Below are 70,959 nucleotides of genomic sequence, written 5' to 3'. Positions count from 1 at the left end.
CCGAGTCACTGGTGCTTCCTGCTTCAGTTTTTGCTTGTAAGCGGGAATCAGGAGGCTATAATTATGGTCAGAATTGCCAAATGGATGGTGAGGGAGAGCTTTGTGCACGTCTCTGTGTGTGGAGTAAAGGTGGTCTAGAGTTTTTTTTCCCTCTGGTTGCACATTTAACATGCTGTTAGAAATTAGGTGAAACTGATTTCAGTTTCCCTGCATTAAAGTCCCCGCCATCACGGTTGACAACTCCCTTGTGTCCTCCTCCCAGAGTGCTAAGAACCTTGGCGTGATCCTGAACAACACCCTGTCGTTCTCCACTAACATCAAGGCGGTGACCCGATCCTGTAGGTTCATGCTCTACAACATTCGCAGAGTACGACCCTGCCTCACACAGGAAGCGGCGCAGGTCCTAATCCAGGCACTTGTCATCTCCCGTCTGGACTACTGCAACTCGCTGTTGGCTGGGCTCCCTGCCTGTGCCATTAAACCCCTACAACTCATCCAGAACGCCGCAGCCCGTCTGGTGTTCAACCTTCCCAAGTTCTCTCACCTCACCCCGCTCCTCCGCTCTCTCCACTGGCTTCCAGTTGAAGTTCGCATCCGCTACAAGACCATGGTGCTTGCCTACGGAGCTGTGAGGGGAACGGCACCTCCGTACCTTCAGGCTCTGATTAGGCCCTACACCCAAACAAGGGCACTGCGTTCATCCACCTCTGGCCTGCTCGCCTCCCTACCTCTGAGGAAGCACAGTTCCCGCTCAGCCCAGTCAAAACTGTTCGCTGCTCTGGCACCCCAATGGTGGAACAAGCTCCCTCACGACGCCAGGACAGCGAAGTCAATCACCACCTTCCGTAGACACCTGAAACCCCACCTCTTTAAGGAATACCTGGGATAGAATTAAGTAATCCTTCTAACCCCCCCCCCCCTTAAAAGATTTAGATGCACTATTGTAAAGTGGTTGTTCCACTGGATATCATAAGGTGAATGCACCAATTTGTAAGTCGCTCTGGATAAGAGCGTCTGCTAAATGACTTAAATGTAAATGTAAATGTAGTAGCGCCGCCTCTGGAAGAGCATTTTCCTGTTTGCTTATGGCCGTATACAGCTCATTGAGTGCAGTCTTAGTGCCAGCATCGGTTTGTGGTGGTAAATAGACAGCTACGAAGAATATATATGAAAACTCTCTTGGTAGATATTGCGATCTACAGCTTATCATGAGATACTCTATCTCAGGCGAGCAAAACCTTGAGACTTCCTTAGATATCGTGCACCAGTTGTTGTTTACAAATATACACCCCTTGTCTTACCGGAGGCTGCTGTTCTATCCTGCCGATACAGTGTGTAACCCGCCAGCTGTATGCTATTCATGTAGTCGTTCAGCCACGACTCTGTGAAACATAAGATATTACCGTTTTTAATGTCCCGTTGATAGGATATACATGCTTGTTGTTCGTCCACTTTATTATCCAACGATTGTACGTTGGCCAATAGTACCGATGGCAAAGGCAGATTAGCCATTCGTCGCCGGATCTTTAAAAGGCACCCCACGATCTCCTTCCGCGATATCTCCATCTTTTCCCCCTGCGAATGACGGGGATGAGGGCCTGGTCGGGTGTCTAGAGTAAATCATAAGAGACGGTAGCAGCAACATTATGTACAAAATAAGTTACAAGCAATGCGAAAAAACGAACAAAATCGCACGGTTGGTTAAGAGCCCGTAAAACGGCAGCCATCCCCTCCGGCGCCGTCATCGCCAGTTCAGCCTCATTGTTGGAAAAGAGCAACGTAATACTGTGGTTTATCTTCTGCCATCCTTGTGAAGCCTTCGTAAAGCATTGCCTGTAAGTACAAATAATTTCTAAGATGTTCATATTTTAGTATTGTAAGTATTTTCTACAGGTCATGTTTTAATTCTGAGCTTTGAAGTAAATCGATTACATCTATTTCCTTATATTTATTTTATTTAACCTTTATTTAACTAGGCAAGTCAGTTAAGAACAAATTCTTATTTACAATGATGGCCTACCAAAAGGCAAAAGACCTCCTGCGGGACGGGGGTTGGGATTAAAAATAAAAAAATAACATATAAATATAGGATAAAACACACATTCCCTCACTCGCCTACCTGTTAAGTGCTGTTTTGCAGCTAGCTTCTCTCTACCTGTGATTTCTCTTCACACTGAAGTTATCTTACATGAAAATGTAGATACGAATCCTGTTTGGAACAATATTCAAACAGGATACGTACATTTTCTATGTACAGTGTTGGTCAAGTATTGTATTGTTCACAATGCAACTCTATTGCTCACTCTGTTGTGTATTTATATTGCCTTTTAGTCTGAGCTGCTCCAATAATTTCATTTTTCTTTGTTGTTACAGCTTTATACCATTTCAACTATAAAACAGGAGGTTTATGGAAAGCCTGTCTCTGAGTCTGGTTCAGTTCTTGATTGGAGGTTGGCTTTCTGTCAAATTATGGTTGCATACACCTTAAGGAGGACAGTACAGTAAAAAGGCACAGCTACTATGGCAGTGGATCTATACACAGTACAACAGAACCTGCAACATGGAAGCTAAAGGAAAACAAGACGACCAATGTTCCCAGGTCAGTTCCAGAACGGGATCGTCAAGATCATCAGCTGCTGCAGCTACTAGAGCCCGTGCCAGGGCAGAGGAAGCATGCACCCGTGCATCATTCGCTGACAGAGAAGCTTAGATCAAGGTAGAAAAAGCTACATTTGAAGCGAAGTTAGACGCATTAAACCTTCATAGAGAGGCAGCCGCAGCACTGGCTCAGGCCGAGATCTGGGAGGCAGCGATAGAGCTACAAGATGAGGGGCTCCGCGATAAAATTGGCGACCCGCTAACATCAAAGGACATTGCTGAACGCACAGGCGAATACGTCAGGGAGCAGGCTAAGCTACATACTAGCCATCCTTCCTTGCCAAGCCTAGAACAAGCATATGATGACAGTAGGTCGCCACCCAATCCTGACGACACGCTAGCCACTTGGAAGACCCCAGGTTATGGCAACCCACTCACTCACCCTGAAGAGCGTCATAACTCAATGCTAACAGAGAGACATTCACCACCCATCAACAATACAGGATCCCCTGCTGCTAAGGCATCACAACCCAAAAGAAAACATTGCCAACCATGGAACCCCCTAGCTCAGCCCGACACCCCTCAGCAACACACAGCTCTAGGAGACCAGACTCATGCTCCTAAAATAATAGACTTTGCCAAATATCTAGCACGTTGTGAGTTGGTAAACACAGGACTCACACAGTTCGACGACCAGCCTGAGAGCTTTAGAGCATGGCAGTACTCATTCAACAATGCTACCAAGGGCCTGGACCTCTCCTGCTAGTGAGGAGCTGGGTCTGCTAACAAAATGGCTGGGTAAGGAGTCGTCACAAAATGTAAAGAGGGTCGGCTCAGTGAACGTCAATGACCCAAGTGCAGCCCTGAAAAAGCCCTGGGATTGACTGAAGCAGTGTTACGGCTCATCAGTAGTCATAGAAACAACACTCTTCAAGAAGTTGGACAACTTCCCCAGAATCTCTAGCAAAGACTATTCCAAGCTAATGGAACTTGGAGGTCTCCTGATGAAAGTTAAGCCTGTAAAAGAAGATGGAGATTTACCTGCTCTAACTTACCTGGACACTGCCCGTGGTATCAGCCCCATAGTGGAACAACTCTCCCACAGCCTTCAGGAGAGATGGATTTCCCATGGTTCAAGGTACAAAAATTAAAACAACCAGTGCTTTCCTTCATTCTCCTTCTTCACAAAGTTCATATGCGATGAAGCAAGAACTAGAAACGACCCGAGCTTTGCCCTTTCTAATAGTAGCAGCAGTGGACCTGTGAGAAGCAAGTACCCAGCCATGAGGAACACAAGAACCCCCTATATTTGAAAACAAAATGGACATCGCCACCACTGCTGACCCCAACACAGTAACCATAGAAAAGAAAGAAGATTGCCCCATCCACAATAAACCATATCCGCTCAGAAAGGCTTCAGAGCCAAAACCATCGATGAGCACAAGGCCTTTCTCAAAGAGAAGGCAATATGCTTCAAGTGCTGTACTTCATCCTCCCACGTGGCAAAAGACTGCACCATAGCATTGAAATGTAAAGAGTGTGAAGTGAACGGCACAGCACAGCAATGCACCCAAGCCCTGGACCCTACAGCCCTCTGGCTCTATGTCAAAGAACAGCGGGAAGGACGAAGAAAACCCGACCACTGCACCCGCAATCAGCTCCCAAAGCTCCCGTTCATGCTCAAGAATTTGCCTAGTGAGAGTATACCCCAAGGGGCAGCATGAAAGCCCTGTCAAGCTGTATGCTATACTAGACTACCAGAGCAACCACTCATTGGCAAGATCAGACTTCTTCAATCGGTTCAGTATTCTGGCAACCCCTCTCCCTACTCTCTGAGGACCTGCGCTGGAGTCATGGAAACGGCAGGAAGAAAGGCGGACGGCTTCCAGATCGAGGCAGTGAATGGAGGGGTAAGCCTAGCCCTTCCTTCAATCATCGAGTGCAATGAGATCCTCAATAACAGATCAGAAATACCAACCTTAGAGGTGGCCCATCACCACGCCCACCTCAAGTCTGTGGCCACCCACATTCCAGAGCTCTATCAAAGTGCCCAGATCCTTCTGTTGCTTGGGAGAGACATTGTCACAGTGCATAAAGTGAGGCAACAAATCAATGGACCACACAATGCCCATTTGCTCAGAGACTCGACTTAGATTCGGTCCTGGTGTGTAAAGTATACCTGGGAAATGCACACAAGCCAATCAAGAACAGCTTCAAAACTAATGTGACACTACGTGTCAGAGCTGCATTCATCTAAAAGAAAAGGTGAGCTAAGGTGGGGAGGAACCGGATGGTTACTCCCATACATTCAAGGAAAGCCCTATTCACAAAGCAGCTGAAGGCAAACTTGGACACAAATTGTTTGACAGGCCAGAGAACAACAACAAGACAGCTCTCTCCATTGAGAACACAGTCTTTTTAAAGACTATGGACAAAGAGATCTACAAAGACACACAGGTGGGTAGCTCCTCTCCCCTTCACAGTACCCAGGCCACTTCTCCCGAACAACTGTGCACAGGCGCTCACCCGTCTCACCTGTATAAGCCTGGGTACTGTGTATGGTTACTTGGTACCTCAAGTAACCATACAGGGCAGAACCATACTGCGGTAACTCTCCTCAGACACTTGTGATTGGGATTTACCACTCCCTGAAAAAAAGCTGAAAGAATGGGAAGCATGGAGGGACTCAATACAGGATCTGAAGCAGCTCCATATCCCATGTATTAACACTAAGAACACCCTCTCAAAGGCAAAACGCATAGAGCTAAACTCAGCAAAAAAAGAAACGTCCTCTCACTGTCAGCTGTGTTTATTTTCAGCAAACTTAACGTGTAAATATTTGTATGAACATAACCATATTCAACAACTGAGACATAAACTGAACAAGTTCCACAGACATGTGACTAACATACATTGAATAATGTGTCCCTGAACAAAGGGGAGGTCAAAATCAAAAGTAACAGTCAGTATTTGGTGTGGTCACAAACTGCATTAAGTACTGCAGTGCATCTCCTCCTCATGGACTGCACCAGATTTGCCAGTTCTTGCTGTGAGATGTTACCCTACTCTTCCACCAAGGCACCTGCAAGTTCCCGGACATTTCTGGGGGGAACGGCCCTAGCCCTCACCCTCCGATCCAACAGGTCCCAGACGTGCTCAATGGGATTGAGACCCGGGCTCTTCGCTGGCCATGGCAGAACACTGACATTCCTGTCTTGCAGGAAATCACACACAGAACGAGCAGTATGGCTGGTGGCATTGTCATGCTGGAGGGTCATGTCAGGATGAACCTGCAGGAAGGGTACCACATGAGGGAGGAGGATGTCTTGCCTGTAACGCACAGCGTTGAGATTGCCTGCAATGACAAGCTCAGTCCGATGATGCTGTGACACACCGCCCCAGACCATGACGGACCCTCCAGTCCTGTCTGGTCCATCGACGGTGGGTTTGTGCCCATAGACGACGTTGTTGCCGGTGATGTCTGGTGAGGACCTGCCTTACAATAAGCCTACAAGCTCTCAGTCCAGCCTCTCTTAGCCTATTGCGGACAGTCTGAGCACTGATGGAGGGATTGTGCGTTCCTGGTGTAACTCGGGCAGTTGTTGACATCCTGCACCTGTCCCGCAGGTGTGATGTTCTGATGTACCGATTCTGTGCAGGTGTGCAGGGACCCTGGGCATCTTTCTTTTTGTGTTTTTCAGAGTCAGTAGAAAGGCCTCTTTAGTGTCCTAAGTTTTCATAACTGTGACCTTAATTGCTTACCGTCTGTAAACTGTTAGTGTCTTAACGACCATTCCACAGGTGCATGTTATGGTTCATTGAACAAGGATGGGAAACATTGTTTAAACCCTTTACAATAAAGATCTGTGAAGTTATTAGGATTTTTACGAATTATCTTTTTATTTTACCTTTATTTTTGAAAGACAGGGTCCTGAAAAAGGGACGTTTTTTGTTGTTGAAGAGTTTATGTGAGTTTTCAGATGCTTCCAACAAAGCCATTGGTGCATTGACATACATCAGAGCCACTGATGAAGATAAACAAAGTGGAGTGGGCTTTGTTTTGCAAAAAGCCAAGTTAACCCTTCAATCTGAGCCTGCCATACCCCGCCTTGAACGATGTGGAGCAGGGTTGGCAGTAGAATACTATAGGGTATTGTGTTTAGGCCAGTGACAAAACAAAATCTCAATTTAATCAATTTTAAATTCAGGCTGTAACACAACAAAATCTGGAAAAAGTCAAGGGGTGTGAACACTTTCTGAAGGCACTATATCTGACTTTGAAGGGCTGAATCTGTCACGCCCTTTTGGTTAGGTCAGGGTGTGACATGGGGTGGGCATTCTAGGTGTTGTATGTCTATGTTGTTTTTGTATTTCTTTGTTGGGCTGAGTATGGTTCCTAATCAGAGGCAGCTGTCTATCGTTGTCTCTGATTAGGAATCATACTTAGGCAGCCTGTTACCCACCTGTGTTTGTGGGTTATTGTTATTTCTGTGTGTGTACGGCACAGTGCTTTACGTTTCTTGCTGCGTACCTGTTTATTGTTTTGGTTTCCCTCAATAAAGATGTGGAATTACCGGCACGCTGTGCCTTGGCTCCTTTATGACAGGGAATTTGTAGATTCAGAACGTGACAGAATAACACACCACAAGAAGACCAAGCAGTGTGGGCAGGATGACTGGACTTGGGAGGAGATCCTGGATGGGGCAGGACCCTGGACAAGGCCTGGGGAGTATCGCCGTCCGCAATGGGAGATCGAGGCAGCGAAAGCGGAACGGCGATACTGGGAGGAACAGGCAAGAAAGCAACAACGGAAGCCCGAGAGGCAGCGCCCACCATTTTTTGGGGGGGGCACACGGGGAGATTGGCTAAGGCGGGTTTAAGACCTGAGCCAACTCCCCGTGCTTACCGTGGGGAGCAAGTGACCGAGCAAGCACTGTGTTATGCGGTGATACGCACTGTGACGCCAGTGCGTATTCACAGCCCGGTGCGCTCGGTGCAAGCTCCTCACCGTTGCCGTGCTAGATTTGGCCGGCAGCCAGGGAGAAGTGCACCGGCTCAACGTATCTGGCCTCCAGTGCGTCTCTTCGGCCCAGGTTATCATGCACCTGCTCTACGCACGGTACCCCTCATTCACCAGCACAGCCCAGTTTGTCCTGTACCAGCGCTCCGCCCTTGCCGGGCTAAAGTCAACATCGAGCCAGGACGGGTTGTGCTAGCCCTAAGCACCAGGCCTCCACGGCCCAGTACGTCCTGTGCCTGCTCCTCGCGTCCTGTGCCTGCTTCCTCCAGTGCGCCCCCCTAGCCCAGTCAGCCCGGAGCCCCCAGCGACGCTCCTCAGCCCGGAGCCCCCAGCGACGCTCCTCAGCCCGGAGCCCCCAGCGGCGTCCTGCAGGCCCGCTACTCGGGGCTGCAGGCCGCCGCTGAAGACTCGGGGCTGCAGGACACCCCGAGTCTTCAGCGGCGGCCTGCAGCCCCGAGTCTTCAGCGGCGGTCGGCAGTTCAGAGCCTCCGGCGCTGATCCACGGTCGGGTTCCTCTGGCGACACAGAAGCGGGGGGATCAGCGGGCGGTGTGGGGGCTACGCCCCGAACCAGAGCCGCCGCCAAGTATAGATGCCCACCTGGACCCTCCCCTATAGGTTCAGGTTTGCGGCCAGGAGTCCACACCTTGGGGGGGGGGGGGGTACTGTCACGCCCTGACCTGAGAGAGAGGGTTTGTTTCTCTATGTGGTTAGGTCAGGGTGTGGGGTGGGCATTCTATGTTTTGAATTTCTTTGTGTTGGGCCGAGTATGGTTCCTAAACAGAGGCAGCTGTCTATCGTTGTCTCTGATTAGGAACCATACTTAGGCAGCCTGTTTTTCCTTTGGGTTTTGTGGGTAGTTGCTTTCTGTTTAGTTGGAAGTACCTGACAGAACTGTCGGCTGTCATTTTTGTTTAATTTGTAAAGTGTTCATTTTTGCATTAAACTACAAAATTAACATATTCCACGCTGCATCTTGGTCTAATCCTTTGGACGATTGTGACAGAATCCTAGTTGGGGAAATGTCCACTCAGCACTAAGCTTTGTTCAAATTTTGCATTGATGTCAATAGAATTGTGTGAAAATGTAAGTAACATACTTATCACATACTTAAATGTGTCCCTAATGTCACTGTCTCTCTCTCTCTCTCTCTCTCTCTGCACCTTCATTTTGATCAGTCTTACCTTAGTCCAGAATACAAACAATAGAATACCAGTTGACTCTGACCACAACCTGACTGAATCAAGACTGTTACCTATGTCTATAGACCTCAGTCCCTTAGAAGTTCCACCCATCCTCTGTTGACCTCTCTAGGATCCGAGAGGACCGCTCTTGGTCCAGAGTTAAGATAATTGCAGTTTATAACCTAATGATTATGATAAGTGGCTAATAATAAGGCCTCATTAGGAGTACTTTTAATGACCGCTTTTATCTCTCCATCTCATTAGTCCATGGTGATTTAGCAGCAGGTCTCGGGGTTAGGGGCTGCAGGAAAGCTCATTACACACCATTAGGAGCAGGCACAGGGGCTGGAGTGAACCCCATGGATACCCTCTTAGCTTTAGGCTGAGACTTAATCCTGGTTTTGTTTATTCAATCATAACATTTGAAAGACGGGGAAGGTTATGTGAATTATATTAATCGGGCCTGACCGATCCACAATATCTAGAGGACAAAGCCGATTTATTTTACTGCCAACCGAGAAGAGGCTAGAATAATTGACCAGAAATATGCACTCTTTCACTCTCCGTGATGCATTCCAAGGGGTGGAACGTCTAACTAAATGTATGGGGGTTCGTTTTATTTAGCGTGTCTTGGTCGATTTGACTATCTCTGTTAGAGAAGAGAAAGCTGGAGGTCCTCTCTCAACTCTGGTTCTCAGTACAGTATCTGCCGTTATGCATTGTGGTGTTGTGAGCTGACAGTATAGCCATTGGTCGCTCCCCTCGGCCACTGTCACAGTAAGGACTGGTGTTGCTGAAGATGAAGCTGAACTGAGGGAAGTGGGTCATTACTTGGGGCTGTGTAAAAAATCTAGCAAGGTCTTATTCGCTAGGTAAGTCGTGCTCTTTTTTATTAAATGCTGGCGTGTGAGATGGGTGGTTATGAGTTGCCTCCGTTGCTCTGTAACCGAAGCACAATATTTATTTACCGCCCCAAGGGACCTCGCGGATGACCATGCGTCTGAACATTTGGTTCACATGCACCGCAGCACGCGCTCTCATTGTTTCTTTTTGTATGTCTCGCAATGTTTCTATTTTCCGGCCTTGTAGCTATCTGTTTCTCTGTATCGGTGTCCTGCTCCACGGTTCTGTGTTCAGTTTTGGAAGATAGAAATGATTTTGCATGTGACGAGGCCGCGGGCGGCCGATGTGTTTGATGTATTTTTCATGTGCTTAGGCTACTATTGAACGATGGGGAGGAGGGGGACAGCCTGGAGGTGCGACACTTGAATGGGGATGTTGTTGAAGTGGAAAGGGTTTGAGGGGGGAGATGGGGTGAAGGGGGGGCGAGGGGGACTTTCGCTCTTCTGCCGCCAGCGACTGCATGTCAGGGAATGGGGAGGGAGTATACTTGCAAAGTCTGTCTGATGTACCATACCTCCCACCCGAAAACACACTCACGAAAACACACGAAAACACAGGCGTTCTCAATGATCTAATACCGACATATACACAGTCGTCAGTTTAAAGCGACACAGTGCAACAAATAGCAGTCTGTCTCACTTGACAACAGTGTGAGCATTTGTTATAGGTAACATTTGAGTAGCCTATAAACAATTGTTCGTTTGTGGCATATACTTTTCTCGTCGTACCTTCCCTTTAAAAAAACAAAGATATGATGAGACATTCCAATGTAATTTCTGCAGCACTCTTTCTGAAGTTTCCCTTCTACCTTCCCTGCCCAGTTTAAGAAGTGAGTCATTGGGTAGGCTAGCAGTATATTCTATCAGAGCGCTAGAAGAGAGTTGGTGGGATGGATAGAGATTCTGGATAGAGCGGTGATAAACATCACATAGGAGGGGTCGACCGGAGGAGGTGAAATACGGAGGGCGCCGAATCTAGTTCCTCTACGAAGCACTTGTCTACCAAACGGTAAGACAAGGCCCTCCTATGAATCAATTCACACATTTGTCAATCAGAATTATTATGCAACCGGTGAATGAAATAAGGAATGGTAAGGTTGTTTCGTATGAGTGGGAGAGTGGTTATCGCTAAGGCCGAGAGAGGAGAACTCGGATATGGGGTGAGCTGATAGCGCTGCTGCTATAGGGCTATGCTATTACGTAACGCACAATGGAGATTCATTCATCTTTATATTAACTTCATAAAACCGCGTTTTTTTACGACATCTGTTTTTCTCAAACCATATTATGTGGCCTATGTAGGACAATATTACATCCCGGCGCTTTGTGTCGTGAGATCTATAGCCTATAATAGTCTATATGCTTTCATCGAGCATCGTCGTTCGTTCATAACATTTCAAATCTATTTCAGAACTTATTATTAAAAAGGAATGTTCAAGCATTATGCTGTTTAGCTTCAAAGCAGGTGGTGTATTGAGAACAAACAAACGCATTAGACTAATGGTGCATCCCGTAGCTGACAGCGTTTATACTGTGTAGTTTAACATAAGCTAAAAAAAAAGGATGGACATGCGTTTTATTGTTGGGCTATTGCAGGAACCACAAACGAATAGAAAACATAGATTAACATGTTATATCTCATCACCTAAATGTCGATTTTACTTGATAACTTAATGCACAATAATCGAGCGTCAATATTTACATGGATGCCAGTGGCGCGCACGACCCTGGAACGTTAGTTGCTGTCCTTCAGCACAACGTGCCTGCGCATAATGGGAGAGAGCGGAGAATGAGTGACAGTACCCCGAAGTCAGGATTAGAGAAATTTCCGTTCAGAGGAGACATGTAAATATTTGATGGTAATATAAGTGGAGTGCAATTGGACGCACTGAGCAGTTCCTCTTTACCATATTAGAAAAATAAGGAATAGGAGTGATGGCTAGAAGATTAACTGGTATTAGGCTAATCTCAAACATATTGTGAGTTATTCAGCAGCATACAGGACTGAATCAGGAAATGAGGCAGGAGTTATCAAATTATAGCATGCAGATTTATCTAAATTGTAGGCTAACTCAGGGATTAGCCTTGAAACAATTGCTTTAACTAACTTTCACCAGAGGAGCAAAATGCCTTTTATGCTCGCTTTGAGGCAAGCAACACTGAAGCATGCATGAGAGCACCAGCTGTTCCGCTCTCCGTAGCCAATGTGAACAAGACCTTTAAACAGGTCAACATTCACAAGGCCACGGGGCTAGACGGATTACCAGGACGTGTACTCAGCATGCCCAGATCAACCGGCAAGGGTCTTCACTGACATTTTCAACCTCTCCCTGACCGAGTCTGTAATACCTACATGTTTCAAGCAGACCACCATAGTCCCTGTGCCCAAGAAACTGAAGTTAACCTGCCTAAATGACTTATCGCCCTGTATCACTCACGTCTGTAGTCATGAAGTGCTCTGAAAGGCTGGTTATGACTCACGTCAACACCATCATCCCGGAAACCCTAGACCCACGCCAATTCGCATACCGCCCCAACAGATCCACACATGACGCAATCTTAATCGCACGCCACACTGCCCTTTCCCACCTGGACAAAAGGAACACCTATATGATAATGCTGTTCATTCACTACAGCTCAGCATTCAACACCATAGTGCCCACAAGGCTCATCACTAAGCAAAGGACCCTGGGACTAAACACCTCACTCTGCAACTGGATCCTGGACTTCCTGATGGGCAGCGCTCAGGTTGTAAGGGTAGGCAACAACACATCTGCCATGCTGATCCTCAATGCTGGGGCCCCTCAGGTATGCGTGCTCAGTCCCCTCCTGTACTCCCTGTTCACCCACGACTGCGTAGCCAAGCACGACTCCAACACCATCATTAAGCTTGCTGACGACACAACAGTGGTAGGCCTGATCACCGACGATGATGAGACAGCCTATAGGGAGGAGGTCAGAGAACTGGCAGTGTGGTGTCAGGACAACAACCTCTCCCTCAATGTGAGCAAGACAAAGGAGATGATTGTGGACTACAGGAAAAGAAGGGCCGAACAGGCCCCAATTAACATTGACGGGGGTGTAGTGGATAGGGTTGAGAGTTTCAAGTTCCTTTGTGTCCACATCACCAACAAACTATCATGGTCCAAACATATCAAGACAGTCGTGAAGAGAGCACGACAACACCTCAGGAGAATGAAAAGATTTGGCATGGGTCCCCAGATCCTCAAAAAGTTCTACATCCGTACCATTGAGAGCATCCTGACCGGTTGCATCACCGCCTAGTATGGCAACTGCTCGGCATCCGACCGTAAGGCGATGCAGAGGGTAGTGCGTACGAGCTGTACATCACTGGGGCCAAGTTTCCTGCCATCCAGGACATATATACTAGGCAGTGTCAGAGGAAAGCCCAAAAAATTGTCAAAGACTCCAGTCACCCGTATCATAGACTGTTCTCTCTGTAACCACACGGCAAGCAGTACCGGAGCGCTAAGTCTAGGTCCAAAGGGCTCCTTAACAGCTTCTACCCCCAAGCCATAAGTCTGCTGAACAATTAATCAAATGGCCACCCGGACTATTTTTATTGACACTGCTGTTACTCGCTGTTTATTATCTATGCATAGTCACTTTACCCCTACCTACATGTACAAATTACCTCGACTAACCTGTACCCCGCACATTGACTCGGTACCGGTACCCATTCATTATTTTATTACATTTTTTACATTATTTTATTTATATTTTCTTAACAATTTTTTGTTGGTTAAGGGCTTGTAACACGTGACAAATAAAATATTCTCTTTTCTCTGTCTCCTTTTCTAAACAGTAAATCTCAGTCAAGGTCAAGAAGAAGTGAGTTTCAGCCAAGGAAAATGCTTCACCAGAACCAACCCGTGAATCCCCAGTACGGAGACCAGGGAGGCGGCTCCTCCTCACTGCTGATACTCAGCAACAACAGCCAGCCTCAGGAAGGCAACAGGAAGCAAGGCAAGAAGGACGGCAACTTCAACTTCCTGGGTCAAGACGATGACATCATGATGGGAGGGGACGAGAACCGCAACCAGGTACGTCCTCGTAACCTGGGCTTGTTGGGCCTCGACCAGCCCCACCCTCCCTCCTCCTCTTCCAACCACTACGGTCCAGGGCCCCTGTCCCCACTGTCCCGTCTTCCCTGTTGGAGCCCCCTGGAGCCCCTGCCTGAGATTGAGAGCGGAGACAATGGGTACAGAAGAGTCCCCCCCGACGGCGCAGAGGAGGGCAAAATGCAGGAGGAGATGGGGAGGATGAGCGATGCCGAGAAGGAGAAACAAGAGCTGAGGGGAGGCAGCATGAAACAGGGAGTGGTGGTGGAAGAGGAGGAGGTGGAAGTGGAGGATCCAGAAGAATGGGGCAACAGCGACTCAGAGTTTGAGTTCAGGTCCAGCGGCAGCCTGTCCTCTCTCAATATTGAGAGTGGAGGCGAGGGGGCTGGGATGGTGGGGTGGGATCGCATTGGTGTGGGGGAGCCCATGGCCAACCATCACCAGGGGAGCGACCAGGGTACCCCTGTTGTCTCTGCAGACCCACTTACCCCCTCTTTGACCAGGAAGTGGGACGACAAGATGGAGAGGACAAGGAGCAGCAAGCCTCTGAGAACGGGGAACAGCCTGCTTGTCGGGGGAATGTTGTCGGACTCGGACACGGACTGCGGTGAGCTGCCTGAGCTGGAGGAAGCCGTGTGGACCATGAGGGACCGTGAGCGCTTTAAGGCCCAGGAGATGGAGAAGCACCAGGTCCAGCTGACCATGTACCGCAGGCTGGCTCTGATCCGCTGGGTTCGCACCCTGCAGGGCCGCGTCCAGGAGCAGCAGAACCGCCTACAGTCCAGCTTTGACGTCATCCTCGACCACAGGAAGGAGCTGCTGCGCATGGGCGCTGGCACCACTGCAACTGCCACCACCAGCCAATCGTAGAGCAAGAAGGAAGAGCGGAGGCCATAACAGGAAGTGGTCACTAGCAGAGACAGGACAATATTTGAAGGGGAATACAAAGGCATTGTTGCCATTGGCGATGGTTATTGTACTTATTTTGTCCCAGGCTTAACTTTCCCTGAACTAGACAATCTCCAAGCCTCCTCTGAGATTTTACTCTGTTGTGGTGTTTTAATAAGTGGATAATGCAGTTTGTTTTTTAATTATTGGCGTCCTACCCTGTGTCGCTTTCCAAATATATCCAAGTCACCTTTCTTCTTGAGAGCCAGGATACCTTTTTTCACCCTAATCCCGCCAATCTATCGAAATATATAACATATTATATGAGAGTTTAATAAGAGTTTAATAAATGCTTGTATCTTAAAATGTTCTATATACGTGTAGACTGTGCTATTTTATTTGTTGCTATAACTGTGATATAATCCATGCCAAAAAATATTCAAAGTACAACATATGAGGTGAAATGTTTCTTCTCCAGTGGCATAATACAATTGTTTTAGAGTTATTTGTGTCTCGATAGTTGATCATTTATAAGGCTAGGAAGATGTTGGGATTTTACTAGTCTATTTGCACTCTTCGCACAGTATAAACCCCACATCAATGTTAGGTCAGCATACAAAGAAAAGTGTGGATTAGCAGCATATGAGAACAAGTAGGCTATGTCAGATAGCTTATATTGAACACATGCTAAACCTAAGCTATAGGCCGTTCGTTTAACATACACTAGATCACAAAAGTATGTGGACTGGTCCCCCCTTTGCTGCTATAACAGCCTCCAATCTTCTGGGAAGATGTTGCAGGGATGTGTGTCCATTCAGCCACAAGAGCATTAGTGAGATCGGGCACTGATGTTGGGCCTGGCTCGCAGTCGCCGTTCTAATTCATCCCAAAGGTGTTCGATGGGGTTGAGGTCAGGGCTCTGTTGCAGGCCAGTCAAGTTCTTCCACACCGATCTCGACAAACCATTTCTGTATGGACCTCGCTTTGTGCATGGGGGCATTGTCATGCAGAAACAGGAACAGGCCTTCCCCAAACTGTTGCCACAAAGTTGGAAACACAGAATTGTCTAAAATGTCATTGTATGCTGTAGCGTTAAGATTTCCCTTCACTGGAACTAAGGGGCCTAGCCTGAACCATGATAAACAGCCCCAGACCATTATTCCTCCTCCACCAAACTTTACAGTTGGCACTATGCATTGGGGCAGGTAGCATTCTCCTGGCATCTGCCAAACTCAGATTTGTCCATCGGACTGCCAGGTGGTGAAGCGTGATTTGTCACTCTAGACAACACATTTCCTCCGCTCCAGAGTCCAATGGCGGCGCACTTTACACTACTCCAGCCGACGCTTGGCATTGTGCATGTCGATCTTATGCTTGTGTGCAGCTGCTCGACCATGGAAACCCATTTCATTAAGCTCCCGACGAACAGTTATTGTGCTGACGTGGCTTCCAGAGGCTGTTTAGAACTCGGTAGTAAGTGTTGCAACCGAGGACAGATGATTTTTAGGCCCTACGTGCTTCAGCACTCGTTAGTTCCGTTCGGTGAGCTTGTGTGGCCTACCACTTCGCGGCTGAGCCGTTGTTGCTCCTAGACATTTCCACATCACAATAACATCACTTAAAGTTGACTGGGCAGCTCTAGCAGGGCAGAAATTTGAGGAAAGTTTGGAAAGTTTGCATCCTATGACGGTGCCACGTTGAAAGTCACTGAGCTCGTCAGTAAGACCATTCTACTGGTAATGTTTGTCTATGGAGATTGCATGGCAGTGTGCTCTATTTTATACATAAAGCACTAATAGAACAGTTAAAGCCTCTGTATTCGTTGTTGAAATATATAAATTTCAGCCTCTGGTCCATGACCTTTCAGTACAATCTTCTATTTATCAGAAGCACAAAGTTCGTTTGTATCGCCTCATCATGACTGTGTTCTGTTGGTGGTGTGATAGCCCTGTGAGGACCAAGCATCAATCTTTATAGGCATGGTTACTGCGTCTCTCGTCGCTGCGGGCAGGGAACGTCTAGCAGTGTTGTGTGTGTCTGTGTGAGTGCTTCCAGAGATACCAGCCTTCGCCAACTAATCTGCAGTCTGAGTTGAGCTGGTTCTGCAGGTTACGGTCCCTCGGGGAATCTTTCAGTTTGCGCCCCGGGGCCAGGCGGTCCTATCCGGCCGGGTGAGCAGCCGCCGGTCCAGTCCCGCAATATGAGCCAAACCCCGGGGCAAGTTTGGGATAATCCTCGGTTATACCTCCGAACTCCGGGCGCTCAGGCTTATGTTCTAAAGCTTATCGCCTCTCCTGGACGCAGGCATGACAGTGAACAGAGAATTAACATATTTATATGTTGTTTATTGGTTTTTAAGATGTGTGTATTTAGGGCATCAAAAGGGGAAGCGGCTGGGATAACACGTTTGTTCTGTTTTTGTCCTGCCTGTGTACAAATACCGTTTCCAAAAAGCGCAGAGAAACAAAACATCTTGAGGACATACAATCCCCATGATGTAGTTAGGCAGGCAGTGAAGTTAAAATGCAAAGGGACATTTTACCTATAGGCCTGTAGCCTATAAAATTAGATGGGATGGAGTTGTTATTCTGTCTTGTTAGCTGTTGGCCTCAACTCCACAAAGGGCCAATTCAAGCAAATGTCTCTTTTGTGTCTGTAAGGAAAAAAGTGTTATTGGATGCACATTGTATCTCAATTTGGGATTCTGCGCTGTGTCTAACGTTAAACACCGTGACCTCACCCTGAACACATCTCTTCGTCTCAGCGACACTGTATAATAGGTTTGCCACACGGCGGGACACGAGGCATGTGTGATGGAGGTCCTGCTGGGCGCGAACAGCGGCACAGGCGAAAGAGCACCCCGCCCGGGGAGAAGCACACGCACGGGAGAGCTTCGGGACGCGCCACCGTCTCTCTCCTTGAGCAGAACTGCTAAAAACGAGCGAAGGTAACGTTAGCAACGCAGTTTGAGGCGTTTTCTCCCAAATTAGAGAGGTGCACACAGCTGTGCCTGGTGTCATCCAAGTCGGTGTCAAGTGTTTCCAAGTATGTGTGACCCTGCGATATTCGCGAAATAACGATCCACCAGCTCATTACACTCCAACAATTGAATGTATGGAATTTACGTTTCAAACTGTTGTGGCCATTGTGTGGAGACATTCTATCTGGCAACTTTGCGCGCATTTGGGCATAACTTGGGATTTCGATAGTAGTGGTGTTCTGCCTAAAACGCGAACTAATTAAGCTATATTTTATATCAATGATATTGCCTTCATTTAGCCTACCCCCTGTATTTCTGAAAATCCTGAATTAGTCAAGGTCAGGCTAGTCCATCCCATGCGTAGTGATGCCATAACGCATGATGGTCATTTTCAATGATTTGCCTATTGACGTGTTTTCTTTCCCATCACTCGGTCATGTCTTTTTCACACGACAATGACAACAAGCTAAACCCACCATGACACAGTATCCTACAGTTGGCCTATAAAACGGGGTGAAATAAGAACTCTATTTTAGTCCAGCAGAGGGCGACTCTTCATCACATAGCTCCTTTTGTCGCTTACGTTTAAAAATTAAAAATCAAATAGCGTGTTAAGAACACAAGGGGGCACTCTTCTGCATGACCCAATGAAGTAGCTTCAGTTCAGCCCGTGTTTTGTGAGTTGGACATATAGACCCCTACTACCCAGTGCTGTCTGATGAGTCCATAGAGCAGACTCTCTCTCTCCCCTCTCTTCTTTCTCTCCCTGTCTTCCCTCTGCCTGATGTAGGGTGACAGTGTGCTTGCCCCCAGCACTCTGTTGGCGTGGAAACAATCAGCTTTGACATAAAGGGGGTGGTGGGGGATTGGGGGGAAGGAGGGCAGGGGGGCTGCGGCCTGCGGGCTGTGTATGATGAACTGGATAGAAAGACCTGTCGCCAAAAGAGAAAGAGCAAACATACAGCAGGATAGATAGATAGATGTAGTTAAGTATCTCTTCACTTTTTACCAATGATCTACATAACAAATTGAAAATGAACTAATATTTGCCATGAGCCATTCAGACAGTATATATGTCCTTCTTGAGTATGAAATTGTGTGGGCTTTTTGTGAGTCATGTGCTTCATTTTTTTTGTTTCACATTGAAAAAAAGATATAAATTTATTTTATTGGTTTATTTCCAGCCAGGCTTTGAATCATTTATTTTTTTATCTCAGTATCTACAGCAGTGAATTAGAATTAAATTAATGAATGGAAAATATCCTCATAGAAATACCAGGCCCATTTTAATTCATGAACTGAATTTCAAACCACTTCCTGAATTGCCTGAATTGGAAATGGTAAGCAAATGCTCAAACTACCTTCAGTACAACTGGAGGGCTGTAATTTACAACAGAAAGCACAACTAGGCTATATCATCATAACCTTTACAGTGCTGTGAGGATAGAAATTGTGCACGGAGCCTTAACAAAAGTGTTGATGGAGTGCGTTATAAATGCCAAGGAGAGTCAGGGATGAGCAAGATATGTCCTTACATAAAAAATGGGAAGTGCTCTTTGCGTCACATAAAAAGTCATTCATCCACATATTTTTTTTTAATGTAATTTTAATATGACGTTGAAAATGTTTCGAGGTCCAACGTATCAGAAGGTCAAAAAGGCATACGTATTGTAAAGTTATTATTGAAATGTAGGTTAGGCCTAATAATGATGCTAATCTCCTTAAACTAAACCACAATCCAGAGGGCTTATTGACATATATCCTCATGGATTCATAGAGGCCTGTATTTGTTTTTATTTTGGACATAAATGCACTAATTCAATTAAGTCATCATTCATCCTGACTAACGCGTCATCATCTTGTTAATGCAGGCCATTGTAGGCCTATCTTAATTGATAAGATTTAAGAAACCTGTTGGCTGACATAAAATGATGACCCTGAACACCAAGTTAGCCTATGCCTATATTTCAATTTGCTATCATGGTTGTGGAAATAGTAGGCCTTCTTGTATCCTGTATCACTGATCATTTGCCTGCCTGCTTGTCCAAGTCTGAGGGTTCTCTGGGGGTTCGCCGGGACTTTCTGAATGTGGGGGTCTTGAGAGCCTGTTGGTGGGGTCTGGGGTATAAGGTTCAGCTGCCTCGGCTGCTTTAACCAGCTAATAAATATGAAAACAGCGGGTTAAAACTTGTATTCGTTCTCTGCTTGAAAGGATTATACCCTTCTATAGAGTCCCATGTAAATCCCGAAACCTCATAATGCCCAATGTTGTCCCATAAAACTGTGTTGGACAATAGAGAGAGAAAGGGGGCTTTTTCACGCATAAGGGGTTTTCACAAGAGCACATTGAGAGAAGCCCCTCCGCGACACGCCCATGGATTATGTGGCTGTCGGTGAAAGCGCTTCTGGGAGCGGCAGGTGCGTGTGACAGACACGGGGGTCGTGCGGCCGGCGACCATATAGGGGAGCTGACTATGTCGAATGCGCGCAGCTGCCAGCAGGAATTTTTTCAGAGATTGTCACTTCCATTTAACTTGCTCTTTTTCACCCCCTTGAGATGAAGTGGTCTCTCGTGCCCAGGTTCCCTCGACGTCCTCTCCCGGTTTGGGAGACGAAAGGGACCGCTAAACGGTGACATCCCATCCCGCCTCAGCACCGTGAAATTGTGGATTAAACCGATAAGCGGTGCCACTGATATCGACCTCGCATTTCTTCAGGACGTATAATTGAATGCCAAAATCTAAGAAGGCAAGGTTAAACAAAGTCTTAACACAATAACTCTGTCTATTCCCTCGACACTTCTATTCAAGCCCCATATTTCTAAATCATGATCCACCACATCATTGGCCAGTCTGTCGGTTACTGTGAAATTGGTCTTGCAATACTGCAGTAACTTATCAAATAAAATAGGTTACAGTCTTGCCTACTCAGTCAATTAGGATAGCGCACAAATCTATACTGATGTTGTCTACATTCACAAAGGAAAATCTGTGTGTGTGAAGGTCAAGAATCGTATCTCTGTAAATTGAACCATGTCAAAATGCTTGAGCCTCACAGCCACAACCTCATTTTCCAGGCTGTTTTAAAAAATATATATTTTTAGTGTTTAGAAAAATACAAGCATATTTTTTTTGTTGTAAGTTGAAACGGGGGGCTTTAGGTCGTGTAGGATATTCCCTCGAAGTGTTTGCTCCGTGCACATTGATTGCTAATCTCTGTCGTTCAAACCACGTCCCATTCCAGCAGCTCTCCCTTCAGGGCAAGTTGGGTCCATACATAATCCTCCCAAACTCCGTCACGTATCCCACTGGGGTTTGGCTAAAATGCTATGTCTGTCAAAGCACAACATTGTCTGCTTTTCACACCATTTCTGGCCAAAATGATTAATTCCCCCTATAGATACAAACAATAAGACTAAATGACAGCAACCTGTAATATCAAACACAAGTGTGTGTGTGTGTGTGTGTGTGTGTGTGTGTGTGTGTGTGTGTGTGTGTGTGTGTGTGTGTGTGTGTGTGTGTGTTAGAAGGTTCGATTTAGTGGTTTGTGAAGATACATATATAAAAAAAAATACATCTGCTCAGTTCACTAATATAATTCATAATATTCTACTTGCTGTCTCGTGCGGTTTCAACCCGTGAGCCTCTGCTGTATCCACGGCTGCCAAAACGGACAGTGAGTGCTGCAGCAGCAGCCAGTGAATAAAATGAAAGATTAAATAGTGTGATAAACTGGTAGATAATCATCTTTTCATTAAACTTTCATCCCGGGCTAACTTAAATATTCAAGAGCCCAATTACACAGCTTGTATCTTTTTTCTTTAACAAGAGCAGTCAGGGTGAGTGTATCTCGCTTAAGGGTTCAGTGAGAGCATCATTACTGAGGGGCCACGGGGGAGTTGACCCATCTCTCATGTGCTGGGCAGGAACCAGACTGAGAGATGGAACAGGCTGGCTGATGGCTGTCTAAATAAAGTATAGAGAGACAGAGAGGTGTATAGATTTTCCGGGCGGATAGTGGAAAGATGTGTGCATTGTGATGTGTGCCATAAACAGTGTGCGTGTGCGCGCCACTCTGATCTAGTCGCTCTCTCTCTCTCTCGCTACTCTCTCTGTCTCTCTCTACTTTCTCTCTCTCTGTCTCTCTCTCTCTCGTTACTCTCTCTGTCTCTCTCTCTCTCTCTCTCTCTACTCTCTCTCTTTCTGTGAGTGTGTCAGTGTATTAGCAGTCAGAGCACTGACGCCCAGGGGCGATTCCTGTGTGTGCTTGCGATAAAGGGAAAAGGGAGGAAGTATAGGGGGGAAGGGGTGCGATAGTAGTGTGTGTGTGTGTGTGGTGGGGGGCGGGGGGGATGTGGAGAGGAAAGAAAGAGAGGAGGAAGTTGGGAAGGGGGGGTTGTGCAGAGAGAAAGGGGGGTAGAGATATAAAGAAAGAGAGAGTATGAAGAAGGGGATGAACAACCAGAAAAGCTGAGAGAGCTTCCTCTGTGCTGTCAGTGCTCCTGGATCATGTCCCCACTGGGCTCTCTTTCCCTCTCTCTGTCTCTCTCTCTCTCTCTCTCTCTCTCTCTCTCTCTCTCTCTCTCTCTCTTTCCCTCTCTCTCTCTCTCTCTCTCTCTCTCTTTCCCTCTCTCTCTCTCTCTCTCTCTCTCTCTCTCTCTCTCTCCCCTTCTCTCCCTCCTTCCCCCTCTTTTTCACGAAAAGAGGAGAAGAGTGTCTGGGCAGGGTAATTAAGAATGGCCTCTAAACACAGGAGTATGGCAGGAACGCTCCAGATGAAAGTAAATGATTAAAATAATTACAGGCTCAGAGCTGACGAGCCGGAGTGTGGGGTGGCCGCCGGACATTTGTCGGTAATTAGATAATTAATCTGAATGCAAATGATGAGCCCTAACGAAGCAGTCAAGCTGAACCAGCGACAACTGCCGAGAGTGAAATAGGAGAGGAGAGAGAGAAATATGAAAATGAGTATAAAGTATCCAGCTTCCAAAGTCAGCCTGCCAACACACAAAGCCAAAACACATCAGAATTGTAAATCAATAACTCTAGCACCCAGTTTGAGTGTAGCTTGTGCATAAAAAACTCCTCACATCTCAACATCTATAACTCTCACTCATTGTGACAAGTAGATATGAATAACTTGTTAAAAATACACAAGCCTACAAAGGGTGCCTGACAGTCGGAGCTCGAGCAACTGCATAGCAATTTCTAATGTTACAAAAGGTGCATTTCAGAGAGCTCAAACCGGAGGTTTACAGAGCCCAGAGAGACAAAAAAAAAGACAGAAAACTAATGATGAGTAATGCTGAGATTTCTGCACACAGTTTAAATCCATTTGCAAATTGTGTGTTTATGGCTTTCTAACCTGACTGTTGATCATTTTCTAACCTGCCTTCAGCAGGCTACAGAGTTGGGAGGTTTGGAGGGTTGGAAAGAACAAACTGAAAGAGCAATCCCGCTTGAAAAACAGAGCAAACTGATTTCATTCTCAATAAAAAGACAAAACATATGATAAAAAAAGACGTGTTGCATAATCCAAAAATGCATTACAAAAAGGGAATTTTGCTTTTAATCAGGATGTGTGTGTGTGTGTGTGTGTGTGTGTGTGTGTGTGTGTGTGTATTAAGCCTAGCAGTATCCTACCGGTTAAGAGCGTTGGGACAGTAACCGGAAGGTCTCTGATTCAAATCCCTGGCCGACTAGGTGGTACATTTGTCGATGTGCCCTTGAGCAAGGCACTTAACCATAATGGCTCCTGTAAGTCGCTCTGGATAAAAGCGTCTGCTAAATGACTAAAATATGTTCCGTTTTTTTGTGTGTTTCTTTGTTTTTTTTAAATCTTGCTTTAGGTTATTAAACACCCCACTTCAATTAAAAGAAAGTAGTTTGTATATTCCAGAGATAGACCGTGGTACATTAATACTTTTCAGCAGAGGGCTCTGATTTGCAGTAGGCTTTCAGTGGAACCAGACCTGGGTCACATGAGAAGGAGAAAAGCTTCATTTTTCATGACGTCAACATTTTGCGCCCATTATTACAGTTTTGCTGCGTAATCTGAGTGTACGAACGAGTTTGAGTTGTTGCTCAAGCAAAACTTCTTTAAAATTGTTACCCATAAATTACAGTATGGAATATTTGATCGGGATTCAGGGACAAGACTTTGTCCTGGTTGCTGCTGATAATATTGCCGCCAACAGCATCATTCAGATGAAACAGGGTAACGTTATGACTATGACATCGCTTGTTTGCAGTTAGCTATTTAACCGGCTTTTGTTGGCCATTAACTAATTCATAAAATGTTTAAAATTAGTAAAAGGTCCAACATATTTGTCTCATACATTTCCGTTTGGAGTCATATGTTAACTTACTAGTTAGAATGGTTGTGTTAATTAAGCATTGTAGTCTAACTAGCTAACATCTGCTGTTTGAGCTAAATAGCTAACTAGTTAGTTAGCTAACTAGCGAGCTTCCTTTCTCATTGGCTAATGAGTCGAGATCGGAAAAGCACACACTCTTAGCTAACTGATGTGGCTTCCAGCAGAAATGTTAGAACAGTATCTCTGTTTTCAGTTCTCACCTAACGTTAGCTATCTGTCTATCTTGCACGATTTTAACTGTTCACGCGACTAACTGTGTTGGGAACAATCGTGTTGGACTGTCTACCTAGCTTGCTAACTTGCATGTTCACAAACTCAAAACAGTGGGTTACAAACTTGTTAGATAGGTAAAAAAAAGGCTAGCTAGTGTGTTAGCCAGCCAGCTAGGTAGTTTGATTCTTCGAATTGTGAAAGTGGAAGTCGGCAAGGAGTGCACACACAAGTAGGCCCAGATTACTATCAAAATGACTTGCAATATTTTCCTCTGTCAAAAAATCTGAAAGCTATTTGTAATCTAACACATTTTAGGAAAATGGTGTATTCTTTTTCTTTAGTATTTCCATGCATCATGTTGAACATATCACTGGTGTGTGTGTGATTGAATAACTAACACCTTGTCTATCTCCCTCAGACCAAGACAAGATGTTCAAGCTGAGTGACAAGATTCTATTGCTATGTGTGGGAGAGGCAGGTGACACAGTGCAGTTTGCAGAGTACATCCAGAAGAATATTCAGCTCTACAAAATGAGAAACGGTAAGTTCTCTTTCTTGTGTTTCTCCGGTGGCAAAATAAAGATGGCCTAGTAGCCCTATTATTCATGGCACCGCTACGCTTCTAATCTTGATTTAAATATAGAAGGAAGATTTGAGTTACGGGGTATCCATGGTTACGTGTGACTTGTAATGGGCATTCCTTTCGTTTGACTCTCTTGTCTTTCAGGTTATGAACTCAGTCCAAAAGCGGCAGCCAACTTCACACGCAAGAACCTTGCAGACTACCTTCGAAGCAGGGTAATTATTTGCCTAATAAGTCAGACACTAGCAAAGATTCCATCCAATTGGCAACAGATTTTTATGCAAATATTGTAAAGTCTGCATAAAACGATATGCACGTTGTTTCCATCAAACAGGCTTGTTGTGGATAACAGGCAGTGCGTGATGACTTAGTAGACAAAAAAAAATACTTTTGGGATTACTTTCCAATGTACAGAATAAAAAATTAAAGTTAAATGTGTTCCCATCGCATTTTCAATTCTTCCCATGGTTTTGTCACAAACTGTTGTGCTATATAGCAAATGTGCCCACTCTGGTTTTGGCATGTGCGCTGTAGTCAACAGCTCGCAGATACAGTGCGTGTAGGATAGCCTACATAACAAGGATATTACGGATAAAAGCGAGATTATTTTCATTTGTCAAACAGCAGCCAAGCATCGATCATCATGTCACCAGAATAAGACCCTTGATATTTATTGGAAAGGAGCATCAAGCTCATTACCATGCACTTTCACCACACTGTGAATTTCACCATTACTTATTTAACCTGCAGCCTAATAAACTGCATGCTATCCCTAGTCAAAGTGGGAGGACCACACAACATACAGTTAAAGTCAGAAGTTTACATACACTTAGGTTGGAGTCAATAAAACTTGTTTTTCAACCACTCCACAAATGTCTTGTTAACAAACTATAGTTTTGGCAAGTCTGTCAGGACATCTACTTTGTGCATGACACAAGTAATTTTTCCAACAATTATTTGCAGACAGATTATTTCACTTATAATTCACTGTATCACAATTCCAGTGGGTCAGAAGTTTTCATACACTAAATTGACTGTGCCTTTAAACAGCTTGGAAAAGTCCAGAAAATTATGTCCTGGCTTTAGAAGCTTCTGATAGGCTAATTGACATAATTTGAGTCAATTGGAGGTGTACCTGTGGATCTATTTCAAGGCATACCTTCAAACTCAGATGTCATCTAAAATAACCCTGATTTATAAGACAGTTCTTATTTGATTAATGGTGGTCAGACCCGTCTATGTGAAGCTAGCCACAGGATTAGCCACATCAGTGGACTTTGCGGTTAGCCTTCAAAATAAAAGTATGGCATAATTCTACTACTTGTATTCCTTTGCATAATTGTCATTGACATACTTTTATTCTGATGGCAAACTGCAAATTCCACTATTGTGCCTAATCCTTAGTGTGGCAAGCTTCACAACACATACCCCGGTCAGGTCGAGCCTCACTAGCCAAATGAAGCTAGCTGGCTGCTTATAACGTAGCTTTGGGCAAGAGGGTTAAGTAGCTGGCTAGCTATTTATTTTCATGAACTGAAGTTCAATTTCAATAGGCGAACAACAAGTGGCAACCTAGCTAATACTTACTCACAAGGATTCCTAAATCATTGCTAAGAATAATGAAAACGACTGCAGGTTCTACTGGTCATTGTTTTCAGGCTGCTAGCTAAGTACCAAGCTAAAACTAGCTAGCCCAGAAGTTGCGGTCGAGCAAGTGATGCTTTATTACCAACGCGGTATTGTAAACACACCGTTCGTGGCTGGTGTTTGCTGACTTTTTTTGTACAACTTTGGCAGTGCTACTGTATATTTTTTGACACGCATAGACCCAAACGGCTTTCCATAATATGTATGTATGTCGTGAAGCTAATAGCAGTGACGCTATTACTGTGTAACCCCAGTAGGGCAACATCTGAAAAATAGCGCACTTGGAAGTGTGTACTGGTGCTCGACCAGTCAGCGAAAGCTAACATCACCGACGACAGAACGGTTGATTGTCAAGGGATTTTGCCTTTGAGTTGTCTCGCTGAAATTGTCTTAATCTTTCAAATGACTGCTTGACTTGTTGACTGCTCGATCCACACAGCAGACATTGTGGGCTAGGTTAGGAATGCTATGTTGCACCTGTAGCGCAACATTTTACGTGGCGTCATTATGCCATGTACCTACATTATATAGGTATGCATGGTAGTTTTGACATCGGTTTTTAACATCGACATAAACTCGACATCGGGCCGATACGGATATTGGCATTCTTAGCTAATATCGGCCGATTCCGATATGTTCACCGATATATCTCGTGCATCCCTAGTTTGCACCATTGGTTTTCTTAGAGGAGTATCTACACAATGAACATATTATTTTCCCATTGATCAAAATATGCCTTTTTGATTAGACACCCTACAATATTTCTTTATTTCAATTTACATTATAAATAGAGGGAATGCTTTTTGTGCTACTGTACCCTTTAAGTCCACCTAAGATAAATCTCAAATTTACGAAAATGGCATCTGGGAATAACAATGCAAGGTTCATTTAACAGACAAATAAGACAATGCATTTTAAGAATGTAAGCTGAATTTTTGTATTTTTAGTTAAAGTTATGTTGCTACTGTGAGACTGTGACATGCAGTCACGACTGCTAGCATGAAAAACCCATATTTTAAATTGGCAAGAAATGTATTAATGCCAATGAAATATGCTATCATGTGCATCATTAGCATATTAATTGTACATAAAGTGTGATCACTTATCTGAGAAAGTACAAAAAATATCTGAAGATGTTATCTGAGGGTCCCCTCAACACCAAAGTTTGCTTTGGAGCTTTGAAATCGGGAACTTGCACAACTGTCAATAACTTAATAATAAAACATCTGATTGGTTTAGAATAAAACTGTTATGGATATAACCCAATGAATTGGTTGAAGCATTAAACAGCGGGGGGGAAAAAAAAAATGTAAGTCCAAAGATGGGAGTGGGTTTAATAAGTACGCTTACCCTATGTAATTGTGCATGGCTGTGCTGTAAAGTTACAGCAATGCCACAGTGGGACAATGTCATTATTTAATGGGGACCAATGCTTGTATCTTCTCCAATGTAGCGTGGCCTACTATACTATGTTACTACTAAGTTGCTCTGTGCTTTTGCCGCTTTTGCCGCTTAGCCTTTGTCACTTTGGAATTCAGTCTAACGAGCGTACTACACTGGACACTTAACCTTTGCAGAGCATGAGTCATTCCCATTGTTTTAGATGAAAATTGGGCACAAGTATGTCGGCCACTTCCAGTGTAGCAACTACAACTACTGCTTTCATGGCGTGCTAGTGTAGCACACATGTTCCACCCATTTTGTCTCTGTGTACCTCTACTATATCAGTTTGAGATGTGGGCAGCGAGTTTATTTTGACTGATCCAGAGACATTTGTCAATATGTTGTGAATTGGCATAAGTGTCGCTCTTGTCTCAACGGTACGCAACACCTGCGGCAGAAACGTAATGCAACCCACCGGGTCCCTGTCCTACCACTCCTTGGAGTGAAGTGTGTGTGTGTGTGTGTGTGTGTGTGTGTGTGTGTGTGTGTGTGAAGAACACAGGAGTCAAGTCTCCTCGTGTCCGTCCCTCTGAATCTCATCTGGTTGTGGCGAGGTTAATATGTTAAGAAGACTGCAGCCGCTGCCTGTCACAATAGCAGAAGGATGAAAATAATTACAAAAAACAATTAGTGAGGCTGAGAAGGGAATGTGGGACACAAGGAGGTGGGAGCCGAGGGAGTGGGATATGGAGGGGAGAGAGGGGGCCAGTCCCGAGGGCTTTGAGCTAGACCCAGAAGTCAACACGGCACAGAAGAGAGTGCGAGCGAGCGTCTGTGTTAGTTAGGCTGCTACTGGTTTAATATGTGCTTTAGATATTGGATAACATTACAAAATATTCAGAAATACATGCCTGCCCAAAGGCAGTAATACCATATATATATATATATATTTTTTATCCTGTGGTAAAAATATCCTTGTTTATGTATATTGAATTTTTGTATGCGGTTCTCGCAGGGTTCCCAAAAGTATTGCATTTTTTTTTTAAGTTAAAGCAATTTCTCGTTGACATCCCACACCTTCCTTTAGCTATGCTCCCCAATTCACAACCACCCCGGAATATATGGACATGCAAATATGTTACATAAACATGTTTTCCACTCCTTCCTGAGCAGTTCATGTTTTTTTCTCTCTTGTCTACCTGAATGGAGGTGAGCTAAGCTGTTAAGCGAAGAGGATGTCTCTTGTGGTTCGAAACCTCGAGGGATAAGTGGTAGCGATGGTGCTTGGAATTGTGTACCTACCAGGGATCCAGCCTCTCGATAACCCCAGGAGTAAGCGCCAAGCTTCAGAGAGATGGTGTTAGAGAAGATGGAGAACACTGGCAAGCAACTGTAAAGAAACCTGAAATCTACTAACTGCATTATATATTTTCAAAACTGTATATGTAAAATGGACAGAGAATTTCAGTGGCAATGGTCTTTTACAGGGTTTGTAAACCGTTACCTCAGTCATATGTAGCCTCTTGGGTTGTATCCAAAAGAACAAGTAAGTCCTCTTGCTTATTTAAAGATTTAGCAAAAAGGCCACAGCAACAGTTTCTGGTGCTAGCGTCACATATGGGGTTTTCTTTTTTTAGTACAGCACGGGCACAAATAATTACTAGTGCCATATTGCACACGACTCCCCTGTTCCAGCACAGATGAACAATTAATACAGCACATTGAGGAGAAATGCCAATAAAGAGAACATGTCCTGGGGCACGGTGCACAGAGAGGGGGAGGGAGGGAGGGCAGGAAGGAAGGAGAGAGGGAGCGAGCGCTGGCACGTGGAAGAGGAGAGGGAGAGTGAGCGGGGTTGGGTTGATTTACTACGGTTCACTTCTATCATCACCACGACTAACCGTACATCCTTTTAGTTGAATGAATATTAGACAGCCCATCTCTCTCTGTTTTATGAGGTTCTTTTGAACGTGTATGTGTTTGTGACTTGGCGTGAGGTCAGGTGCGGGATTTAACGAGCCTGCTACCCGGTTGTTGGTGCCCTCTGAGGTGACATGGGGAGGAAGGGTTATTTTGTTACCATCTCCTGCGCTGTATTGTTACGTTGTAACCTGTGAAGACAGGGGTGGGGGTGATGCCACTGGAACACCCACACAACCCCTCTCCACAGGGAGCATGGCAAGTCGGCCTTTCTTTCCCCTGGTGCAAGTGTCTAGCACATTGATACTTGGGGCAGGTGTTCAGGTTACTGCAGCTCAGGGGATGTCACATTAGACATCCACTGTCTCTCTCTATTCTAGGACTGGGTTCACGTGCAATGCTTAGCTGCTGATTTGTAGCATTCACTTCATAGCATCGGTAGGTTTGACTCATTTTAAACGGAAACTCTACAATTGTCGAATGACTGGTTTCACACCCCGACTGGTTTCTGAAACTTCAATTTCTCCTGATTAGAGGGATTATTGCAAGGAGGGAGGATGGCGAAAGAGGAGCATTGCGATTGTGTAGAAGAGCTCATTGAAACGGAGTGGCTAGAAGGATAAAATAAGTAATTTAAGGGAGAGGGAAGGAGAGAGAGACTACAGAAGTTTTTAATGAGCCCTGGCGTTACTCCAGGGTGAAGGCGGGAGTGGAGGGGTGTGCGTGTGGGGGGTAGCAGCAGCGGGGGTGCCATCTCCCAGCAGATGTCATACTGCTGGTGACACCATGACCCCCCCCCCCTCCCCCCCAGTCCTCTCCAACACCCAACCCACCTAACCCCCCCCCCCCCCCCCCTCCTCCATGTCACGGCAGTTTCACACCCCTCCCCATACTCTTGCGCCGCTGTTGTTGTTTAATCTCCTATTTTGTTAACTTCCAAATCACAGCCGATAATTAGGAGCGGCGACGTTTGAGCGAGCTGGAAAGAAACATTTGATTTGCCTTCTGTTGCGGTCTTAATCATACGCTGCCGCTTCAAAGTGTCTGGCAGCCAGCTTATGCAATGATCATTTCATGTTCTGACCATAGAGAGAAATCGTTGGCGTGCAATATTAAATCGATTAGTCTCTATGGTACTGACTATTGGTTGCTGTCGGAGCATCAGCCTTGGACGGTAATAACGAAGGAAAGGAAAACTGGACGACGTTGTTCGGATGTGGGCGAAGATTGTGTGTGTGTGTGTGTGTGTGTGATCATTTTGTTCATCGTCCTTCCTTACAGCTCCATCGTGCGAACATTGTCATCACACGATACTGTCTTCATATCGCGATAATACCATAATGTCGCGATGATAATAATCAGAATTGCTTTCCACATCTTCGCTGACCAATGCCTCTCTCCTCTCTCACCAGACTCCGTACCATGTGAACCTGTTGCTGGCTGGGTTTGATGAGACGGATGGCCCGGGGCTCTACTACATGGACCACCTCTCTGCTCTGGCCAAGGCCCCCTTCGCTGCCCACGGCTACGGAGCCTACCTCACCCTGTCTATCCTCGACCGTTACTACAGACCAGGTGGGATCTCTCGTTCTCCATACGTCTTTTTACTATTCCTCTATTTTATTGCCCTCCATCTCCTCTTTCTGCCTCCTTCTGTTCTTAACCTCTCGTCTGTTTCCCCTGTTCCTTTCGCTGTGTTCTTCGAGGCTCTCTCAACCCTTAACAGAATTGAAATAGTAAATGATTGAAGAGTTCTTGTGTCGAAGTTTAACTTCATCAGGATGTGCAGCGAGTCATATTGCTCTCTTTTTTTTTTTTTATTCCCGTCTCCCGCTCTCGAATCTCTCTCGTGCTTCAGATCTGACTCGCGATGAAGCCGTGGGCCTCCTGAAGAAGTGCGTTGAGGAGGTGAGCTCTCCTCTTTCTGTTTTAGAGCGAGCTGAATGACGGCGGTGGGCTTCATCACCACCTCATTAGTTGGTTTTAAGTTCATCACGTTTGGAGATATTGCTGTGATGCACGTTGCGCTTGAATCTTTTCCCACGCAGCAGTCGGGTGCAAGTTACTTGAATTGATCAAATTGAGACGTCTCTAATTTAGGAAAACTACATTTAGCGAGAACTGTTCAATGAACTGAAAATATCACCTATAATAGGAGCATAGCTTTGCTTCTCCTATATTCTAGTGACACCCTGTGCATTGGCATGAAGAGACTCATGACCTAACTCTCCTCTCTCTGTCTCCTCCAGCTGAACAAGCGCTTCATCCTCAACCTGCCCTCCTTCAGCGTCCGTTTGATTGACACGGAAGGCATCCATGACTTGGAGAAGCTTATGCCCGTGGGTGCCAAGTTCGTTGCTCGGGCGCCAAGTTCCTAAGCTCGCTGCTTACCCCTAATGCCCACATTTTTTTTGGTTTTGTACCGTAGACCTTTTGCTCTTTTTGTTCCAATAAAACGTGACACACCGTTGAGATATCTTTGTCCTCGTGGTGCTTTCCTCTGTGTCCCCTATAAAGAGAACAGCCTTCTGGCTGTGTACTCTGCTGTGTACACCGTAGTCTGACTGTCTGTGTGCCTCTGTATGTGTCGTGTACGTGCATAGTCAACCATGAGTGAAAGTGAAAAGCCATATAATATGGGTTTTTGTTCATTGCTCTGTAAGTAATGTACCTCAGTAAAATGTGGGTTGTTTCGTAAGACTTGGAACACTAGTTAAGTACCAAATATTATGCTTGTATTGCGCGCACAGTATATTTAAGTGTTGTGTTCGATAAATACATAGCATATAAACTCCTATTACCTAGCTGTCACAACACTTCCAATCCTAATTTTCCTCTGCATTCAGGAAAAACAAAACGGCTATACAGCCGGATGGGAAAACAGCCAGAATAGTGAATATCGAGCCAGTGTGTCTCCAACTCCTCTCTCTCCTCCTATACCACAGACAGGTGATTAATAAACATTAAACAATCCCTTCTCTCCCAAACACACCGGAATCTGACGGGAAGAGCAGCATATGTTTGCCTGGAGGCACAGAGATGGAGAACAACCCTGCTGAGTGTCAGATATAGGAAGGGGGGAGGGGGAGGTCACAGGGAGATAGGATGGGGGAAATTGACACTGGGGGTAATGTGGAGGGAGGGGGCAGGTAAGGAGGTGTAGAGAACAAGCAGATAAGAGAGGTAGTTTAACAGATGGGGGAGAGGGACAGAAGCTGAGGCGCGGTGTTGTGCACTGGTGTCGCGGTGGTCTCCCAGGTAACGGTGGGGCTGACGACTGCCTGGCACGGTGACAGTTACCGCTGTGATGGTGAGGGATCGTTTTCACTTCATCGCTCTGCCGTAAATGGGCTCTCTGAATTTTCTGTGGCCCCTGGGGTGCACGTTCGCATCAGTAATTATTAATTTGTGTATGTGAGAAAGAGAGGTGGGTAGTGTGTCTATGGTTAATCATAAGTGGTGAATTGCTTATTTTTTTGAATATTCCATTTTTTAAATTAGCAACAAATATTTTCTCTATCAAAAAACGTTTTAGTAAATACTTTTAATTGTATATCTTAAGAAATTATTTTTGAGATAAAAACATTTTAAAAATTCACCTGAAATTGTACTTTAACCATTCATATTTTGAAGGATCTATTTGATGGCCAGTGGTTTGTAGGTATTAACGTATTAGAATAAACCTCGAAAAGCATCCTTCCACCATTATCGACAGTGAATGATAAAACATAATAACCAGACGCTCCGCATCAGTTATTCTTTAATAATATATTACATTTATGCCGTAATACAATAACAGTAATAACATTTATATTAAACATACACAGTAAGTACAAAATGATGTGTTTTTTTTCTTAATTTACCCACACATACCCTCCCCTTCACAAAAAAGAATCCCATAGCTGCCTGTGACAGCACCCACATAGAATCGGAGTACACAAACTGCCCATTTTATTGGGTGGAGTTGGACGGTATCCAATGTCCAGATGAGGAATGAGCAAAACTAAGAAAGTTGGCTGTCCTGGATATGGCTCATCTCTTGTGACGAGATGTTTTCAAAGTGGGTCCAAGTCCAGAGGAGAAACAGATTTTTGAAGGGAAGTAGCATAGAGATAAATAGTTGTATCTCTATGGGAAGTAGAGGGCATTCCATTGAATGCCGTTTGGGGTGTCATCTTGACAGTCAGACAGACATACAGGGACATGAAGTCAGAACTCATCCACAAAATGTCATTGGCAGTTAGGAATGGACACTGCCTAGAAAACCAGCAGCCCAGAAGAATTCCATGCGTCTTTGAGTGAAGTGGCCGACACATATACAGTACAAACATCACCATGCCCTTCCCTGTGAGGGATTGGGCCGCAGTAAGAATTTGGGGAAGAAATATGTCTTTGTCCTCTTAAAGGAGGCTAAGAAAGGATGGAATATGGAAATCACTCAGTCCGTCAAATCTCCAATCTCGTCAGAAGGCGTCCACCTATTTGCGGTGCTTCATCTCCTTCTCGTGGTGGCCCTTGCCACCCCCGTGGTCCTTGTCCAGCATTTTGATGGCCTCCACCAGGTAGCTCTGGAAGGCGGAGAGGGCGGCGCAGATAGCAGGGGTACCGAAGCCGTGGGTGAGCAGGCTAAAGTGGGTGAGGTTGCTCTGGACCCCGGGCTCCAGACAGGGGTTGGGACGACTCGCCCCCAGAGGAGAGCGGTCTTGGGACATCAGGTCTACAAACTCCTTGCAGATCTCCCTGAGGAGAAAAAGTAGGAGAAGGGTTAGAATCTTTCAATGCCAACGTCAACATTTAACAATGTAATGGGACGATAATCACACTCATTAAAACTATACACATATTTCCTAAATAGCTTCGTCTGCTTCAGTTAAGCTTGAAAATATTTTTTAGTTGGCGTCTGCCCTTCGCGCACACTATGTATATCTGTATGTATATGCAACACTTGAGATGGTTCAGTATTAGTGAGACTGTATCTACTGTAAGATTGTATTAGGCCCAGACATGGATCCCGAGACACTCACTTGGTGGCCAGCAGCATACTGCGTCGTGTGGGAAGCTGCTCGGGGTCACTCTGCCTACACAGATACTCTGCTGTCGCTCTGGCAGGGAACTCCGTCTCGCACACATACCCAAAGTCACGGGCCAGGTGGACCGCCTCACCTGGGAAGAGATAGAAAACACTAGTGAATGGCCGGATGTCAATGCGGAGGTTTGGCAGGAAATGAGGCAAAGCTCCGTTTTTTTACGTGACGCTCTTGTTTGGATTTATTGTTGGTTTATGGTACTGCAGGGTATTTTATGTTATTATTCATTTATAAGCAATTTCCGTTCAATTTAATTGTGCAAATATATTTTGGTTGAACAGTTAATTACAGTGGCAGTAGATTTTAATCGAGATTTGACTAAGCGATAACTGGGAAATATGTCCTCTACCTAGAAAGTTGTGTTCACCCAGGAGTGTCTGTCAGTATGTGTACAAGTCAGTGGGCCTCTTACCCTCCACTAGAGCCGTCAGGAGGGTGACGTTGGCTGCCTTGCGTCGCCCAGCGGGGAGATTGAGCCCAATCTTCTCCAGACGCTCTCTCAGACAGCGCCCACCATTCTTTGACTTTGCCCTGAGGGATGAGGAAAGGAGCCAGAGAGAGCAGCTTAAGACCTGTCTGTGTGGCCACGTAACAAACTACTGAGTCTAGTCCTTGGCTCTGGCTGCTCACTCCTAGGTCTGTTTGTCTGGGCTGCTTTCACACAAAACTCCCCATGGCCATAGTCTAGTACTGCTGCCACTTGATGGTTTCATTTGGTCCTTTGGTTTTGCGTTCCGTTTTTGTTAAGATATGGTGCCAAAGCACTTCATAGAAGAACAATGATTTGAAATATGCACTATTGTAGTCTAATGTATGAACACTGAACAGGAAAAGTGGTTCATGAAATTTTTGTTGTTGTTGAGGGATTGAAAATGTCTTAAAATATATGCATTATTACATTCTCTGTGGAGGAGCGGAACTTTTGCCACTGGATACATTAAGCAATCAAGGGGTGACAAATATTGTATTCTATTGTTCAGAATACCTGAATACATCTGTTGTTCAGAATGTTCTTACTTGATTTATTGTTGTGTGTGAAGCGTGAAGCTGTGTGTCTCCCCCGTTTCACTCTCCCCACCCCTTACTCCAAACTCTGACCCTCTCACCTGCGCAGGACTCCGCCCAACAGGGAAGCATTGAGGCACTCGGGCGGGGCCAGCCGCCGCTGCACCTCCCCCACGGTGACCTTGTACTTGGAGGTGGAGCTGAGGAGGGAGAGGCGGCCGGGGACGGAGCAGAACACCTCCCCTGGGTTGGACACGGAACCAATCCCTAGACCATCCTTACTGAGGTGGAGGGCCGACAGGGCCGAGCCGTTCAGCTTGGAGGGGATAGGAACTGTTGAGAGAGAGGAGAGAGGAGAGAGAGAGAGGGTGGAAAGGGAGGGGGAGAGATAGCAAAATAGGAAGAGAGATGATAGAGAAAGATGGGTATTGAGGAAGGGAGAAAAAGAGTTAATAAGGTGACTAAAAATCATGTTTCCACAATCCTTTCTAATAAACAAGTAATGTAAGTAATGTGTTTATTACATGGATAATAAATCCAGTGGCACGTTTTCCCATGTGTTGACAGCTCTAATTCTGGCACCACTATTGCTGTTGTTGTTTTGGTCACAGCAGGTGGGTTCCATGTTTCTTTAAGTAACACATCTCATTTAGATCTTTTTCCCGCCTTCACTTTTCTCTGATTGCTAAGCTTTAAAGACCTTCATTCTCAAGTACTGAATGTTGCTCGAATTTAAGTTGCCTCTTTGTAGGTTTAAAAACTGGGAGAAACTGGGGACAAAGCAGAACTACCATATGAATGCCAATTATAGGATTGTGGCTGAGGAAGCATTTGAACCGTTCAAATCTAAACATCGTGGTAATATTTGCAGCTACTTGAGAGGAGTATTCGAAAAATGATTACAATTTAAAACGGCCACTCAGTTCCTAATAATGATTTATGTTGACGTAAATAAAAAAAATAAAAAATGGTACATCATCTTTTAAACCGTTCTTTTGTTTTCTTGAAATGAGCTGATGTAGCCCGCTAATCACATTTTCTCATGCCAGGACTGTGGGCTGGGATCTAAGGCTGGGTGGCTCCTATAGGCTGAATTGATAGGATTGAATTAACCCTTTCCCTAGGTGAGCGTGTGTGTGTTATTATGTATGAGTGTGCATTACTGTGTTTCTATGGTATCTTAGTATCCTCTCCTGCCCCCGTGTGTGTGTGTGTGTGTGTGTGTGTGTGTGTGTGTGTGTGTGTGTGTGTGTGTGTGTGTGTGTGTGTGTGTGTGTGTGTGTGTGTGTGTGTGTGTGTGTGTGTGTGTGTGTGTGTGTGTGTGTGTGTGTGTGTGTGTGTGTGTGTGTGTTTCTGCATCTCTTCCCCCCTTATCCCTTTGGCTCAGTGCATCCTCCGAGTGACTAGCTATACTGTTGCGGAGTTACTATCTCTGTGCCTACTGTCAGCTGTGCTAGTGCTGCCGCTGTGATGCTTTCTCTCCACTCTCTCTCCGTGGGCCGCGTGCGTCTCTTTGCGACGCCCCACTGTGCGGCACAGAAGGGAGCTCTCTCTATCCCCCATTCAGAGCCAGCCAGGCCCGGCCGCGGAGCAGTGTAGAGGTCTTTAAGGTCTCTCTCTCTCTCTCTCTCTCTCTCTCAGATCCGCTTATTCATGTGGGTTTTGAGTTTGTTTCTATGCTCTTAAATCCGTGGCCATGAGTACGCGCTGTAATTGATACATTCTCAACCTCGGCAAATCACTGGAATGATAGTCATTCCTCTTGAAAATGAGTGTTGGTGGCAAAATGTTAAGCATCGCTCACGCATAGATGTCATGTCTCCGGTGTAGTCACTAAAGCGGATTTGGAATTTAAGTATTTCAAGCTGTTTGGAATTCATCTTGAATTGGTTAATCGTGCCCCTGTGTCTTGTGAAAAATCCTAGTTCTTACTATTGGTAATATTAGAGTGATCATAGGGCTGTGAATTTCTCCAGAACTCATCTTTTATCACTTCTTTCCCCTCCCTTTTCCTTTGCCCCACTTCTCTTCTCTCCTCCTTGCTCTAATCCTGCTCGCTCTCTCTCCCTCTTCCTCTCATATGACCATGAACAGTTCATTAAGAATGACTGCCTTTAGGGTGAAGTCTGCAGCCGAGTATTAGAGAACTTTTTGACTTCAAATGAAATAGCAAAACAGAATTATTTATAGTGTGTGTGTGTGTATGCTGGAGGGGTGGTTGGTGTTTATAGGGAAGGGTGCGCACATACACACACACACACACACACACACACACACACACACACACACACACACAGAGCTCTGCCTCCCTTACCTTTCTTAATGACGGAGTGGTCCAGGATGCCCAAGGCTGATCCCTCCTCCATTCCCTGTGTTGGGTAGATACAGTGGCCAGTCAGGATCATTTATTCACTACCCCCACCAGCCAATTCAAAACCAGTCTGGGCCAAGTGCAATCTATAATTTAGCTCTTGTCACAGTGTAAGAAAATTATAACAGTTGATTGGCAGATTTGCTGGAGTATTGTGGTTTGTTAGGGCATCAGTGTTGGAAACTAGACTCAGAAGAGGGCAGTTTAATGAGAAGCCGGCGTTAATTCAATGTTGAGGTGGTTATCGTGGGGCCCTTATCATAATACAGTGTATGAGACTTAGCAGACGCTTTTATTCAAGGCCAAGTTAATACTCTTACAGTGTATGTGATCTCTAGGAACGGGGTGGAAGAAAAAGCAGTAAACAGAATTGCACTATTTCTTGAAATTAGCTGTGAAAATACACAATGTTGTGTGGTCAGAGAACAAAGAAAAAGACAAAAGTTGGCCCTGCTTAACATTGTCTTCACTCTATGAAAACCTAGACAAAGAACTGACATGTTGTGTTTGTAAGTTGAGGGTGGGTCTTATGGGGGGGCTTTTGGCATGATAATCACTTTGTCAATTCCATGTCTCTTTTTATGTTGTGTGTATTTTTTTTTAACATTAAGTTGCAAATAAAAAAAACTATAGCCTAAGTAGGGTATGTTTTTCACTTAAATGACAAAGAGCCTTCATGAGATTAACCTTGCGATCGCACTCCTTTTCGATGTGAATTCATGCACATCGGACATTTTCAAAAATGTCATCATAGTGCCCAAGTTACTAAATCTTGATGTAATTATCTATCTTAAGCCTACATATTTTTATATGGATGGATCAGACCTACTTGTCTATCCAGCAAAGAAACTTTATTGAAACATTTTTTTTGGGGGGGGGGAGATATCATTGAACTGCAAAAATAAAGTGACCAATTTAATTCGCTATAACAAATTCAACAAACATTTCAACATTTTAAACTTTGAAGTGTTTGCCATTTGTGGGTTATTTCTACGTTATTCTACATGTGTCATGAGGCGTTATAAAAAAAAATCTGCAGAGAGAGATGCTATTCGTCTCGGATTTATATGGGGCTCAAACTTGCGAAATTAATCCATTAATCAAATAAAGGTTCTGTCAAGAGAGAGCGTTTAACACAAACATGCTCTGGATGACTCCATGCCTTCCGCTTGAGTAAGTGTTTCTTTGTATTAATGACCACGGGAATCAATTGGTTGCGCCGAATTGCGTCAGAGATGCAGGATGCTTTGAACAAACGCATCTGAATCTGCACCTGCTTGTGTGTGGTTGACTACTCAATAAATCCATAGCAACGTTTAAACTATTATTCTTGCTAAATTGCATGCATGCCATAATATGTTGAACAGTTCTCCCTATACCTCCAATGGATACCGGCTAAACCCACCAGCGAAATGTTGCCTTGCTTCACGTGTTAGAGGATAGCCTATAGGCCTAATAAGTCAGCCTTCAATTCAAACACACAAAGAACAACAAAACTATTCAGGAAGGAAATAATTACAACATATAATATTTCATATTATTATGTACATTTTTCAGGAGATTAAACATCAATTTTGTTAATTTTCCCGCTGCAATTAATACATTGTCAATGTGTCATTGAAATTAGAAACACATTAGTTATATATGAGGTAATAGTATAAATGCGCCTGTTTTATTGATATCGTATTATTTTGTTGATATTTCCAATATCCATGTCAATTTCAATTTACCTGAAAGAAATGGCTTTTCCAAATAAACTATTTAAGAACTGCGTCCACAAAATAGGCTAATATAGTTCAACATATCACTACAATGTATTCAAGGTCTAATAATGTAAATGATAGTTGCTTTCAGATATTTTAGTTTGATCTCTGCCCGCTATATTTAACATAACAACACTTTGGGGATTAGGTTGAACTAAGATAATGTTTAAGCTAACGAGACAAGCGAGCCCCTGCAATTAGTGGACCAACTCCGTTTAACATGATTAGGCCTACATGTATCCATCAACGCAATCATCCCCACTTAGACAAGTCTCTAGCCTATTTACACTGCCACGGGGAAAAGATGCCATTGGTCTCTAAATAAAGTGTTTAAACTGTGCGTATACTCTCACAATAAGATCAGGGCGAAGAGCAAGGCCATTTAATTTGACAGGTGGCCACTTCGAGACATGTATTAGTGTAACAGTTGGTAAATATGCAATATTTTACCAAATGTTATATGAATTACAATTAGGTATTTTTCTAAGGTGGAGCCTTTGGGAGAAAAAAGCGAGTGTCTAAAATACGCATCAAAAGAAGATGACTGTCACAGTAACAAAAGAAAAGAGAATCCTTGCCATACACACAATTATTCACCAGGTTCTTATAGATTCTTCCACAAGAAAATAGTAAACTAATGCAGCAATTATCTACATAATGGGTGCATGGGTTAGGCTATGCGCTGGAAGGTGACTTTTACGCACGACCAATGTAGTGTTTGTGAACGGGAGAAGGAATAATAAAAAGGTCCACGCACAAATAAACCCACCTGCATGTCCTCCAGTCCGTGATGTCCAATGTGCATTCCAAGAGGCCCGTCCCCCAGCGCTGCGGCACCCTCCCCAAGTCCGTGGAGAAGCCGGGGTACACCGGGGTACTCCCGACGGTGGTCGAGGCTTAAAGCCCGGTGTGACTGTGACAATAGCCCCCCCTCGTCCGACCGCGACCTCTGCGAGTGCCATGCCGCTTGCTGATGCTGATGGATGGAGTTGATGGAGGTGTAGGGGTCCGATAAGTGAGAGTATGCAGAGTCCTGGCTCTGTGAGTATGAGAGCGAAGACTGTGGGTATGGAGGGGGGAAGTACGGAGGTTGGAAGTCTGAGGTCGGTGTGTGGCAGAGCGGGGGAGCCGAGGAGTAAGCTGCCTGGTTTAGCGAGGAGAGTTGGGACAGTCGCCCGCTGGGCGAGGAGCCGGTCAGTCCGTCCGCGCGGTCCTGTGCATTAAATACAAAAAAGGAACTTAGGCTTCTAAATCAAACAATTTTTTGGTTACATGCAAACGCGTCGATTTACTCCACCAAATGTCAGGCCTATAATTAAATGTTTTTTTTTCCTCGATTCAAATAATCTTTGCAAAACTATAAATAGTAGCCTAAGCGTTATCATAAGCACATTACAATTCGTTTTGTGTCAAGTGATTAACTGAAATGCAATGAAATACAACATGCAAATACAATTATGTTAAATCAGTTCAATAGTCTATATAGATCTGCACAAAACTTAGTCTGTCTTGACCACCATTTTTAAAAAAAATTTTTTTTTGTTTTGTTTTACAAATGTAGCTTATTATTCAACTATTTCATTATAAAATGTGCAAATAACTCAAACTAAGTGTTTGATTTGCATGCACACAGGCAGCAGGTGACTCTGGCATCGCTGCATGACAGTGTCAAAGGTCATGGCCACTGAGAACCCCAACAACAGAACAAAGGACAGGTATCTACTGCGTAATAGCATCATGTTGCCCCAGGAAATACAATACTCAATAATATTAAATATGTGAACACATTTATGACTACAGGAGCTTATAAAATATAGCAAATATTTTCTAGTTAAATGTAAAGCAATATAGCCTTAACATAACTTTAGCCATTTTGTCTGAATTAATTTGGGAGTCATCATGTAATATTGTAATAACATACTATCATCAACGCAATCATTTTACAATATTCTCCAACTATCCTGTAGCCTTCCCATATGCATGCACTTCCTGGTTAAAATCGATTTTTTCCAAAGCTGGGTCCCTCCGATCGATATTGTTTTGTTAGAACAATGTCCATTATTAGAAACTAACAATGGGGGATTTAAAAGCAAAGGAAAAAGTTCATTTAAAATATGAATAAAATAATAAATGCCAACATAAAAGCAATAACCACTAGTCTAATATATAGGTTACCATCTGAACATGTATGCCTCACACATTTCACACCCTTTAGTAGTTTCAAGTTTCACTACGCTCACCACAGCAAAACCCAATGGTACTTTTACAAAAGGATTATCTACCATCTCAAAGTGCCATTCTTGTTTAGTCGGCTCTGTTTAAATTCCTATTTCTACGGACACTTTGACGCGGTCCGACATTCCGCATACAGCCGATCTATCCGGACAGCTGACAATGACAAAAGCTGCGGCGCTAGTGCGAAGTTAACGTCACATATCTGTGCCCACTCGAGTCAAGACAAAGTTGTAGAAATGGAAAATGACAAGACCATATCGGACCTAATCTGGTCTGCAGTCTAGCGCGTAGTATTGAATTTACAGGGACTCACCATAGCCGAATATGTGTGGACTAACATGTCTTCTGGTTACCCAAATTCACGGTCTAGGATATGGATGTCTTATCGATGTCACCAAATAGTTATAATCCAAGATACTTTCATGTGTCTACAAGATCCATGCAGGAAATAGCTAAAGCTTTTCTTCTTGCTTGCTTTTAGAAATGTCTCAATCCTCAACCACGTGCTGGGACGGATGCTTCTGTCAGAAAGTGTCCTAAATTTTGTCCATGCATGCGCTACTTATAGGTTTTCCGATCGCGCTCCACAGAAGAGGGGAGGGGAGGGGGCGGGGGGGTCCAGTTTTCTTAAAGAGATATTCATTCAGACAATCATACGTTTTCTCACATTTATGTTTGATAATTGTCCTACCTTCACTTTCTTTTTATATTCGAAGTTAGACTGTATAGACTAACCAGACATCCCATATGATTTGCCTCCTGTTTTAAACGCCAAATGAGAGGTCTCGTCCCCAGACAACCCAAAATGATTTTTGCACAGAGTATGCATCAAATAGCCTATTAGGCAAAATGAATCAATATCCAGCCTTCTGTTTAAGCTGCCGCGTAATCAAAGCATTACGCACGCTATCCACCTCGCTCAACTTTTTGTGAGATACAGATAACTCAAAACAACTTTTAAAGTGATTTGAAATATATTTACATAATTTTGAATCATTTGATTGTGCTCACCATGACAATGAGTGAATGTTATCTATAGCATTTCAGGCACCCAAATTGGAAAACTGTTAACATTTGCAATATCGATCCCTAAAACCCATTATAACACCAAACAAGTTGTCACTAGTTCTTGCCACTTTACAAAAACTATTTTAAAAATATATATTCATTATAAGCCCTATCAGTAATAGGATGAGAGAAAACAATTTTCAAAATTCATTAGCCATTTTATAAACGTTTATCAATTCAAGCATAGCCAAATAATTTGTTACCTGACAGTAGGGCTCAGTCTTCGTTCGAGATTTCCAAAGCATGATGACGTTGTTGTACAGAGTGGCCGGGTTGCAGAGATTGGAGTTACGTTTGGACAGGGGGTTATAGCGGGCAACAGGAGGACGGATAAAGACGAGCTGAAGGTAGACTGATGAGTGAGTTAGTTGGAGTCGCGACGCAGGAGTTTTGTATGAGTCACACAGAGACATGGACGGAAGTTTGAGGAGGGGTGTAAGGTGAGCGGAATCAAGAGGGCAGCTAAATAAGGGCAAAAGGAGGGTTAGAGTTTCATGCCAAAAGGAAACATTTGAAGAGATAACACAATCACGTTTATTAAGTCGAATGCATTAAATTGTACTGTAATGTGCAATTATACTATTACGCATGACCAAGACATTATGCAAACTGTATAGACTAGATTTTAATTACAGGCAAATAATTATATTTAAGCGTTTCCATAGATATATCAATTAAAACAGAATTATAACCGTACACTAGACTTCAGGCTACTGGTGTCTCTACTTGCTACTGTATCATTTGAAAACTAATGTCCAGACTTGAGACCCTGCACGTTTTATCAAAAATGTATCGGAAAATAAACATCGTCATGCAGTGACTCTTTTTGTAAGAAAGAAATTAAATAAAATGCAGCGTTGAAATCTAAAGACTCATTTTCTCTGAAATGTAAAGTTAAAACATTTCAGTTTTATGGATTGAGAATATCTGCCAAACATAGAATTCGTTATTGTTTCACTGATATATTAGGGTCTTCAAAATAACTTCCAACGCGTAATCCATGCATAATTCTGGGATTTACCATGACCCAAAATGCCACACTGCTGTCAGAATGCCATCTAGCGGTAGAAAAAGCAACATGCATAGAGACATGGAAAGATACTGGTTCACTTTAACTACAGTACCACATAGTTACTATACCAATTATATTAGTCTAAAATGTTCATAAACTGCATCACTCCTTTCAGAAAACAGGAACATTGGTTTTATGCATATGTCCTGTAAGTGTTTTGAATTACAGTAGTAAGCAGGACAGCTTTGAGTGTGGATACCAGCTCTTTTCTGTTGAAGGAACATTCTGCTTCAAAATGAAAACACTTAAGATGAAATCTTTAACAAAATAATTATTTTATTCTTCACTTTCATACATGTAACAGACTGCTTATATACAGTCATACCATCTTACAAACAACTGACATGTTTATCAGGAAGCATATGACAAAGCAAATATAGCCTGTTACTAAACACAATATATTCAGCCATTTTGTCTTAGTCTCGAGGCTGAAGTTTTTCCTGATCATGTTACGTGTCTGCTCAGGAAAAACTCCTGGCCCTCATCTTCATGATCAATACACAAGTGCTTCAGTTTGTGGTAAGGGATTTCCTCAGACTGCCCATGCTACCCAAGGCTCCCTTGGCACTGCTCTTCAGGAGGACACTGATCTCCTGTCGACAGAATGGGCACTGGAGTGCCACTGCGCAGAGGACCTCCTCTAGTGCCCCCTGGGTGTGGGGGTCAGGCAAGGTGCTACAGGAGCCCAACATGGCGAGGGTGTGGTTGAGCCAACCCTCCTCCCTGACCAGGGTGATGATCCAGGGCTGGGCCTTCACACAACCTCCCAGGGCCTGCAGACCAAGCCTCCACAGCTCCCCAACCTCCTCCCACCACTCCTCCCAGGCAGGGCTCACCCTAACTGGGCCTGGGCCTGAGCTGGAGTCCAGGGCACCACGGAGGAACCGCAGGGCTGCGGAGAAGAACCGCCTCTGGTCTGCTTCAACCGGAGCTGGAACATGGTAGAAGAAATACAAAGACAGGCTTCAATGAATTTAGAGGGAATGTATTAGGCATACATTTATACAATTGCAAAAATGAACAATTCTATTAAGACAGAAATCGGCCCGTTCACTCATCTAAAAAAAAGCCATGTTAACGCACCTTTAGGAGCCGGTTTAAGCCTGCCAATCATGAGCCCCAGAGTACAAAGATTGGCAGCCAGGACCAAGAGGCGGGGTTTGTGCAGGAGAACAGGAAGTGCTTCACTCAACAGTGACTCAAGGCTTCTGAAACATGGGTCCTTTCTGAGAGACAAGATTGTGCATAAATAAAGATTTTGTCACAGGTTATATTGTAATATTATGCATCCCCAATGTGAACTTGCAGTTGGTGAACTATTTACCATTGAGGGGGAGATTCATTTTCATTTCTTTCATTATCTACAACACAAAACGACCCCATTTTGCTGTATAAAAATCCATCCTAACTAGTCACCGGTATCTGTAAATGAAACTATGCTGTGTGTGTTTTATAGCGTACGTGTGTGCATTACAGTCTCTACAAAACATTTGTTATACAACACATACGTGTGTATTGGGTCTCTGCAAGGGCAGCTGTGTGTAGTGTTTATTTTGTACCTGACTTGCTCCGGCTCTGTGACAGTGAAGTTGAGCAGGGCCGAGCAGGCTGTCTCCATACTGGGATCTCGGGTTAACGCTGCCCCTCCTTTCCCCCGCAGGTCACCCCATCCCTGGGTTAGGAAGGTCACCAGGAGAGCTGGGGTGTCCAAGGTGAGTAACACCTTTCTTGGGGCGTCCTCTGCAGAGAGGTGGCACAGAGCTGGGAGGAGATACCTAGAGAGGGGGGGGGGGAGCAGGAGAGAGGCTGTGGCTTAAGATCCTGTTTTCAAAATGCGGTCAACTCCTGATAAATGCACACAGCTTGGGACTGTCAGCAGAACCTGCACTAAACCCAGCATGCAGTTACCTGGAACAATCTTTTAAAGAATTCAATTGGGACTGGAATCAGAGTCAACCTACCTTACAGCATCTTTTCCTGTCCAAGCCCCTCCCTGTGAGCAGTCGCCTACAGACATCTCCGACATCCAATTGGAAAGACCCTCGTCCTGACTCTCTCCCTGCAGATGGCTTCTGGCGTAGCCCATCAGAAAGGGCAAGAGGGCAGTCACTTCTTCCTTGAGACAGGAAGTCTCTTCGGCGAGCCAGGCGCAGAGGGAACGGAATGTGGCGAAAATGAAGGGGTCGCCGTAACGACTCGGATCAACCTGGAGAAAAATACTTAAACGTTAGTTTCAGAATCAGAGTCAGCCTTCTCTTACAGGAGTACTCTGAGCAAAGCTGAAAGTGTGATAAGTTAAATACTACTATATTGGATAAATCCATCTGAATCCAATCACTTTTTGACAGCACCCCTTATGATTTGAACGAAGCCTTCAATATACAGTGGGAGGAAAAGTATTTGATCCTCTGCTGATTTTGTACGTTTGCCCACTGACAAAGAAAGGATCAGTCTATCATTTTAATGGTAGGTTTATTTCAACAGTGAGAGACAGAATAACAACAAAAATATCCAGAAAAACACGTCAGAAATGTTATAAATTGATTTGCATTTTAATGAGGGAAATAAGTATTTGACCCCCTCTCAATCAGAAAGATTTCTGGCTCCCAGGTGTCTTTTATACAGGTAACGAGCTGAGATTAGGAGCACACTCTTAAAGGGAGTGCTCCTAACCGCAGCTTGTTACCTGTATAAAAGACACCTGTCCACAGAAGCAATCAATCAATCAGATTCCAAACTCTCCACCATGGCCAAGACCAAAGAGCTCTCCAAGGATGTCAGGGACAAGATTGTAGACCTACACAAGGCTGGAATGGGCTACAAGACCATCACCAAGCAGCTTGGTGAGAAGGTGACAACAGTTGGTGCGATTATTCGCAAATGGAAGAAACACAAAATAACTGTCAATCTCCCTCGGCCTGGGGCTCCATGCAAGATCTCACCTCGTGGAGTTGCAATGATCATGAGAACGGTGAGGAATCAGCCCAGAACTACACGGGAGGATCTTGTCAATGATCTCAAGGCAGCTGGGACCATAGTCACCAAGAAAACAATTGGTAACACACTACGCCGTGAAGGACTGAAATCCTGCAGCGCCCGCAAGGTCCCCCTGCTCAAGAATACATATACATGCCCATCTGAAGTTTGCCAATGAACATCTGAATGACTCAGAGGACAACTGGTGAAAGTGTTGTGGTCAGATGAGACCAAAATGGAGCTCTTTGACATCAACTCAACTCACCGTGTTTGGAGGAGGAGGAATGCTGCCTATGACCCCAAGAACACCATCCCCACCATCAAACATGGAGGTGGAAACATTATGCTTTGGGGGTGTTTTTCTGCTATGGGGACAGGACAACTTCACCGCATCAAAGGGACGATGGACGGGGCCATGTACCGTCAAATCTTGGGTGAGAACCTCCTTCCCTCAGCCAGGGCATTGAAAATGGGTCGTGGATGGGTATTCCAGCATGACAATGACCCAAAACACACGGCCAAGGCAACAAAGGAGTGGCTCAAGAAGAAGCACATTAAGGTCCTGGAGTGGCCTAGCCAGTCTCTAGGCCATAATCCCATAGAAAATCTGTGGAGGGAGCTGAAGGTTCGAGTTGCCAAACGTCAGCCTCGAAACCTTAATGACTTGGAGAAGATCTGCAAAGCGGAGTGGGACAAAATCCCTCCTGAGATGTGTGCAAACCTGGTGGCCAACTACAAGAAATGTCTGACCCCCTTGCCAACAAGGGTTTTGCCACCAAGTACTAAGTCATGTTTTGCAAAGGGGTCAAATACTTATTTCCCTCATTAAAATGCAAATAATTGTATAAAAATTTTGACATACGGTTTTCTGGATTTTTTTGTTGTTATTCTGTCTCTCACTGTTCAAATAAACCTACTATTAAAATTATAGACTGATCATTTCTTTGTAAGTGGGCAAACGTACAAAATCAGCAGGGGATCAAATACTTTGCCCCCCACTGTATTTCCCATTGTAGGAGGGCTCAGAAAGTGACTTTTTGGACCCGAATGTCAAAACGTAAACGTGTTCAAAGTGAACCCATTTTGCATACCCCACCATACCATGAGACATCCATGTCTTCATCACTGGAAAATATAGCCCTTTGCACTTCTACCCGTAAACAGGTTGAAAATTGAAGATTTTGAGACTGATAAGCGCCTAAATTGGAACGTAGTGGCTGTACAGTTAAATGCTATACATGAGTATCAGAGCTCAGGGTCTCCGCTCCACAGCTCTGTATGGGTTTTGACTGACAGTCGTTCTGAACTTGACCACCGCATGCAACAAGAAGTTGGCCACATCCCTCCCACTAATTTGGCAACTTTTGCACATCTTTTGTTGTCCGAGTGAAGGAAATGCTGCAAATTACGAGGACTCGATGTATTGTGAAAAATGAGATGCTGAGGATTCAAACAAGCAAGCCAATCGCCCGTGAGTCCAAATGTGCACTTCACATTTCCATATCATAAAACTCATGTAATATAGAGTGTCAACGTTTATGATCACTAAGTTTGATGTACAGTTACAAGATGACATGGCGTTATACCCTGGGTTGTCCTGAACAGAAGGAGGCTGTTTGTTGTATTGTGAAGAAAATTTGCCGCGGACCACGCATCAGAACGCACTCATCTTTCCATTCTTTGCACACCAAAATTACCATCTGCTTCGCTGAATTGCCTCGTGAAAGCCTGATACTATAAGATTATAAAATACAATTTAGCTATTCATGTTGGAAATAGAACAAGCTTTCAAATTATGCCCACCTGACCCAGAATGACATTTATTATGGACTGTTTTTGGATTGCGTAAACAGTACTTGTATGAAGGCAGGGGAATGCAATGCTGTGTTCTAAACAAAACAACTACAAGTGTACTTGCTCTAGTTCCTCAACGGCACAGCTAGGAGAGCTAAAAAGAAACACCTTATAGTTGAAGACTCTGAGTCATAAAACATATTGAAATTACTTAGGAACTGTGCACACTTAGGTGTGTGGCCACTTGGAAACACCAGTTAGACCTCACCCAAACCTTTGTCATGTCTTACAGGCTGACTCGACGGGTGCGTTGCAAAATAAATGTAGAAATCTATATTATTCAATTATTGCACCCACACTGCTCGTGCGCGCCAACGAGTGTCTGCATTGCCAAGGGCTAAAATAGAAGTCAGTTCTATTTTTGACGCAGATCGTGCTGCAAGTCCAGCCTCTACCATCTCATCATTGGTTTATAGAAGCAGGTACCCACGTGCCATCTCCTTATTGGTTATACCCACATGGGTGAGTGAAAGACGAAATAGGTCAGGGGCGGTAATGCATGTAATTTATGAAAGTTGCCAATCGCAATATAAAGTCAAGAGAAGAAAAGGCCTGGAAGGAGGAGAGATGACTAGAAACGATTTGGTTGACCGTTTTAAATGTGGATTAATTGGTGGCGTAGAGGACCTTGTGCATTTCAGGTAAAATAACAACTCAATGTTTATTTCCCAGGACAAATTAGCTAGCAAGTGTAAGCTAGCTAGCTAAATTGCCATAAATGTTTAATGCTTTTCAACCTGTCCCCAAATTAATATAATTGGGTCAGAGTTTGTTTTGATATTTTAACCTGTGTGTAGTGATTGCGTTTGAAGGGGGGGACAAAATAAATGTATGCACGATGGCGCACGCGCGCAGCTGGTTTGGGTTCCATGTTAGGTTGCACCCATCCCAAATTTTCCTAGAATATTCTTATCATGTTACTGAATGCATTTCCAGATTTAGTTAAAGATATTAGGTAAAGAACGGTAAAATGCACATAAAAGTCAACAGTGTAATATTTGGATTCACGTGTCAGGTGAACTGTTGTGTCCTCACCTTTTGTCTAATACTTTTCTCATAACCTCCAAACTGTTCCCTTTTAATTGCTACCATGGGTATGAATATGCTTTCTACATTTCTTCTTTAAGAAACATTTAAATTTAGCCCTATCCATAAAGTGTAAGAGGTAAAAAAAAAAAACTTAAAAATGTCAATCATCACAAAATATATATTCGCATAGACCCTATTTTACATTATCTGAGGTTCTTGTTTTGTGCCCGCCATCAGTTGAGACACAAATCCTCCAATTCTGTAAAGCAGCGTCTAAGCTACAACGTGTGTATGTATGCATATTTGCATATATATATATATATATATAAAAATAAAAAAAAAGAGTTCACACATATTTTGATAATTACCATTAAAAAAAGGGTAATAAAATAAAAATATATAATATATACATACATTTATTAAACAACATTTTTCTAGATATTTTAGAATAGTTTGACAACCCTTTTTGTGAGCTTTTAAATGATATCAAACTCAACCGTTTAGCTTTTCCAGTGATGAAGACGTGTAATGGTAGGGTGGGTATGCAAAATGGCTCAACTTCGAGCACCTCTATCTTCTGAAGGTTTTGGCATTCAGGTCCAAAAAAAGTCACTTCCTGACCACTTCTTCCATGGGCAAAAATGTATTGAAAGTTATGCTTAAATCAAAAGGGATGTTGTCAAAAAGCACTTGCAATCAAATGGGTTTACCCTATTGTGAATTTTGTGTGTCGGTGCTTTGTACTGTCCACGACACACAGTTATCTTGTGGGAAACATGATTTGAATTTAACTCCACCTACACTTTCTTACAGACACTCTGGCTGGTGTGTATAATGAGTATGAATGCATCTTCTTTGCCTCGTTCTCTTACCTGCTGCAGGTGATAGATGACTGCCGAGAAGGCCTCCTCCAGAACCCGGAGAACCTGCCTGCTCTGCTGCAGACTGAGCCCAGTGATGGCAGTCTGTGGCTGGGCATCGCTCTGCTGGGCGACTCCCTGGCTGCTGCAGGCCTGCTCCATGGCCGCTTCCATGATGCGGTAGCAGGCAGTGAGTGTCTGCTGCAGCTGGGGGCTCAGCTCTGTATCGGGGGGCTCCTCCAGGCCCATCCTCACCTCCACACAGGCCCGGTTCACCAGCAGGCAACAGAACTTAGGTGGCCCCACAGGCTCCCAGCCACACAGGTCCAACAGGCAGGCGGAGAGGACTAACACAGGGCCTAATTGACCTGGGGTCAGCTTGGCCTGCAGCATGGGCCTCAGGGCCGCCCACAGACTGACCATAGTTGGCGTTAGGTCAGTGTCCTTTGGTGTTCCACCTGGCGAGGGCAGGAACTGCGGCACCAGGGCACACATATCGAGCTGGGTGAGGCCAGTGGCTTGGCAGAAGTCTTGGGAGACTCTGGCCAGGAGAGAGAGGAGTTCGGCTGGGTGCTTACTCCAGGCTTTCTCTTTAGTTTTGCCTGAGAGCAGGGCACCAAGAAGAGGTAATCCTTTTTCATGGCTCAGTGTCTGTTTCTGCTCCAAGGCCCGACAAAGAGCTGGGACAGCACCCCTGGCCAGGAGCTGATCTGGGCCCCGGGGTAAAGCACACACTGTAATCAGAACCTGGTAACAGTCTGTAGTCAAGGCCTCATCCAGTTTGACTGTTGAATGGGAAGTTGGAGCTCCATTTTCTGCAGTACCTTCCTCAGAGCCTGTAGGGCTCGTTGCATCCTGAGATGGTGCTTTGAATCCCGCAGTGTCCTGGACAGGCTCTTTGGTAGTGTTCGTGCTCTGTGATGACTGTTCATCTTCAGCCTGGCTTGGCTGGTCTGGTTCCATCCCTTGTCTAGCCTGGTGCTTGGCTTGTTTCTGCGGGCTCCATTTGGGCCCATCGGCCAGCAGCCCTAGCAGTAGAGGGATGGTGGTAAGGAGCTGTGGGTGGGCGGCCATGTCTGGGTCTGTGCTGAGGGCAGCCAGCAGAGCTGTGCCCAGAGACAGAAGCTCCTCTGGGGGCAAGCCGGAGGCGTCACTCCCCCGGACCGCAGTCACCAGCAGGCGAGCTGGAAGACTTAGCCCCACCGCCTCGAAGATGCGCCGCAGCGTCGCACTGTCAAGCTGGCCTGCTGGACACAATCGTGTAATCTACAGAACAGAAAGTGAAGGATGAAGAATATATATTTTTTTAACCCACCATACCAGATTAATTACAATTACTACGGGTCAGAGATAAGGTAGACTGGTGACACTTACCAGGACGAGTGCAGCGAGTGTGTGGCTGTCGTTTTTGGCGTGGGTGAGTGTGTGTAGACAGCGCTCCAGGACCTCGCGCTGGGCAGCAGACAAGCCATCTATCGCCAGTGGAGCTCCCTCTCCTTCCTCACTGCCTGTGTGTTCGCCACTGGAATCACTCTCAGAGCTCACAATAAATGTACCCTCAGCCATTGCTAATGCCATCCTGTAAACACATTATACATATCGGTGGTGAAAATGAGTGAGAGAGATCCAGACAATGCCCCATCCTCACAACAAATTGAGTTAGGAAGACATCAGCCTGTTCGCATCCTGTACATTGGATTAGTGAGCAAAAATAAACCACTCTGCCTTTGTTTTGTCAAGTGCTTACCTCAAATTAGTCCTTTTGGAAGTTTTTCCTTGGTAAGCTATTCTCATGATTTTTGTCATTGTTGTGGAGCACCACTCCTTTCCTTTGTTTGCTGAAGTGCGAAGGCCCACCTGAACTCTTATATTATGAAATAAGTATTGTTGTGCATTGAATTATGTTCATGTTAGCTGTGTAGATAGCTAGCCTAACTATCCCAAGATGTACTCTTAATAGGTAGACCAAACCAGTTTTGGTGATTTCTGGTATTTCATCTAAATAAATCAACACATTTTTGGACTCATTCAAAAGTTATCTGATTAAGTAAAATACCATTGGAAAATCATGTTTAAAGTTCAATTTATATTCCTAAAACGTAAGTTGAAAAGGATGCTGTCGCTGCTTCCTGTTGACAAGACATTTTGATAAATAGCCCAGTGTCCAAATCAATAACCAACAGTTTGTGATATATTGAAGACCTAAACATAAAATGTACTATCTGCACATACATGTGCAACAATAGTAATCATATTACTTGTAGTATTTATAAACTGCACATGCACCAAAAAACCCTGTGGCAATAAACCACTTATCGATTAGGGGAAAAAAAAAAAAAAAAAAAAAATTCAGGTTGTACACGCTGATGAAACTAACACCTAAAAAAAAAAAACATTATTCTTTATTAGGATCCCCGTTAGCCGACAACTAGTCTTACACATAACCAAAAGGACTTCACATTAAAAAACATGAACATGTAGTGTGTGTTTGCATTGATCAGTTACACATACATGTCAGTACATACACACAAAAAGTAGGTCAAACAGGGGAGAGGCGTTGTGACGTGAGGTGTTGCTTTATTGGTGTTGTTTTTTTTATTTTTATAAAACAGGTTTGCTGTTCACTTGCACTATATGACATGGAAGAGAGTTCCATGCAACCAACTGTACGTTACCTTGAATTTGTACTGGGCCTGGGGACTGTGAAAAGACCCCTGGTGGCATGTCTGGTGGAGTAAGTATGTGTTAGTGTTGTGTGTAAGTTGACTATGCAAACAACTTGGAATTTCCAACACAATGTTTCTCATCAAACAAGAAGAACCCAGTCAGTCTTTCCTCAACTCTTAGCCAAGAGAGATTGGCATGCACATGATTAATATTAGCCCTCTGATTACAGTGAAGAGCAAAACGTGCTGCTCTGTTCTGGGACAGCTGCAGCTTAACTAGGTCCTTCTTTGCAGCACTTGACAATGTGATTGGACAATAATCAAGACCAGATAAAACTAGAGCATGCAGTACTTCCTTTGTGGAGTGAAAAACCCATGGAAACTGGAGATATTTTTTTACATTACTGGTTAGAGAACAACCTGCAGAAGACAGTCAGCTACATTTTGGAGTGATACATTTTGAGGGTCACCAAAACAGAAACGCAACACTTGTCTATTACTCATATCACGTTGATGCGCTGCATTTTGGATCAAATCGGTCGCTAACGCGGTAAGTGTAATGCAACACTTTTTTTGGTTAATCACGTCGATATCACGCTGAAATCAAACGCTTTGGATGTAGCACTGTTTACACTAACACTATTCAAAGGCCACACGGAAACTTGGAACAACCTATACACGGTTGGTTAGATGAGAAATTGTAGAAGGCTTATCTATATTTTGGAATGTCAGATATTGATTTCGGAGGCTGCCACCACAGAAAAGGAACAGACCAGTTTTTCTGTTAGTTAAATAAAATAAATAACGACGCAGCATAGGATAAAAGTGACAACGGTTGGCTGCTATTTAAGTGATAGCTTGACAGTTGAATGCATGTATTGGTGTGCGGCAAGCGACTTTTATAGAAACAAGCCCCAGATTTTCCGTGCCATTTCCTTAACTCCGCGTTCAAAGTCCTGCGCATCCCAGTGCGTAACAAATCAACAGTACAAAACTAAAGATATGTATCCGTTTTAAGCAATCGATCTCATGTCATCGTGATGGCTATACACTTTTATACTAATATCACCAACCTGAGGTATAAAGGATGTGTAATTCCACTCAAATTTTACAGGGTGAAAAATGCAAGCTTGTAAAGTAGTAACAAACTGTCCACATTATGGAAATTAGAGCAATATAGAAGAATATAATATGGCAAAAATAATTCTACATGTCAATTTAAGGTGATAGTATGTTGCCCACTCAAACTATTGCAACAATAACATTTCTCACTCATTTAACCAATTAAGAGTTTTAAAAAGCTCTCAAACAATTTAGCTCAGCGCTCTAGACCAGTGTTTACCAAATTTGATCCTGGAATCAGCTGTGTAGTGCTAGTGCAAAAACCAAAACGTGCACCCAGGGTGTGCCCCAGGACCGAGTTTGGGAAACCCTGCTCTAGACTAAAGCCTACAGTGTCTGTGCAGCAGCCTGGAAGTTTGGCATCCCTACTCCTTAAGGAGCCTTGTTATAAGAGCGTCTGCTAAATGACTAAAATGTAAATGTATTTGCAGACTCTAAGCAAAACACTCCATCTAAACATGAATCGATTCTCAATTACGATACTGTTCCAAAAACAAAGCCCTTTTCGGGGCGGCATGGTAGCCTAGTGGTTAGAGCGTTGGACTAGTAACCAAAGGGTTGAAAGTTCAAATCCCCGAGCTAACAACCCATAGGCCGTCATTGAAAATAAGAATTTGTTCTTAAATGACTTGCCTAGTTAAATAAAGGTAAAATAAATATCACACCAAAACAATTTCACAAAAGCAAAATACACACTGTTTTAACCAGCTTTATCAGTTGCAGCTGACAGTATTTTTCAGTGACAACACGTTTCTGGCGACCTTCTACACATAGGTGTTCGGAGCCGCTGTAACATAGAAATATGGCCATGTGGGAACACGAACCTGGCCTAACCCTATAAAAAAGGTGAGCGCCAATTTAACATTTTATTTTTAGGAAAATATTTATCGCTCATATGAAAGATAAGGTCCTTATTCCTTCCTAAACCGTACCATATGTTCAGGCCGAGCGAACAGAAGACACCTTCATCCAATGGCTCTTGTGGAACTGAGAGTCATGTTCAAGGGCTAGGCTAACTCAAATTAGTAAGCTTTCCAAAGTGTTGTGGCTAATGAACTCATATCGTTTACGTTCAGCGTACATATATTTTAGCATTTTCTCTGACATACATTGAAAACTACTTTGATAAAATAATTAGTCGAAGTAGCTACAAACATACTCACATTTAGGCTAGCTGCGTTCTTTATTTGTTCATTCAACTTTCAGCGCTGCACAAGAGAATGAGATCCACGAAAGTAAGCTGTCAAAATAAGAGATGGTTACAACAACCAATCAACGTGATCAACAAATTATAATCGGCCAATCATGAGGAGGTTCTTTGACATGTAAGGACGCCATTTTGGTTGGTGTCCCGTTCTCGGGAACGTTTATATTTTTGTTGGGAAAGCAAAATATTGGCACATTCTTTCAATGCTCTTTGATAATGTTGTGTTTTGTCATAGTAATAAAAGTTACTCCAAAAGATTGCAATTACTTGGCTGCGTGAGACGGACGTGATTGGATTAATCGTGTTTAGGTTTATATTAAGTCGCAAACTGCGCAAGCAAGACCTCTCAGAAGCCAGTTTTTGTTTACTATATTGAACAAAAATACAAACGCAACAATTTCAAAGATTTTACATTGTTACAGTTCATATAAGGAAATCAGTCAATTGAAATAAATAAATTAGGCTCTAATCTATGGATTTCACATGACTGGGCAGGGGCGCAGCCATGAGTGTGCCTAGGAGGGCATAGGCCCACCCACTGGGGAGCCAGGCCCAGCCAATCAGAATTCGTTTTCCCCTACAAAAGGGCTTTATTATAGACAGAAATAGTCCTTAGAAGATGAAGAAGCCAAATGTGGAGGTCCTGGGCTGCCGTGGTTACAAGCAGTGTTTCCTCTAAGCTGCAAGCACAGTAGCCCAAGACTGCCACACAGCTCCCCGGAACTGCCACAGCGAGAAGCACGAGATTGAACTTCACTCAACTTTCTAGAGCAGTGGTCATCAACCGGTTGATCTCCCAAGGCATTCCTAGTCAATCGCCAAACATTTCTGTAAAAACCTCAACGATAAATCAAATCAAATCAAATCAAATTTATTTATATAGCCCTTCGTACATCAGCTGAAATCTCAAAGTGCTGTACAGAAACCCAGCCTAAAACCCCAAACAGCAAGCAATGCATGTGAAAGAAGCACGGTGGCTGGGAAAAACTCCCTAGGAAAAACTCCTGAGAAAGGCCAAAAACCTAGGAAGAAACCTAGAGAGGAACCAGGCTATGAGGGGTGGCCAGTCCTCTTCTGGCTGTGCCGGGTGGATATTATAACAGAACATGGTCAAGATGTTAAAATGTTCGTAAATGACCAGCATGGTCAAATAATAATAATCATAGTAATTGTCGAGGGTGCAACAAGCACGTCCGGTGAACAGGTCAGGGTTCCGTAGCCGCAGGCAGAACAGTTGAAACTGGAGCAGCAGCATGGCCAGGTGGACTGGGGACAGCAAGGAGTCATCATGCCAGGTAGTCCTAGGGCTCAGGTCCTCCGAGAGAAAGAAAGAAAGAAAGAGAGAATTAGAGAGAGCATATTTACATTCACACAGGACACCGGATAAGACAAGAGAATACTCCAGATGTAACAGACTGACCCTAGCCCCCCGACACATAAACTACTGCAGCATAAATACTGGAGGCTGAGACAGGAGGGATCAGAAGACACTGTGGCCCCATCCGATGATACCCCCGGACAGGGCCAAACAGGCAGGATATAACCCCACCCACTTTGCCAAAGCACAGCCCCCACACCACTAGAGGGATATCTACAACCACCAACTTACCGTCCGAAGACAAGGCCGAGTATAGCCCACAAAGATGTCCGCCACGGCACAACCCAAGGGGGGGGCGCCAACCCAGACAGGAAGACCACGTCAGTGGTTCAACCTACTCAAGTGACGCACCCCTCCCATGGACGGCATGGAAGAACACCAGTAAGTCAGTGACTCAGCCCCTGTAAAAGGGTTAGAGGCAGAGAATCCCAGTGGGAAGAGGGGAACCGACAAGGCAGAGACAGCAAGGGCGGTTCGTTGCTCCAGCCTTTCCGTTCACCTTCACACTCCTGGGCCAGACTATACTTAATCATAGGACCTACTGAAGAGATAAGTCTTCAGTAAAGACTTAAAGGTTGAGACTGAGTCTGCGTCTCTCACATGGGTAGGCAGACCATTCCATAAAAATGGAGCTCTATAGGAGAAAGCCCTACCTCCAGCCGTTTGCTTAGAAATTCTAGGGACAATTAGGAGGCCTGCGTCTTGTGACCGTAGCGTACGTGTAGGTATGTACGGCAGGACCAAATCGGAAAGATAGGTAGGAGCAAGCCCATGTAATGCTTTGTAGGTTAGCAGTAAAACCTTGAAATCAGCCCTTGCCTTAACAGGAAGCCAGTGTAGGGAAGCTAGCACTGGAGTAATATGATCAAATTTTTTGGTTCTAGTCAGGATTCTAGCAGCCGTATTTAGCACTAACTGAAGTTTGTTTAGTGCTTTATCCGGGTAGCCGGAAAGTAGAGCATTGCAGTAGTCGAGCCTAGAAGTAACAAAAGCATGGATTAATTTTTCTGCGTCATTTTTGGACAGAAAGTTTCTGATTTTTGCAATGTTACGTAGATGGAAAAAAGCTGTCCTTGAAGCAGTCTTGATATGTTCTTCAAAAGAGAGATCAGGGTCCAGAGTAACGCCGAGGTCCTTCACAGTTTTATTTGAGACGACTGTACAACCATCCAGATTAATTGTCAGATTCAACAGAAGATCTCTTTGTTTCTTGGGACCTAGGACAAGCATCTCTGTTTTGTCCGAGTTTAAAAGTAGAAAATTTGCAGCCATCCACTTCCTTATGTCTGAAACACAGGCTTCTAGCGAGAGCAATTTTGGGGCTTCACCATGTTTCATTGAAATGTACAGCTGTGTGTCGTCCGCATAGCAGTGAAATTTAACATTATGTTTTCGAATGACATCCCCAAGAGGTAAAATATATAGTGAAAACAATAGTGGTCCTAGAACGGAACCTTGAGGAACACCGAAATTTACAATTGATTTGTCAGAGGACGAACCATTCACAGAGACAAACTGATATCTTTCCGACAGATAAGATCTAAACCAGGCCAGAACTTGTCCATGTAGACCAATTTGGGTTTCCAATCTCTCCAAAAGAATGTGGTGATCGATGGTATCAAAAGCGGCACTAAGATCTAGGAGCATGAGGACAGATGCAGAGCCTCGGTCTGACGTCATTAAAAGGTCATTTACCACCTTCACAAGTGCAGTCTCAGTGCTATGATGGGGTCTAAAACCAGACTGAAGCGTTTCGTATACATTGTTTGTCTTCAGGAAGGCAGTGAGTTGCTGCGCAACAACTTTTTCTAAAATTTTTGAGAGGAATGGAAGATTCGATATAGGCCGATAGTTTTTTATAATTTCTGGGTCAAGATTCGGCTTTTTCAAGAGAGGCTTTATTACTGCCACTTTTAGTGAGCTTGGTACACATCCGGTCGATAGAGAGCCGTTTATTATGTTCAACATAGGAGGGCCAAGCACAGGAAGCAGCTCTTTCAGTAGTTTAGTTGGAATAGGGTCCAGTATGCAGCTTGAGGGTTTGGAGGCCATGATTATTTTCATCATTGTGTCAAGAGATATAGTACTAAAACACTTTAGTATCTCCCTTGAGCCAAGGTCCTGGCAGAGTTGTGCAGACTCTGGACAATGAAGCCCTGGAGGAATACCCAGATTTAAAGAGGAGTCCGTAATTTGCTTTCTAATGATCATGATCTTTTCCTCAAAAAAGTTCATAAATTTATTACTGCTGAAGTGAAAGCCATCCTCCATTTGCGAATGCTGCTTTTTAGTTAGCTTTGCGACAGTGTCAAAAAGAAATTTCGGATTGTTCTTATTTTCCTCAATTAAGTTGGAAAAATAGGATGATCGTGCAGCAGTGAGGGCTCTTCGATACTGCACGGTACTGTCTTTCCAGGCTAGTCGGAAGACTTCCAGTTTAGTGTGGCGCCATTTCCGTTCCAATTTTCTGGAAGCTTGCTTCAGAGCTCGTGTATTTTCTGTATACCAGGGAGCTAGTTTCTTATGACAGATGTTTTTAATTTTTAGGGGTGCAACTGCATCTAGGGTATTGCGCAAGGTTGAATTGAGTTCCTCGGTTAGGTGGTTAACTGATTCTTGTCCTCTGACGTCCTTGGGTAGGCAGAGGGAGTCTGGAAGGGCATCAAGGAATCTTTGGGTTGTCTGAGAATTTATAGCACGACTTTTAATCTTCCTTGGTTGGGGTCTGAGCAGATTATTTGTCGCAATTGTAAACGCAATAAAATGGTGGTCCGATAATCCAGGATTATGAGGAAAAACATTAAGATCCACAACATTTATTCCATGGGACAAAACTAGGTCCAGAGTATGACTGTGGCAGTGAGTAGGTCCAGAGACATGTTGGACAAAACCCACTGAGTCGATGATGGCTCCGAAAGCCTTTTGGAGTGGGTCTGTGGACTTTTCCATGTGAATGTTAAAGTCACCAAAAATTAGAATATTATCTGCTATGACTACAAGATCCGATAGGAATTCAGGGAACTCAGTAAGGAACACTGCATATGGCCCAGGAGGCCTGTAAACAGTAGCTATAAAAAGTGATTGAGTAGGCTGCATAGATTTCATGACTAGAAGCTCAAAAGACGAAAACGTCATTGTTTTTTTTTTTGTAAATTGAAATTTGCTATCGTAAATGTTAGCAACACCTCCGCCTTTGCCGGATGCACGGGGGGTTTGGTCACTAGTGTAACCAGGGGGTGAGGCCTCATTTAACACAGTAAATTCATCAGGCTTAAGCCATGTTTCAGTCAGGCCAATCACATCAAGATTATGATCAGTGATTAGTTCATTGACTATAACTGCCTTGGAAGTGAGGGATCTAACATTAAGTAACCCAATTTTGAGATGTGAAGGATCACAATCTCTTTCAATAATGGCAGGAATGGAGGAGGTCTTTATACTAGTAAGATTACTGAAGCGAACACCGCCATTTTTAATTTTGCCCAACCAAGATCGAGGCACAGACACGGTCTCAATGGGGAAAGCTGAGCTGACTACGCTAACTGTGCTCGTGGCAGACTCCACTAAGCTGGCAGGCTGGCTAACAGCCTGTTGCCTGGCCTGCACCCTATTTCATTGTGGAGCTAGAGGAGTTAGAGCCCTGTCTATGTTCGTAGATAAGATGAGAGCACCCCTCCAGCTAGGATGGAGTCCGTCACTCCTCAGCAGGCCAGGCTTGGTCCTGTTTGTGGGTGAATCCCAGAAAGAGGGCCAGTTATCTACAAATTCTATCTTTTGGGAGGGGCAGAAAACAGTTTTCATCCAGCGATTGAGTTGTGAGACTCTGCTGTAGAGCTCATCATTCCCCCTAACTGGGAGGGGGCCAGAGACAATTACTCGATGCCGACACATCTTTCTAGCTGATTTACACGCTGAAGCTATATTGCGCTTGGTGACCTCTGACTGTTTCATCCTAACATCGTTGGTGCCGACGTGGATAACAATATCTCTATACTCTCTACACTCGCCAGTTTTAGCTTTAGCCAGCACCGTCTTTAGATTAGCCTTAACGTCGGTAGCCCTGCCCCCTGGTAAACAGTGTATGATCGCTGGATGATTAGTTTTAAGTCTAATACTGCGGGTAATGGAGTCGCCAATGACTAGGGTTTTCAATTTGTCAGAGCTAATGGTGGGAGCCGTCGGCGTCTCAGACCCCACAACGGGAGGAGCAGAGACCAGAGAAGTCTCGGCCTCCGACTCCGACTCGCTTAATGGGGAGAACCGGTTGAAAGTTTCTGTCGGCTGAATAAGCGACACCGGTTGAGCATTCCTACAGCGTTTCCCTCCAGAAGCCATGAGAAAGATGTCCGGCTGCGGGGACCGTGCGAGGGGGTTTATACTAACGTTACTATCTGTACTTGCTGGTGGCACAGACGCTGTTTCATCCTTTCCTACACTGAAATGACCCTTGCCTAACGATTGCGTCTGAAGCTGGGCTTGCAGCACAGCTATCCTTGCCGTAAGGCGATCGTTCTCCTGTATATTATGAGTACAACGACTGCAATTAGAAGGCATCATGTTAATGTTACTTAGCTTCGGCTGATAAAGCCTTTGTATTCCTATTGTTTTTTATTCGTCACAGGCTGTTGGCGGTAGGGGCACCCGATTTAGCTGCCCTGTGCGCCTTTTAGGCAAATTGTTGCCATTTTTAACCATTTCATGTGTCTGAAGGTAAAAACTCTACCTTCCCGGCTGGCCCAGAGAGCAAATCAAGTGCACTATAGGTCTACCACTGGCCAATTGTATGGCTCAGATGACCGTGTCTGCAGTAACGTAGCAGACATAAAAGAAAACTACAGCAAAGTTGATACTGTGAGATTTCAAAACGTTTAAAACCATGACTAGAGAGAGACTGTCAACGAATACAGCAAAGATATGCTGTTTTTAAGTTCTTACTCAGCACTGTCAACACTTTGTATTGACCACTTTTACAAGCCAGAAAACGCGCGTTCTTCCTATTTACACAGCGCTACAACAAGCATTGCAGTAGTAATGAATGAGAATGAAAGTGTATCTATAGGCTTGCGTTGTTGTTATTATTAGTGGTGGGTTTTACTTAATATCGAGCAATATTTCACTTTCACTGTTCATAGGAGTATCAACATGATTTTGTGCATTAGGCAGAAATAATGTGGTGTGACTCGAGTTTCGCCATCAGCTGGAAGACTGTGTACCATTTTGGTCAGTGTCAGTGGAGGGAAGGGAGAGCTGAGTGATGTTGAGAGGCGGACCCTCAGTCTGCTGCTCTCTCCCTTGCTGAGACTGACCATCAGCATATCGGAGCAACTCAGAGCATATCGGACTCCTTCTCTCTACCATATCACCGGATTTCTGCCGCTCTGGATCATTACACCGGATCATTACTCCGGGTCATCGCAGCTAGCTAGCTGCAAACAGTGGATACTGTTAGCTAACACCTCTGTCCCGAAGCTAGCACCAGCTAGCCTTGATCTAGCCTCGAGCTAGGCCCATGCTAATTCTATGGCTACAATACCTCCTTTGCCAATTGGCCTGGACCCTTTATTGTCGACACGGAGCCCCGCCGATCCATCACGACTGGACTGCCGACGTGATCGCCCGATGTGGTCTCAACAGGCTATTCTGTTACGATATCGCCGCAGAACCATCTACTAGCCCCGGCCCGCTAGCTTTTCTGAATGCTGTGTTCCCTGCTCGCCCAGCGTGGTAGTGACTACCGAACAGCACCCTGACTCACCTATTGCTGCTCTTTTGACCCTATGATCACTCGGCTACACAGCTGATGCCCCCTGGACTGTTTCAATAACACGGTACCTCATTTTGTTTACCTGTCGGCCCCAGCCTCGAACTCAGGTCCTGTATGTACCTTACTGACCCGCTCTGCCCATTCATCGCCATTTACCCGTTGTTGTCTTAGCTCTCCTGATCAACACCTGTGATTGCTTTATGCCTCTCTCTAATGTCAAAATGCCTTGTCTACTGCTATCTTGGCTAGTTTTTAATGTTTTATTTCACTGTAGATCCCTCAGTCCCGCTCAAAATGCCTTAGATAGCTCTTTTGTCCCACCCCACACACATGCGGAGACCTCACCTAGGTTAATTGATGCCTCCAGAGACGAAACCTCTCTCATCGTCACGCAACACATAGGTTTACCTCCACTGTACTCACATCCTACCATACCCTTGTCTGTACATTATGCATTGAATCTATTCTATCACGCCCAGAAATCTGCTCCTTTTATTCTCTGTTCCCAACACATTAGACTACCAGTTCTTATAGCCTTTAGCCATACCCTTATCCTACTCCTTCTCTATTCCTCTGGTGATATAGAGGTTAACCCCTGTAGCCGCCAGTTCCACTCCTATTGCCCAGGCGCTATCATTTGTTGACTTCTGTAACCGTAAAAGCCTTGGTTTCATGCATGTTAACATCAGAAGCCTCCTCCCTAAGTTTCTTTTTTTCACTGCTTTAGGACACTCCACCAACCCTGATGTCCTAGCCGTGTCTGAATCCTGGCTTAGGAAGGCCACCAAAAATTCGGAAATTTCCATCCCCAACTACAACATTTTCCGGCAAGATAGAACTGCCAAAGGGGGTGGAGTTGCAATCTACTGCAGAGACAGCCTGCAGAGTTCTGTCATGCTATCCAGGTCTGTACCCAAACAGGTCGAGCTTCTACTTTTAAAAATCCACCTTTCCAGAAATAAGTCTCTCATTGTTGCCACTTGTTACAGACCGCCCTCAGCCCCCAGCTGTGCCTTGGACACCATATGTTAATTAATTGCCCCCCCATTTATCTAAAGAGTTTGTGCTGTTAGGTGACCTAAATTGGGATATGCATAACACCCCGGCCATCCTACAATCTAAGCTAGATGCCCTCAATCTCACCCAAATTATCATGGAACCTACCAGGTACAACCCCAAATCCGTAAACACCGGCACCCTCATAGATATCATCCTGACCAACCTGCCCTCTAAATGCACTTCTGCTGTCTTCAACAAGGATCTCAGCGATCACTGCCTCATTACCTGCGTCCGTAATGGGTCCGCGGTCAAACGACAACCCCTCATCACTGTCAAACGCTCCCTAAAACACTTCAGCGAGCAGGCCTTTCTAATCGACCTGGCCCGGGTATCCTGGAAGGATATTGACCTCATTCCGTCAGTAGAGGATGCCTGGTTATTCTTTAAAAGTGCTTTCCTCACCATCTTAAATAAGCATGCCCCATTCAAAAAAATGTAGAACCAGGAACAGATATAGCCCTTGGTTCACTCCAGACCTGACTGCTCTTGACCAGCACAAAAACATCCTGTGGTGTTCTCCATTAGCATCGAATAGCCCCCGCGATATGCAACGTTTCAGGGAAGTTAGGAACCAATATACACAGGCAGTTAGGAAAGCAAAGGCTAGCTTTTTCAAACAGAAGTTTGCATCCTGTAGCACAAACTCCAAAAAGTTCTGGGACACTGTAAAGTCCATGGAGAATAAGAGCACCTCCTCCCAGCTGCCCACTGCACTGAGGCTAGGAAACACTGTCACCACCGATAAATCCACGATAATTGAGAATTTCAATATGCAATTTTCTACGGCTAGCCATGCTTTCCACCTGGCTACCCCTACCCTGGCCAACAGCTCTGCACCCCCCATAGCAACTTGCCCAAGCCTCCCCCATTTCTCCTTCACCCAAATCCAGATAGCTGATGTTCTGAAAGAGCTGCAAAATCTGGACCACTACGAATCAGCTGGGCTAGACAATCTGGACCCTCTTTCTAAAAATTATCCACCGAAATTGTTGCAACCCCTATTACTAGCCTGTTCAACCTCTTTTTCATATCATCTGAGATCCCCAAAGATTGGAAAGCTGCTGCGGTCATCCCCCTCTTCAAAGGGGGAGAAACCCTAGACCCAAACTGTTACAGACCTATATCTTTCCTACCCTGCCTTTCTAAGGTCTTCGAAAACCAAGTTAACAAACAGATCACCGACCATTTCGAATCCCACCGTACCTTCTGCGCGATGCAATCTGGTTTCCGAGCTGGTCATGGCTGCACCTCAGCCATGCTCAAGGTACTAAACGACATCATAACCGCCATCGATAAAAGACAATACTGTGCAGCCGTATTCATCGACCTGGCCAAGGCTTTCAACTCTGTCAATCACCGCACTCAACAGCCTTGGTTTCTCAAATAACTGCCTCGCCTGGTTCACCAACTACTTCTCAGACAGAGTTCAGTGTGTCAAATTGCAGGGCCTGTTGTCAGGACCTCTGGCAGTCTCTATGGGGGTGCCACAGGGTTCAATTCTCGGGCCGACTCTTTTTTTCTGTATACATCAATGATGTCGCTCTTGCTGCTGGTGATTCTCTGATCCACCTCTACGCAGACGACACCATTTTGTATACTTCTGGCCCTTCTTTGGACACTGTGTTAACTAACCTCCACGCAAGGTTCAATGCCACAGAACACCCCTTCCGTGGCCTCCAACTGCTCTTAAATGCAAGTAAAACTAAATACATGCTCTTCAACCGATCGCTGCCCGCACCTGCCCGCCTGTCTAGCATCACTACTCTGGACGGTTCTGACTTAGAATATGCGGACAACTACAAATACCTAGGTGTCTGGTTAGACTGTAAACTCTCCTTCTAGACTCAAATTAAGCATCTCCAATCCAAAATGTAATCTAGAATCGGCTTCCTATTTCACAACACATCATCCTTCATTCATGCTGCCAAACTTACCCTCGTAAAACTGACTATTCTACCGATCATTGACTTCGGCAATGTCATTTACAAAATAGCCTCCAACACTCTACTCAGCAAATTGGATGCAGTCTATCACAGTGCCATCCGTCTTGTCACCAAAGCCTCAAATACTACCTACCACTGCGACCTGTATGCTCTCGTTGGCTGGCCCTCGCTTCATATTCGTTGCCAAACCCACAGGCTCCAGGTCATCTATAAGTGTTTGCTAGGTAAAGCCTCACCTTATCTCAGCTCACTGGTCACCACAACAGCACCCACCCGTAGCACGCGCTCCAGTGAGTCTATTTCACTGGTCATCCCCAAAGCCAATTCCTCCTTTGGCTGCCTTTCCTTCCAGTTCTCTGCTGCCAATGACCGGAACGAACTGCAAAAGTCACTGAAGCTGGAGACTTACGTCTCCCTCACTAACTTTAAGCATCAGCTGTCAGAGCAGCTTACAGATCATTGCACCTGTACATAGCCCATCTGTAAATATCCCACCCAACTACTTCATCCCCATATTATTATTATTTTTTGCTCCTTTGCACCCCAGTATCTCTACTTGCACATTCATCTTCTGCACATCTATCACTCCAGTGTTTAATTGCTAAATTGTAATTATTTCGCCACTATGGCCTATTTATTGCCTTACCTCCCTAATCTTACTTCATTTGAACACACTGTATATAGACTTTTCTATTGTGTTATTGACTGTATGTTTGTTTATTCCATGTGTAACTCCGTGTTGTTGTTTGTGTCGCACTGCTTTGCTTTATCTTGGCCAGGTCGCAGTTGTAAATGAGAACTTGTTCTCAACTGGTCTACCTGGTTAAATAAAGGTGAAATAAAAAATAAATTAATAAAATCAGGCCAGAAAAAGAATATTATTTAAATGTGTGCTCACTCAACTGTGCTTCACAAGTAATACAACAACGAACCTATTACCGGTGTGATCATATAGCCTACCTCAATTTTTTTTATATAATTTAAAAAAATGGTCTGAACAACAATGCATTCATTGGCAGGGAAATTCAAGCAAAGCTAATATGCGGTGATAATGTATTGGGCCTATAGCTTACTGCACAAACCTCATTGCTACAGTACTGTTTTTAATTTGTTATTGTTGCATAGGCTTATGTTTTTTTAAGTAAAGTTTAAAAAAAATTTGAATGGTAGATCTTGGCTTGCATTTTGACACAAAGTGATTTTAACTCAGAAAAGGTTGGTGACCACTGTTCTAGCGTTTTCCCACTTAACACTATCAATGTTTCCCTTTACTATGGCAGTTGTGATTGAATCAATGCAATGTTAGCCACTTTCAATGAAACATACCGAAACAAAACAAACAATGCAAGATATTTTGTTGTAGGCAGAACGCATCAAAGTGTACTTTACATAGGCCAGTGTGGCATAAACAATCAGAGCTGCAGTAGGCCTATATGCAAATAGACCATTGCAATATATTGATCAGTGCCATTTGCTTTGAACTAGACTACATTGAACTCCACACATTGGCTGCTACTGCAGGCTGAATGATAGAACAGCTATTTCCATGTTAAAATGTTATGGGATGCATTTTCTCCATTGTTTTTTATGATAGACCACTGGTAGTACTACATTATGATCAAGTAGCCACAGTAGCCTACATGGCCACTGTTAAAACTGTAACTTTAAGTGGGTACAGCCTCAGTGTTCACAGTAAACACGCGCTGGAAGTTGCACAGAATTTTCACTATGTAAATGTTTGCGCTCAGCAGACCTGAAATTTGCTGAGTGCCAAAAATGTTTTGAGGGAACATTGGTTACAAGTGGTCTGCAGTTTTGAAGCAGGTTGGACATACTGACAAATTCTCTAAAACTATGTTGGAGGGGGCATATGGTAGAGAAATTAACATTCAATTCTCTGGTAACAGCTCTGGTGGACATTCCTGCAGTCAGCATTCCAATTGCACTCTCCCTAAAAACTTAAGACATCTGTGGTATTGTCTTGTGTGACAAAACTGCACATTTTAGAGTGGCCTTTTATTGTCTCCAGCACAAGGTGCACCTGTGTAATGATCAGCTCCTTGATATTCTCCCGAGTGGCACAGCAGTCTAAGGAACTGCATCTCAGTGCAAGAGGCGTCACTGCAGTCCCTGGTTCGGATCCAGGCTGCATCACATCCAGCCGTGATTGGGAGTCCCATAGGTCGGCGCACAATTGGCCCAGAGTCGTCCGGGTTTGGTCGGGGTAGGCCGTCATTGTAAATAAGAATTTGTTCTTAACTGACTTGCCTAGTTAAATAAAGGTTAAATAAAAATAAATAAAAAAATATGCCACACCTTTCAGGTGGATGGATTATCTTGGCAAAGAAGAAATGCTTACTAACAGGGATGTAAACAAATGTGTGCACAAAATTTGAGAGAAATAAGCTTTTTGTGTGTATGTAACATTTCTGGGATGTTTTATTTCAGCTCATGAAACATGGGACCAGCACTTTACATGTTGCATTTATATTTTAGTATCAAAACTATCTATTGAACACTTATTTTGTAATTGTTTGCATAGTGAGGTGTTCTGGACTGATGTGAAGTTATAGATTGGCAAGAAAATGCATACAACCATAGAAATATCTAAGTTTGACATTATTTTACTACACTGATTCTACAATTGAATGTCAGTATGTCATTAATCTCTTTATTTTATTAGGAACATTTTTCATACACAAATCAACATTTATGAAGAAAAAGCCCAATTTAATTTTCAACTGATTTGGAAAATAATTTAGAATCATTAAAACGTATGCAAAACAAAATGTCTGAAATGTATTCGCAACATGTCTGTTTTGGATTTGATATGTTTTGTTTTTATTTATTTGTATATATTTTATATATTTGTTTTTATTTATTTTTCCTCTGTAATTTCTTCTTGATGTAATCCCTCTGGATGTTCTGTCTTTTGTGTTTTGTATGTTACTATTGTTTAATAAATAAATACAATTTATAAATAAATGACCTCTGAGAAGCCAGCAAGAATAAGCAAGACCAAGCAGCAAAAATAAGGATGTGACCTCAGCGATTTCCCTTCACAATAAAAGTCCCGCAATGAAGACGGTAAAAAAATTCCACAAATGGTCGAAATTCCTAAAATTGGCAAATGTTAGCAGACTTAGATTTTTTAAACTAATATCAAAAAAGTAAAAAAGCACAAATGATATTATAGCATTGACAATATTGTTACTAGCATTAAAAGTAATGATTAGGCTACTACGGTAACAAGAGTAATACAAATAACAAAACATTATTTATAATGCTACTGTTAATAATAATATAGTAGGCTTAAGGTCACTAAAAACAATTTAATGTAAAAACAATATTAATAATAAGATTAATATTATCATAATAATAATAATAATAATACACTTTAGTAAACACGTCTCTTATGACCGAAAAGAGCTTCTGGACATCAGAAGAGCGATTACTCACCTTGAATTGGACTAATAATTTTTCTTTAATGAGTCGGAGGAGAGGAATTTACTCCAGACACCCGAACAGGCCCTCATCCCCGTCATTCGCAGGAGAAAGAAACGGAGATTTCGCAGAAGGAGATCGGGGTGCCTTGTGAGGATCAGGCGACGAGTGGCTAATCTGCCTTTGCCATCCGTACTGTCAGCCAACGTACAATCGTTGGAAAATAAATGGGACGAACTAAAAGCACGCATATCTTACCAACGGGACATTAAAAACGGTAATATCTTAAGTTTCACAGAGTCGTGGCTGAACAACGACATTAATAACATACAGTTGGCGGGTTATACACTTTCGGCAGGATAGAACAGCAGCCTCTGGTAAGACAAGGGGTGGCGGTCTATGTATATTTGTAAACAACAGCTGGTGCACGATATCTAAGGAAGTCTCGAGTTTTGCACACCTGAGGTAGAGTATCTCTTGATAAGCTGTAGACCACACTATCTACCTAGAGAGTTTTCATCTGTATTTTTCGTAGCTGTCTACATACCAACACAGACTGATGCTGACACTAAGACCGCACTCAATGAGCTGTATACGGCCATAAACAAACAGGAAAATGCTCATCCAGAGGCGGCACTCCTAGTGGCCGGGGACTTTAATGCAGGGAAACTTAAATCAGTTTTACCTCATTTCTACCAGCATGTTAAATGTGCAACCAGAGGGAAAAAAACTCTAGACCACCTTTACTTCACACACAGAGACACGTACAAAGCTCTCCTTCACCCTCCATTTGGCAAATCTGTCCATAATTCTATCCTCCTGATTCCAATTTATAAGCAAAAATTTAAGCAGGAAGCAACAGTGACTCGGTCAATAAAAAGTGGTCAGATGAAGCAGATGCTAAACTACAGGACTGTTTTGCTAGCACAGACTGAAATACGTTCCAGGATTCTTCAAATGGCATTGAGGAGTACACCACATCAGTCACTGGCTTCATCAACAAGTGCATCGATGATGTCGTCCCCACAGTGACTGTACGTACATACCCCAACCAGAAGCCATGGATTACTGGCAACATCTGCACTGAGCTAAAGGGTAGAGCTGCCGATTTCAAGGAGTGGGACTGTAACCCGGAAGCTTATAAGACATCCCGCTATGCCCTCTGACGAACCATCAAACAGGCGAAGCATCAATACAGGACTAAGATCGAATCGTACTCCACCGGCTCTGACGTTTGTCGGATGTGGAAGGACTTGCAAACTATTACAGACTACAAAGGGA

The 70,959-nt window shown here is 44.2% G+C and overlaps 4 protein-coding genes across 10 annotated transcripts; 2 read left to right on the top strand and 2 right to left on the bottom strand.

Moving 5' to 3' along the window:
• The first annotated feature begins 9,439 nt into the window (after positions 1-9,439).
• On the top strand, positions 9,440-15,046 carry c19h1orf216 (chromosome 19 C1orf216 homolog). 3 transcript variants are annotated; one of them, XM_029735670.1, is made up of 2 exons: positions 9,440-9,673; positions 13,530-15,046. In XM_029735670.1, the coding sequence occupies exon 2, from the start codon at positions 13,576-13,578 to the stop codon at positions 14,653-14,655; it is 1,080 nt and encodes a 359-aa protein (XP_029591530.1). In that variant the 5' UTR covers positions 9,440-9,673; positions 13,530-13,575; the 3' UTR covers positions 14,656-15,046. The 3 variants fall into 3 exon arrangements, with proteins under 3 accessions (XP_029591530.1, XP_029591529.1, XP_029591528.1); XM_029735669.1 differs by lacking the exon at positions 9,440-9,673 and adding an exon at positions 10,199-10,712; XM_029735668.1 differs by lacking the exon at positions 9,440-9,673 and adding an exon at positions 10,762-10,863.
• An 8,625-nt stretch (positions 15,047-23,671) lies between these two features.
• On the top strand, positions 23,672-32,249 carry psmb2 (proteasome 20S subunit beta 2). The gene is made up of 6 exons (XM_029735666.1): positions 23,672-23,869; positions 24,661-24,783; positions 24,970-25,040; positions 31,188-31,350; positions 31,634-31,683; positions 32,025-32,249. Exons 1-6 carry the CDS (start codon positions 23,779-23,781, stop codon positions 32,151-32,153), a joined length of 627 nt encoding a protein of 208 aa, XP_029591526.1. The 5' UTR covers positions 23,672-23,778; the 3' UTR covers positions 32,154-32,249.
• A 1,269-nt stretch (positions 32,250-33,518) lies between these two features.
• On the bottom strand, positions 33,519-43,826 carry tfap2e (transcription factor AP-2 epsilon). 4 transcript variants are annotated; one of them, XM_029735662.1, is made up of 7 exons: positions 43,508-43,826; positions 40,759-41,214; positions 38,182-38,236; positions 35,969-36,200; positions 35,275-35,393; positions 34,800-34,938; positions 33,519-34,515 (listed from the first exon to the last, which is right to left on the bottom strand). In XM_029735662.1, exons 1-7 carry the CDS (start codon positions 43,715-43,717, stop codon positions 34,254-34,256), a joined length of 1,473 nt encoding a protein of 490 aa, XP_029591522.1. In that variant the 5' UTR covers positions 43,718-43,826; the 3' UTR covers positions 33,519-34,253. The 4 variants fall into 4 exon arrangements, with proteins under 4 accessions (XP_029591522.1, XP_029591523.1, XP_029591524.1 ...); XM_029735663.1 differs by having other exon boundaries at positions 40,771-41,214; XM_029735664.1 differs by lacking the exon at positions 43,508-43,826 and adding an exon at positions 42,550-42,754.
• An 806-nt stretch (positions 43,827-44,632) lies between these two features.
• Positions 44,633-56,132, bottom strand: ncdn (neurochondrin). 2 transcript variants are annotated; one of them, XM_029735661.1, is made up of 8 exons: positions 56,047-56,104; positions 53,771-53,821; positions 52,470-52,674; positions 51,108-52,361; positions 46,338-46,582; positions 45,936-46,151; positions 45,460-45,602; positions 44,633-45,307 (listed from the first exon to the last, which is right to left on the bottom strand). In XM_029735661.1, exons 3-8 carry the CDS (start codon positions 52,671-52,673, stop codon positions 44,886-44,888), a joined length of 2,484 nt encoding a protein of 827 aa, XP_029591521.1. In that variant the 5' UTR covers position 52,674; positions 53,771-53,821; positions 56,047-56,104; the 3' UTR covers positions 44,633-44,885. The 2 variants fall into 2 exon arrangements, with proteins under 2 accessions (XP_029591521.1, XP_029591520.1); XM_029735660.1 differs by lacking the exon at positions 53,771-53,821 and having other exon boundaries at positions 56,047-56,132.
• Positions 56,133-70,959: the final 14,827 nt, after the last annotated feature.

This window comes from Salmo trutta, chromosome 36 (genome assembly GCF_901001165.1).
Source record: "Salmo trutta chromosome 36, fSalTru1.1, whole genome shotgun sequence".
In the NCBI taxonomy this organism is placed as follows: domain Eukaryota; kingdom Metazoa; phylum Chordata; class Actinopteri; order Salmoniformes; family Salmonidae; genus Salmo; species Salmo trutta.
The sequence above is the reverse complement of the archived record's forward strand: the minus strand, read 5'-3'. Positions and strand labels throughout refer to the sequence as shown.

Excerpts from the sequence above, each read along its gene's own strand:
- psmb2 (XM_029735666.1), top strand. The coding sequence starts at position 23,779 with ATGGAATATTTGATCGGGATTCAGGGACAAGACTTTGTCCTGGTTGCT. Across the intron at positions 24,784-24,969 it reads GCTCTACAAAATGAGAAACG|GTTATGAACTCAGTCCAAAA; the intron begins GTAAGTTCTCTT and ends CTTGTCTTTCAG. Across the intron at positions 31,351-31,633 it reads CGACCGTTACTACAGACCAG|ATCTGACTCGCGATGAAGCC; the intron begins GTGGGATCTCTC and ends CTCGTGCTTCAG.
- tfap2e (XM_029735662.1), bottom strand. The coding sequence starts at position 43,717 with ATGTCTCTGTGTGACTCATACAAAACTCCTGCGTCGCGACTCCAACTA. Across the intron at positions 41,215-43,507 it reads AGACTGAGCCCTACTGTCAG|GACCGCGCGGACGGACTGAC; the intron begins GTAACAAATTAT and ends TTTAATGCACAG. Across the intron at positions 38,237-40,758 it reads ACATGCAGGTGGGTTTATTT|GGAATGGAGGAGGGATCAGC; the intron begins GTGCGTGGACCT and ends TACCCAACACAG.
- ncdn (XM_029735660.1), bottom strand. Across the intron at positions 46,583-51,107 it reads TCATCTATCACCTGCAGCAG|GTTGATCCGAGTCGTTACGG; the intron begins GTAAGAGAACGA and ends ATTTTTCTCCAG. Across the intron at positions 45,308-45,459 it reads GCTTAAACCGGCTCCTAAAG|CTCCGGTTGAAGCAGACCAG; the intron begins GTGCGTTAACAT and ends ACCATGTTCCAG.